The sequence below is a fragment of the Peromyscus eremicus genome, unplaced genomic scaffold, assembly GCF_949786415.1.
Source record: "Peromyscus eremicus unplaced genomic scaffold, PerEre_H2_v1 PerEre#2#chr23_unloc_1, whole genome shotgun sequence".
NCBI lineage: Eukaryota > Metazoa > Chordata > Mammalia > Rodentia > Cricetidae > Peromyscus > Peromyscus eremicus.
In genome coordinates, this window is record NW_026734287.1 from 927,529 (window position 1) to 988,476 (window position 60,948).

The window sequence follows — 60,948 nt, forward strand, 5'->3', positions numbered from 1 at the left end:
TTCACACCTTATGTGTCTTAGGCAGAGTAGGAAGAAATGTAGCTGTTAATTTCCATTTCTCTCTGTCCTCAGCATTTTTGGGGCCTACAGCATGGATGTGATCACTGCCACATCATTTGGTGTGAATGTTGATTCCCTCAACAATCCACAGGATCCTTTTGTGGAAAAAATAAAGAAGATCTTAAAAGTTGACATCTTTGATCCATTGTTCATCACAGTGAGTACGTGACCTAATGTTTCATTCTTTCTGTCTTTTTAAGTAACAGTGTAGTGAAATATAATCTGCATATGTTGTCAGTAGTCCACTTAAACAGGCCAAAAGATGGTTTTCAGTATATTTAAAATATTTTCAGCTATCACTGTTGTCAGCTGTGGAACATTTTTGTCATCTCAGAAACTCTGTACTTTTAATGACTAACTCCTTACCTCTCACAGGCATAAACAACAAGTAAGTCTATTTTCTAACTGCACAGATTTGCCTATTCTGGACACTTCATATAAATAGAACTGTATAATGTCACCTTTTGTATCTCACTTTTAAATTAGTATGTTTTAAAAGTTCATGCATCTTAAGTGTGTATTAGTATTTCATTTCTTCTATGACAGAATTATATTCCATCTTATGGACATGTCATGTTCTGTCTGTAACTGATGGATATTTGGAATGTTTTGACTTTTTTGGCTGTTGTGAAACAGTGCTGTTATGAATATTCTTTTTGTTTTTCGAGACAGGGCTTCTCTGTGTAGCTTTAGAGCCTGGCCTGGACTTGCTTTGCAGACCAGGCTGGCCTTGAACTCTCAGAAATCCACCTGCTTCTGCCTCTTAAGTGCTGGGATTAAAGGTGTTCACCACCACTACCTGGCCTTGCTATGAATATTATGCAAGTTTGTGTTTCAACACGTTTTCAGTTGTTTTTTGATGTATACTCAAGGGGAAGTCCTGAGTTGTGTAGTAATATCTAATATAATGTGCTGAACTAATTAAGGACATGTCTTTAATCACAAAAGAGTGTTGGCTTTGATGTTTTTTTCATCTGTTCATCTGTTTTGCTCATTTTCATTTGCATTGATATACTCAGTTATACAGCAGAGCATCCTTGAGATGAATCCTACCGAGTTAGGGTAATATAACTCTTCTTATAGTCACTTGATTTAGTATCTAATATCGTGTTGAAAATCTTGCAACCACACTTACAAGTGATGTTAGTTTGTAGATTTCTTTTCCTGTGAGATATTCATCTGGTCTCAGTGTTAGGGTACCACACATCTTATGGAAAATTTTGGAGATGTTTTCATGTCCTTTCTATATTTTGGACATATTAGGGAAGAAATGGCATATGCTTTTCTTTAAATATCTAGCAAAAGTCATCATTGAAACCTCCTGGTTTTAGGCTTTCCTTGTGGATAGCATTTTTTAAAAAATCAGCAGCACTTTAAATTCTGTACTTAAGGCTAGATAGGAGGAGGTAAGATTAAGTATGATCCTGGAACACATTGATCTGATAATCTCCTCTTGTCATAGTTTTCAATTTTCTCTAGATTGTGAGGAATGCTATGGATCTCTGTGTGCTTGCTTTGCAAAAAATAACTTTTCATTATGTCACCAGTCTATTATGCATTGTATGCATTTCTTTTTGAGTCAGTTTCTACAATTTGTGTATTTCTAGGAATTTGTACATTCTGGCTCAGATGTATAATTGAGGCTATTGTCCTAGTCGCTCAATTACTAGTGGGATTCCTTTATATGCCCTTGTGTTTTCCATAACATTATTCTCCTCCCACTTCACTATGCATGCTAGTAATCTGAGCTATCACTCTAATTCTAGAACAATCCCAGCTAACATTTTGCCAACTCTGAAGACATTTTCAAAGAAGAATCTTTTGTTTTCATTGATTTCCTCCATGTTTTTTATTTTATTAGTTTGCACTTTGGTCAGTAGTATCCACTCTCTCTCTGCCTAAAGTGTGTTTTTCCTTCTCTTTTAGTGGTACATGCTATAAAGTATTGTCATACGGCATCAGTTTTTCCTCAATACCCACAAATACCCTTCTGGATATTGTTTTGTCTCTATCTTATAAGGTTTTCTTCATTTTTTGTGTGTTTTTGGTTAATGTTATCATCATCATCATCATCATTATCATCATCATTTGTGTCTGTGTTCATGGATGGGTGGGTAGGTGCACTGGAGTATATGGGTGTATGGGTGTATGCACTGGAGTATATATAAGTATGCAGAGGTCGGAGGGCATCTTCAGGCATCTGCCACCTTTTGTTTGAGGCAGGCTCTCTTACTGGCCTGGAACTTCACCAAGTAGGTAGGCGAACTTCACCAAGCTTCACTAGACATTAAGCTTCCAGGAATTCAGTGTCTTCATCTCTCATGTTGCCATTCGCGAGGCACTGAACTTGGATTTTAACGTGGGTTCTGGGAACTGAACCCAGAGCCTCACATTTGCAAGGCAAGCACTTAAGCCTCTGAGCCATCTCTCCAGCATGAAAGCTCTTTCTTGAACATCACGATTAACTGCAGCAACTGGACTGAAACCTGATTTATCCAAAAAGACCTTAGTCCAACATGTCAAGGGTGAGAGGTCAAGGGATTTAACCCTGAAACCGTGCAGCAGGTGCCATTGATATCACTTCTATGTCAGTGGCCATACATTGACGACACACCCTTTCCCAGCCAGTGGCTTGGAACCTGAGAGAGAGAGAGAGAGAGAGAGAGAGAGAGAGAGAGAGAGAGAGTCTTGGTTGAGATCCTGGTAACTTTTACTGTTCTGAGTGTTTGGAATAAATGTAATCATTCCAGGTAAAATTTGTATTTTCACCACAGTTTCTCTTTTCTTTCCCCTCTAGCACTCTTTCCATTCCTTATCCCAGTATTTGATGCGTTAAATATCTGCTTGTTTCCAAAAGATGTTATAAGCTTTTTTAAAACTTCTGTACAGCAAATGAAGGAGGATCGCATGCAAGAGAAAGCAAAGGTAATAACTACTCACACGAGGACTTTCATTTGTTGATAATGTATTTCTCCCTCTTTCTATAAAACAAATATACATATATATATATTTCCTCTGTATCTTTAAAAGTTACATGAGGAGTGTAGGTTAACGACAGGGAATTTTTGATATTTAGAGAAGAATGAAGAGTGTAGTGGTTGGGAATAGAGAAATAAAATGAGCCAGAGAAAGCATTTAAAATTAATGATATGCCTGACAATTAGTGTACCACAGAATAAATATTTTTAGGGCAAGAATTTCACCACATGCTAGTAAACAGATATTGTTTGCATATGATTTGTGGGGATGTAAACTGGGGGAATTATGGAAAACTATATGGATAGATCTAAAAAAAAAAATCAAAGTTTGTTATTTTGTCAGTGCTGGAGATAAAATAAAACCCAGATCCTTACATGTGATCAGCAAACATGTCATCCTTGAACAATGGTTCAAGTTGCCCTGGGTATCCAGCTCAATCCTATTCTAGAGTTTCATATTGGAAACAGAGTTTATGACTTTGATGTTGGACTGGAAGATCCCAACAGAGAAGCTATTAATAATAATACTAATAATAATAATTATTAGTATTATTATTATTATTTTGGTTTTCACCCTCCTCTGCCTCCTGAGTGCTGGAATTAAAGGTGTGAGCCATCACACCCAGACAGGAACAACCATTATTAATGGATAATTTCTTCAAAGATTAAGTCTTCAGTGATCTTAGTTCACATCAGAGGAAAAAGATGAGCAAAAAGTTAAAAATAGAACTCCCATGTGATCCAGCCATCTTCCTGTCGGTCATAAGATGACATAAGCTTGTGTGGGAGACATTTGTTCTCCTATGCTCATTGAAGTCATTCTAAAAATCCCCAAAGCTATAGAGAAATGGACTTTGAAAGTTCTCATCACAGATGAGTAATGGATGTTGAGAAAAATATTCTTAACCTGATTTAAGCAACATTCAATATATACATACATCAAATTTTCATTTCATTCCATTTCTATGTACAATTTTTTTTGTGTGCGTCATTTAATGTAAATTTTAAAAAAGTGAGACAAAATTACCACTTCCTTTTCCTAAAAGGATAATGATTCTGCTTACAAATTCTTTCCAGGTACTTCAACTCCCCAGACCTCATACTGGCAAGAAATCACTTCATTTCCAAGCTTATCATTTTACACATTTTCAAAAAAAAAAAAAAAGTCATTTTATCCTACCCAGCACAATTTAATCTGCTTTATTTTTAATTTTAAGTTTTTTGAGATAATCTTGCTATGAAGCCCAGGCTCGTCTCTCTCAGTCATTCTGCCTCCAAGTTTCATCATAAGGACAATGGTTTGAGATTAAGATGGGAGGACACCAGACTGAAGTCCAGAACTTCTGTGTGAACACACACGCAAAGGGAAGGGGCCAACCTGGACTGTTCAGAAGCCAGAGAACTCAGGGTCAAAGACAGGAAAGACCAAAGCCATTGGATTCAGAGCCAGTGTTCACCCAGGAAAGCATTCTGCTCTCCAAAGCATGTGTATGGACATGTTTTTTTTGTTGTTGTTCTTTATCATTAACTTTGGGAATCCCAGCCAGACTTCTGGACTTTCAATAAGCATTATTGTCAGAATGGTGACTAGTTCTGCACTTGTGACTCACTCTGACCTCTCAACTGACCTTGAATCTTTCAAAAATTATTCTTTCAGCAAAGAGTGGATTTTCTTCAGCTGATGATAAACTCCCAGAGTTCTAACATCAAGGAGTCTCATAAAGGTAAGCAAGAATGTTTTATGTTTACTGATGGGGAACCTCAGAGTGAGGAGTTTGTCCTGGAAATATTCAGAAGGATTTTCAAGTAGATGACTATGTCTCCAAATTTCAAACAAACAATTCCAACCCCTTAAAAAAAACTCCACCCCAACCCACAGATGTAGACATTATATACAGCAGCCAGAGGAACTTTCTAGAAGCACAGGATTATTACTGTGTTCAAAGCCTGAAGGGCAGCCGTAAGCATGCAATTCAGGACTGGAGATTACCAGTGGTCTCTGGATCTGGTACTACAGAACAGATACCAACTGGGCCTCATCTAGATCCCCTGAGTCAAAAGCTCTGCCTGGAGATTTTCATGTAGACACCCAGTGAGAGGAACAGCCCCATAGTGGTGATGGTCACTGGAAACCTGGGATGAATGCTTGTCCAGCTCTTGATTTACAGCCAAGCTTTGATTTCCTGTGTAGTTGATATGGAACGTGTAGAGAAAGCCTTGGGACTAAGTACATACCCCACTACTCTTACTAGCTTTTCACCTGCTCATTATCCCATCATGGGTGGCTTTTGAGGAAGCCATTGCTGTGATGGTTGAAGAATGATGGCTTTGTAATGCCGTCCCATCCTATGCAGCTATGAGCTCTGTTCTGTGTAAGAGAGGGGCAAGCCGTCTGTTTTCTGTTTCATTTTCTTCTTTTTCCTCCTTCTTCCTCTTCCTTCCCTTCCTTCATCCTCCACAACTCCTCCTCCTTCTCTCCCCTCCTACTCTCTCTCCTCTCTCCCCTTTGTTTTTCTCCTGCTCCTGCTCCTCACCTCCCCTGCACAATCCCATGTATTAATTCTGTTCCCTCACTATCATTACTTATTTTGACACTCAGGTTCATTCAGGCATATATATTGAATAAGCCTTTCATATGGGCATCTGAGCTCTTTTTTTGAGATCCTAATACATGTAATCACAAGATTTATCCTTTCCCTTTCTCCAAACCCTTAACATATACCCATCCATGCTTTCTTTCAACTTCACGTTCTCTTTTTTCATTGTTATTGAATGCACATATGTATATACATAAATGTTCCTAAATATAATCTGCTAAGTCTATATGACGTTATACATATGTATTCCTTCAGCAACGGCAATTTGGTACCGAATAACTGTGTTCTTCCCTGGAGAAGACTGTTTCTCCCCCTCTCAGCATTGCTTAGTTGCCTGTCATTCTCTGTGTAGTGTTGAAGCCTCATGAACTCTCCCCGTGCACTTTGGCATATCTATTGGTGTCATCCTTGTCAGCTCATGTTTGGGCAGTCATGTTATTGAGACTTTATGGGCATAGCTTCTGATATTACTAGGAGACATTCTCACAGAGGACTTCATGATCTCCTGGCTCTTCCTGCTCCCTCATCTGCAATGTCCCCTGAACCTTGGGTGTAGGAGTGTTTTGTAGATATATCTACTCGGACTAGTCTCCACAGCAATAGTGGCACACACACCTTGGTGGTAACCAACAGCTCTCTAATTGGATCAAAGACTGTCTCAACAAGAGGGAAACCATGCCTGGTACTGAAAACCTAGCTAACTACTCAGGGCTAGTAAAGTTATGGATCTTAGAGGAGAATCTACAACCACCACTTTACTAAATCAGCATAATCCCTAACAACAGTCTAAACATTTGGCCTTACAGCATCAGATGAGTACACTCTTCATCACTCATCAAGGAAACTTGTCTTTGGAACACACTAAGTTCTTTCCTATTCTTCTCTAATTTTATATATTTTAAAAAGTAGTTTACAAATTTGAGAGAAATTATAGGCTCACAGTCAATTTCAGTTGAGTTTATACAGGCTTTCATATGTTCCTGCCCCCCTCACGTGCACAGTCTCCCATCCTTTTTAGAATAAATTTTAGAAATTCACTTATTTTGCTTTTGTATATATTTGTCGGCGTGCACATGCAATGGTGTGCGTGTGCGGGTCAGAGGAAAATCTGCACAATTCTGTCCTCTCCTTCTGCCTTTTGTTTCTGGAGATGAGCTCATCAGGCTTGGCAGCAGGCCCTTTACCTGCTGAGCCATCTTGCTGTACCATCAAACTCACCCATTTTTAACATTCCTCAATGGAGCAATATGTGTGTTATGAGCATTGAACCTACATGTTCATATTATCACCGAAGGCCCATAGTTATAATTAGGATTCATTCTTGGTCTTGTCCATGGCATCTGATTCATGCTCAATGAATGTGGGCATTCATTATACTTGACAGGCTAGTTTATACTTTATGGGAAGATAACATGTGTCATTGTGCATACGACTACCTTGTTGCAATCACTGCACTATAAAGAAAAACTGTTAAATAAGGAGCACACACATAAGGACAGTCTTGCTTGGTCAAGTTTAGCTTTAGTCAAAAGCTTGGGTCTTAGGGAACAGGGCTGCATTTCACAGCATCAGGGTGCCGCATTCCACAGATGCAGTTTATCTGGAGTTGATGTTTCTTCCATTTGAGATTAAAAACAAAATCTCTAATGAGGCTCCATTTATTAGAATATTGCTAGTCATTACCATTTCAATTAAGGAATTATTTTCTAATTTATTTCTGTGTATGTGTGTATGTATGTGTGAATGGATGAGTGCAGGTGCCTGTGTTGGTTAGAGGAGAGCATCCCTGGAGCTGAGGTTACAGATGGCTGTGAGTTGCCCACAACCGAACTCAGGTGCTCTTCAAGAACAGCCTGCATTCTTTTTTTTTAGACAGACTTTTTCTGTCTGTCTTGGAACTTGCTTTGTAGACCAAGCTGACCTCAAACTCAGGGATCCACAAGCTTCTGCCACCCAAGTGCTGAAATTAAAGGCATGTGCCACCACTATCCAGCTACAACCTACATTCTTTTTTTATTTAAAATTTTTTATTCACTTTACATACCAACCACAGATCCCACGTTCATCCTTTCCTGCTCCCCTCCAGCCTCCCCCACAACCCACTCCCCATTCCCTCTTCTGGAAAGATAAGGCCTCTCACAGGGAGTCAGCAAAGCCTGGTACATTCAGTTGAGGCAGGTCCAAGGCCCTTCCCCTGCATCAAGGCTGTGCAAGGTGTTCCACTGTAGGTAATGGGCTCCAAAAAACCAGCTCATGCACCAGGGATAGACCCCAATCCCACTGCCAGGGGCCCCTTAAACAGAGCAAGCTACACAACATCTCCCACAGGCAGAGGGCCTAGTCTGGTTCCATGCAGCTTCCACAGCTGTCAGTCTAAAGTTCATGAGTTCATGAGCTTGGTTCAGTTGTTTCTGTAGATTTCCCCATCATGATCTTGACTCCCCTTGCTCATAGAATCCTCTTTCCTCTCTTCAATTGGACTCCCAGAGCTTAGCCTGGTGCTTGGCTGTGGATCTCTGCATCTGCTTCCATCAGTTACTGGGTGAAGGCTCTACGGTGACAGCTAGTGTAATCACCAATCTGATTATCAGGATATATAGCCTATATTCTTAACAGGTTGAGCCATTTCTCTAGCCCATCACTCTAAATACTTTTTTCTGTATTTCTCTCATTTCTGAATTATGTTTTGAAGATTGGTAATACTCGTTTGTCCAATGGTTTATGCATATAAATATCACAGCTCATGAAAGTTCAAACACTGACCAGGGAGATGTGTGGTGGGTTTGAGATTCTACTAAGAGTTTCCAAGTTGTTGCTACTGGTCCACAGACCACACTTTGAGTAGCTTTCATACCACTGCCTCAGGTTTCTTAAGACCTATATAGTTCATAGATCTGCTAATGTTTCATGCACTTAAACATTTTATTTCATACTTACTCAAAATGTTTGAAACTAAGTTTTAGGCAGAATATTTTTTTAAAAGGGCAAATGGTGTCATCTGTTTTACTTATATGGAGTCAATTTTCCAGGGCTGGGGTTATGGCTCAGTGGTTAAGAGCAATTGCTTTGTGAACATGAAAATTTTAGTCTGAATCCCCAGCACCCACACAAAAGGCTAGGTAAAGCTGCATGTGCTTGTATAGCCCCAGAGCCAGAGGGTGGGAACAGGAGGGCCCAGAACTCAGTGGCTAGACAAACTAGCTGAAATGATGAGCTTCTAGTTCAGTAAGAGACCCTGTCCCTGCAAATTTCATGATGTCATTGTTTTTCTCTGCTGAGTAGTTTCCATTGTGTATATGTGCCACATTTTCTTTATCCATTCTTCAGTTGAAGGGCATCTGGGTTGTTTCCATGTTCTGGCTATTAGGAACAATGCTGCTATGAACATAGTCGAGCATGTGTCCTTGTGGTACGATTGAGCATTCCTTGGGTATATGCCCAAGAGTGGTACTGCTGGGTCCTGAGGTAGATTGACTCTCAATTTTCTGAGAAACTGCCATACTGATTCCAAAGTGCCTGTACAAGTTTGCACTCCCATCAACAGTGGAGGAGTGTTCCCCTTGCTCCACATCCTCTTCAACATAAGCTGTCTTCAGTGTTTTTGATCTTAGCCATTTTGACAGGTATAAGATGGTATCTCAGTGTCGTTTTGGTTTGCATTTCCCTGATGACTAAGGATGTTGAGCAATTCCTTAAAAGTCTTTCAGCCATTTGAGATTCTTTTGTTGAGAACTGTCTGTTTAGCTCTGTAGCCCTTTTTTTTTTTTTTTTTTTTTTTTTGGTTTTTTCGAGACAGGGTTTCTCTGTGTAGCTTTGCGCCTTTCCTGGAACTCACTTGGTAGTCCAGGCTGGCCTAGAACTCACAGAGATTTGCCTGGCTCTGCCTCCCAAGTGCTGGGATTAAAGGCGTGTGCCACCACCGCCCGGCCCATTTTTTTTTTTAAATTGGATTGTTTGGTATTTTGATATTTAGTTCCTTGAGTTCTTTATATATTTTGGAGATCTGCCCTCTGTCAGATGTGAGGTTGGTGAAGATCTTTTCTTATTATGTAGGCTGTTGTTTTTTCTTACTGACCATGTCCTTTGCCTTGCAAAAGTTTCTCAGTTTTAGAAGGACCCATTTATTAATTGTTCCTCTCAGTGTCTGTGCTACTGGTGTTATATTTAGGAAGTGATCTCCTGTGCCACAAATCATAATTTTTTTTAAAAATACTGATCTCCTTTACCTAAAATGTGTCTATTGGGCCAGCAATATAGATCAACAGATAAAGGTACTTGCTACCAAGCCAAAGACCTGAGTTCACACCCAAGGATCCAAATGTTGCAAGGAGAGAAATCACTCCTGCAAATTGTCCTCTGACCCTCACAAGAATGCCATGGCATACTCCCCCCTCCTCCCTCCCTCTCTCTCTCACACACAAATGAAATAAAATAAAATGTATTTCCTTTCCCATTAGCTTTATCCGATCTGGAGATTGTGGCTCAGTCTATTATCTTTATTCTTGCTGGCTATGAGACCACCAGCAGCACTCTTTCCTTTGCTTTGTATTTACTGGTCACTCACCCTGATGTCCAGAAGAAACTGCAGGATGAAATTGATGCAGCTCTGCCCAATAAGGTGAGGGAACAGTACCTGGAGAGGGAGGAAGGGAAGAAGAGACACATTGACATGAATGATTCCTTATCAGTGAGATTTTTTTCAATTAAGTGATAAGCATCGATTCCTTCACCACCTTTACTTAAGGTTCTAAAAAGAGAAATGAATGGGAAACAGGCATTGGCTACTTACTGCTTTTAGGAAAACAATGTCTTTGTTCATAAATATTGGTATAGCTTTATCCATTATCTGTCATCAAAAACTACCAAGAAACAACCACCAAATCACAGTGGCATGGAAGATGAACTTTGGCTAGTCAAGTGTCTCGGTAGTCAGGTCTGCTGATGTCATGGGGTGTGCTATTGCCTGCTGTTGGCTGAGTGTGACTGGCCTTGGCTGGACTGGGCTAGGCAGATTGATTTAGTTCTGTCCCACACATCTCTCTCCACTCATAGGCAGCCTGAGTCAAACTCTTAACCCTACATTACAGTTTGTCTGAAAGTCCCATAAAGTAATAGTCAAACATTTCTCACATTGGTCTTTACAACTCTGCCCAAACTGGGAGGCTTGGGATGTGAGGTTATGTGGACTGTAGGGCCATCTGTCTGGCTTATCATTCTCTTCAGAGCTCCCAGGCAAGCCCTGAGGGAACAACCAGTGTGCTGGACCAGCAATAGAGAATGTGGCTGAGTGATGGATCCTGTTTTCATTGTAACTTTTTACCAGGGTTGGAACTGAGCATTTTGATGGCAATGACTATATCTGTCTTTTGTCACCTTTAATATAGAAGAAACCAGTATCTCCTCAGATCATTTAAAATTTTATCCTGTTAATGCTTCCAAATTTTATATATATTTGAAAGAATGCCCACATGGGATATTTTCAAATAAGTACAATAAGGATTTTTCTTCTTCCTATGTTTATATACCTTCAAGTACATGTACGTGCCCTTTCTGTGAAAAGGTAACTCTAAGTGTGTCAAGTTGTTGACTCTAATTATCATGATCTGTTAGTTATGGTTCCCTACATAAGAAAGAAAAAGTAGTATACAGTAATGCTGAGGATTTTAGGTCCTGGGTTTGGGATTGTCACAAAGTCTCCATATTTCATAATTACCCTACATTTCTTATAGGTGCATTGAGCATGTTCAAATATCAGTTATCAAAATGCTTTTTAAATGCTAAGGTCTTTCATCAACAGGAGTTTTTCTTTGGTAGTGTAACCCCTTAGTAGTTCTCTACAGATGAAAGTTAATTCAAAATCTTAATTTATGCAAATCTCTCTCTCTCTCTTTGTAGGCACCTGCCACCTATGATACCCTGGTCCAGATGGAGTATCTGGACATGGTGGTGAATGAAACTCTCAGGTTATATCCAATTGCTGGAAGACTTGAGAGGGTCTGTAAGAAAGATGTTGAAATCAATGGGGTGCTCATTCCCAAAGGGACTGTGATGATGGTACCAACCTTTGCTCTTCACAGAGACCCAAAGCATTGGCCAGAGCCTGAGGAGTTCCACCCTGAAAGGTACAGGGATATGGGAAAGATAAACTACCCAGAACTGGACTAGTCCAAGCATCATGTGCTGTCTCTTGGTGTTGAAGTCACATAAGTAGCAAGAGCAGTCTGTCTCTGTGTCTACTTAATCTATCTATATACTTATCTACCTATTCAAACTTTTAAGACAAGAGTAGCATCTGTCACAATGTCCTCCACACTATGCCATTTTATGCATTAGGCTTTTCATGCCTAGGTTTTTCTTGCTGTTCCCTTTAGCTGCTCCCCCCACCTTTAGAGAATATTTACATTTTCCATTTGACTACACTTTGCCTCCTGGGTCCTTCACTGTGGCTGTAATGGTGCCATCCGAGGGCCTTGTCATTTGAGCAGCCTTGCTGAAGACAGAGGAGACCACAGGTCCTTCCATTATTTGCCTCTGGCTGTTGTCCTGGCCACTTTCTTACCTTATGTGACATTTCCAAAGCCATGTTGCCTGCTGTCTAGGAGTCTGAGACACTCTTCTTTTAGATGTGGCTCAGGTGGTCTTTTCTGGAAACCCAGAAGCAAGGTCAGGCTTCAGTCATAGTTCTACAGTCTAATTTTTTTTTTTTTTTTTTTGGTAAGCAAAATAAAGAATGGTGTTTTTAGGGCAGAGGCTGGCAAGCTGAAAGGACTAGGATTTAGACATTCATTGCTTCTAATTATACACCTCCTGGTTTCTGGTACCTTATGTTGTTGGTCATGATGTGCCATTTAGACATCATTAAGTCTTGCTAAAGAACTTAACCAGAACTCATCAGTTTTTCTGTCTTCCAGACCAGATGACTTTTGTGTTCCTTCCAGTCTCAATAATTACATCTCCTATAGCTTTGTAACACACAGATGATTGACCATACTGTTGTTATATTCATTTAATAATGAGACAGATAGCCTGTGTTTACTGTGTATGAGGGACTACTCCAAACACTGATAAAGCAATATGTTGATGAATGTCTACAAGAGAGAATGTTTGACAAATTCACGAGTGTACTGTATACAAATCAATATCCACAGTACTCTCAATGGAATTCTATGTGACCAGTAACCATTTGTCCATGTGTGGTGTTTATTCACACACCTCCAAAAATCATCATTATGATTTTGGAAATATAATAGTCTTATATACATTAGAATTTTTCCAAAATATTAAAAAATAGCTTAAAACACATAGTCATATTGCAATTGCCACTTTTCTAGAAACCAAAAAATTTCTCTTAAGTATCATTTATTTGTTATATAATTTGAATAAAAATTGTCTATCTTCCTAGATTTTTATACTCAAAGGAATACATAGAGAAATAAATTAATGATAATATTATATTAGAGTAGCATTGTATATCTTTGTAAATTATCTGACTTAAACTATTCAGTAAGAAGGAAGGGAAGAGCAAGAAGAAAAAGAAGTAAGAGGAAGGCAAGAAAAGGGAGGCTAGAAGGGACAGAAGGAAGGAAAAGGAAGAGGAAGAAAGGGAGGGGAAAGAGGAAGGGAAAGGAAGAGTGGAGGAAGGGAGGATGGGAAGCTGGAAGGAACAGAGTGAGAGATGGAAAGAAGTGGGGAGAAAGGGAAGGTAAGCAGTAAAGGAAATAAGAGAAATAAAGTAGAAAAATAATAATGGAGAAGAGAAAAAAGAATAACAGAGAGAGGACAGTGCAAGGGAAACAATTTCAGTAGTGGTAAGAATTTTATCCTCCTGCTTTAATGAGTGTTAGTTCAGCCAATAACATACTTTTCTTCCTTTGGTCTCATTTCTTATGTCTCAGAGAATGAACACATCATACTAAATGCAAAGATCATGTTTAAAGATGAATGTTTGTTCTAGACAACATTTACTTCATCTCAATATGACTAAAAGTTCCTCCATGGTAAAGCAAGAGGGAAGACTTGTAATTTGTATAATTCTTATGGCATATCACCCACTCTGAGGCCCAGAGAATATCACAGAAGAGGTGGTAGAAAGACTGTAGGAGCTAAAGAGTAGAGGAGGTGTGGCAATAGTGTCTTCTGGCTAGAACACAGCCTTTGCCGTCATGAACACACAATGTCTGTGACAACCTGTGAAAGACTCACACAAAATAGACATGAAAATAGGAGGGGACAAGTTGTAAAGAAGACAGTGAATAGAGTTGGGAAGGGTATACACGAAGTTAATGTGGCAGGGAAAAAAATCACAATGCATTGTATACAAGTAAGAAACTCTAAATGTCACACCAGAATTTCCACAACTGGCTCAGGAAAGCTTCCTGTTTACTACTGCTTATGGGTATCTAAAAAATATCAAGCAAGTGACTGTTGTGGATTCTTAGGCTTCATTAACTTGTCTTCATTTACTCCTGTGGGACCAGGTTCAGCAAGAAAAACCAGGGTAGCATTAATCCTTACACATATCTGCCCTTTGGGGATGGACCCAGGAACTGCATTGGCATGAGGTTTGCTCTCATGAACATGAAAATTGCTCTTGTCAGAGTCCTGCAGAACTTCTCCTTCCAGCCTTGTAAGGAAACTCAGGTGAGTGTGCTTTTTCAGAAGTTATATTTTTGGGTATTTTGCTTTTTAACTGGGGCATTGATTTTCAGAAAAGCATATTGATCTATTTGTCCAAGGAATTTCTTTGCAATATCTATTGGATAATTTAAGTATTTCAGTTTTAGAGTTGCATCTTTTGCTTTATAAAGACCTAAGTATAATGACTGTCTAAATTCAGGGGCTTCAGAAGATAGGTCTGTCAGTAAGGTTCTTGCCTTGAAAGCATGTGGACTTGAACTTAATCCCTATAACTCATGCAAAACAAAGCAAACAAAGCAAGCAAGTAAGCAAGCAAGCAAACAAACCAAACAACTCACCAACATACCAACCAAAAAACCCAGCCAGCAACCAAACACCAACCAACCAACCAACCAACCCACCTATTACCAACCAGGTGTGTTGGCGTGCACTCATAATCCCAGTACTGAGGAGACAGACCAGCAGATTCCCTGGGCTTACTAAACTGCTAGACTATATACTTTGTAAGTTCCAGGCCAGTGAGAAACCCTGTCTCCAAAAAGGTAGATAACACCTAAGGAAGGACATGGGCGGTAAAAGTAGTTTTTGTGTCCTTGTAAAGCACTCTTGGCACTTGTATGTCTCTTTGTATTTGTGGTTGGTGTTGTTTCACTGACTGCTTCTTGTACTTGCTGGACTGTTACAGATCCCTTTAAAAATAGCCAAGCAAGGACTTCTTCAACCGGAAAAACCAATCCTTCTAAAGGTTGTGTCAAGAGATGAGACTGTAAGTGGAGCTTGATGCATAGTGGTCTGTTATGATGCTGCATCCCACTGGACCAGAAACCAATTCAGATTGTGAATAAATACAAAGATGAAGATGTGGTAATCTTGTGCACTCATTCAGGATTCTGGGTGTTCATTGAGCTTGTCATGGAACATAAGGATATAATGACACCAATCTAAGATAGATATGTTCAACTCCCTGGTTCTTGTGGGACTCTATTTCTACTTCATTGTTACTACCAAATCCCCTGATTTCTGATGATAAAATAAACACCAGTTACTAGTTTTATCAACAACTACTACTGAAAAAAATGAGAATTTTTATAGTGATGCTAATAACTAATTTTTTATTAAGAATTTTTATTCATTTTATATACCAAAGATTCCCCCTTTTCCCTCCTCTTGCACTTTCAGCCTCTCCCTCCCAGTCCACCCCCATTCCCTCTTACAAGAAGGTAAGGCCTCCCATGGGGAGGTACACTTAGTAGAGGCAGGTCCAAGCCCCTCTCCCTGCCTCAGGACTGTGAAACGTGTCCCATCATAGAAGTAGGCTCCAAAAGACCTGCTCATGCACCAGGAATGGATTCTGATCCTACTGCCAGGGGGCCCCTTAAGCAGATTGTGCTACACAACTGTCTCAATTATGCAGAGGGCCTAGTCCAGTCCCATGCAGGCTCCACAGGTGGTGATCTAATTTCATGAGTTCCCACTAGTTTGGTTTGGTTGTTTGTGTATGTTCCCCATCATGATCTTGATGGCCCTTGCTCATAGAATCCTTCCTCTCTCTTTTTGACTGGACTCTTGGAGCTCAGCCTGGTGTTTGGCTGTGAATCTCTGCATCTGTTTCCATCAGTTACTGGAGAAAGGCTCTATGATGACAATTAGGATATTCACAGATCTGATTACTAGGGTAAGCCAGTTCAGGCACCCTCTCTACTATTGTTAGTAGTCTAAGGTGGAGTCATCCTTGTGGATTCCTGGAAACTTCCCTAGCACCCAGTTTTTCCGTATCCCCATGATGTCTCCCTATATCATGGTATCTCTTTTATTGCTCTGCCACTCCATCTCTGTTCTAGCTCGACCATCCCATTCCCTTATGTTCTCATCCCCCATCCCCTACCCTCCATTGCCCACCACTCATTCCCAGTTTACTCATGGAGATCTCATCTATTTCCTCTTCCCAGGGTGATCCATTTGTCCCTCTTTGGGTCCTCCTTGTTAGCTAGATCTTCTAGAGCTGTAGGTTGTAAACTAATGACTAAATTTTTACCAAATATTTTTATTTGCAGCATACTACAATTAATTACTAAACTGAAAAGTCAATGGTGTTGATTTTTCCTAGAGAGTTGTGAAGGAACAGCTATCTACTCCAGATATGGCACCAAAGAGAAACCAAAGGAATGATTCCACTCCAGTCTAGCTTAGTGAACCAGTGAATTTCTAGGGATACTTACAAGAGCATGAATGAGGGCTTGCTTACATACACAAAGGCAATTAAAAAACAGCTCCATCACTGAGTCTTGGTTGAAGAAAGCTACATCCCTGAAGTTCCCTTATAATTCCTTATAATCCTACTACCTACACAACCTGGGAGTTGGGAGCCTATGACTTTTCTAAGTTTCAGGAACTTTTAGAGACTTGTGAGTTTTATTTACTTATTGAGTCTGATAAGCCTCATTTACTTCTGAATCTTAATGAGTTTCTCCCTGGATAAAATTTTCATTTCAGAAAAAAATAAATACACAATAGCATGGGTTGATAAACTCAGTCAAAATCTATTATTTTTATTGTTTATTTTGTTGTTCAGTTTATTTATGCATTTTATTAGCTTATACTAATTGTATATAAAAATGAGTTTCATTATGGCATATTATAAACATGTTTAATATATTTTGACTTTATTTATTTCCATCGTACTGATCCCTTCTCTCTTCCCAACCAGCTCCCCTTTCTACTTTCCTATCTTTTTGGGTGTATGAGTTAATTAATGTTGTTTATGGGAATAAAGATAAGGGGTCATTTACAGCAACATGGACCACTTACCAGTGGGCTACATCACTGAAGAAAATGTATCTCCCTGAGCTATCATTAACTCCCTGTAGATTATGAGGGAGGGGCAGAGCTTCACATCTTTATCAGCCTTTCCTTCCTTCCCTGTTCAGTTTTTCCTCACTGTGAGTCATCTCAAGACCCCATCTACACCAGAGTCCTCATATCAGCCTGTAATGGGTTGAATGGGAATGATTCCTCATAATATTGGGCTTTTGAACACGTGGTTGCCAGTTGTTGGTGATGTTTGAGGAGCAGTAGGTGATGCATCCTTACTGGAGGAAGCGTGTCACTTGCTCTGGGATGTTCTGTATGCTGTGAATATGCTGTGTAGATGTAACCAACCATCTTATTAAATAAGAAACACAGAGCCAATTCAGAGAAGAAAGCCAAGAGGTCAGAGCTAAGAGTCTTACCCTTCCTGCTTCAGCGATCCTCTTCAGCCAAGAGAGCTCTCCGAAAAAAGACCTACTTCCTGTGTGTTTGTCTTTATATAGTCTTTCTGTTCTGCCTTCTCATTGGTTGTAAACCCAAACACATGACTGCCTCATCGCTGCCTGTCTGTAGAGACTTCCAGGTCTTCTATGGTTGGGATTGAGATTAAAGGCATGTGTCTCCAATGCTGGCTGTATCCTTGAACACACAGAGATCTACCTAGCTCTGTCTACCAAGTGCTGGGATTAAAGTCGTGCGCCGCCACCACTACCCAGCTTTTGCTATGGCTCTAATAGCTCTGACCCCCAGGAAACTTTACTTATTAACATACAATTAAAATCACATTTCAGTACAAATAAAATACCACCATAATGCTGCTCTGATTGGTTGATAAATAAAATACCGTTTGGCCAGTAGCCACACAGGAAGTATAGGCAGAATAAGCAGACAAGGAGAATTCTGGGAAGGAAAAACAGAACTGAGAAGGAGATGCCAGCCCGCCGTCTAGAGAGCAGCATGTAATGGCACACAGGTAAAGCCACAGAAAACATAGTGACATATAGATTACCAGAAATGGGCTGAGTTTAAGTGTAAGAGACAGTCAGTAGTTAGCCTGAGCTAATGGCTGAGCAGTTTCAATTAATATTAAGCCTCTGTGTGTTCATTTGGGTCTGAGTGGCTGAGAGACTGTGGGACCACGGGAGTCGGGTAGGACCAGGAAAACTTCAGCTACAGTCACCAGAGGTGGACTTTAAGAAAATAAACTTCATATCATTTTCAGTTCCCTCTTTGGTCTTCATGCTTACTTTTGAAGATGTCAGCTCTCAGCTTCCTGCTCCTACTGTTTGCTACCATGCTTCCCTGCTATGATGGGCTCTAATCCATCTGGTACTATGAACCTAAACAAACTCTTTCTTCTATAAGTTTCCTTGGCCATGGTGTTGATCACAGCAACAGAAAAGTAACTAACAGACAGGCCCTTGCTTTAAAGACTCCAACCTGATTTCACGTGCTTGTGAAACTTTTTTTTTTTTTGGTCAGGCATTTTTGTTGCAGTTACAAGGTAAGTAATTAATATCACTAGTTTGTAAGAATGTTAAGAGCTTATACCTATCAGTTTGGCAATTTAGTCTCAGATAGTTCAAGAAAAATAGTTCCTAGAACAGACTTTTCTTTTACTTTGTTATTCTTTATAGGAGAAATAAACATAGGCGTTTGTTGACTTAAACAGCTTATTCCTACCTCTCATATAATCTTACTGGTTCTGTTTGTTTACTATGCCAGAATAATAGCGCACAGTGATTGAGAACATGGGCTCTGCACACAGAGCTCTTGGAAAAAGGGAAATGGTGGGGGAATGTTTTCCATTTTTACTCATTTACTTTGTGTGCATCTTGCATGTGAGTTGTTGTCTCTGTCTCTGTCTCTCTGCCTGACTCTCCCTCCCCCACTCTCTGTGGGTGTGTGTGTTTATGTGGGTACACTTGTATCACAGTGGGCATGCAGAGATCAGAGGAAAACTCATGGCAACCAGTTAGTTCTCTTCTTACACCATATGGGTCCTGGAGATCAAACTCAAGTCCTCAGACTTGATGGCAAGCTCCTTTACCTACTGAGAGATCTCATTGTTCCTAGGGAAGATTTACTGCTTCGCTGATATTCTTAATAAGCCCATGATGTTCTAAGTTCTACACTCTAACTTCTCCAGTGCACAATGTCCTAATATGAGCCCAGCATCTTCTCTGCTGTCTACTGTGCTTGCCTTGTAAACTCGAGGATGTGTTTGAATTACCAGGACCCATATAAAATCAGACAAGGTAGTACACACTTGGAATCCCAAATGCTCCTATGGTGAGATGGGAAGCAAAGACAGGAGAATGCCCAGAAACTTGAGGGCCAAGCATCCTGGCATTTACAATGATGAAAACCAGAGACTGTTTTTCAAACAAGATGGGAGGCAAGAGTTGACATCCGAAGATCTGGCTTCTAATCAAAACATCCTGGCTCAAACACTGGTGTCTTCACCTCTAAGTCTATGAGAAGTATGTGAGGATGAGTGGGGAAGAGCTAAGTCAGCTCAGCCAAGACTAGTCTCACTCAGCCAAGAGCCAGGCCAGAGCACGTCTATCAATATCAGATATCTATCGAAACACTACACTAGTAACTGATTCTATGACCTTGTCACTGCTGTTTAATGGACATTTCCCAGTTGGTATTATCTGATAATAATAGATATAGCTGAATAAATATTCTATTTCTGTGAGTTAGCATCCATTACCCATACTTCTCTCTTAGTTTTCCTCTTCAGATTCTTCCTAAATAATGGTGGGGAGATAGTCAATGCTTACTGTTTATAAAAGTTTTCAGAGACCTGGGAGATTGGTTCATTACAATTATAAAGGCAAGACAATTGGAGAGAAATTATGACCTGAGTTTTATCCACAGATCCCACATTGGAAGATGAAATGACTCTTAATGGTTCTGGTGTGTGTGTGTGTGTGTGTGTGTGTGTGTGTGTGTGTGTGTGTACGCACACACACAACAATTCTAAGTGTTACAGCTCTGAAGGGAAAGGTATCCTGGCTGTCAAAAGCTAGGGTATGCCTACAGCTCTGAAGAGAAAGGTTTCCTGGCTGTTGGAAGCCAGGCTATACCTATAGCTCTGTTCTGGTGCGGGATGGTTTCCTAGCAGGAATGTAGCAATCCTGTTCTCTCCAAGAGAGCTGTTACAGCTCAGCTCTGTTCCCCTCTTCAAATGGGGTTTCCCTGCAGAGATGTAGCAATTCTGCTCCTGCAAAAATTGTTACTTCCCTGCTCCTCTCCACTCTAGTGAAAGAAAGTCTTTACCCAAAACTCATTCAAGAGATTTATTGGGAGGGAGGAATCCAGGAGAGCAGCTGCCTCTCTCATGTCCTGTGGTCACTTTTATCAAGATGGGAGTGAGGTCACATGGTAAAGTCCATCCTTTCCAACCCTAGCAAAGATGGTTGACAGCCACGTGGCTACCTCTATCCCAGTGGGGGGAAAGCAGCTCAGGTAGCAGCAAGCTACATGTTCCCTTTAAGATTAACTATGTATAGATTTTTAACTATCAATCCTGGTGTTAGATTCTTTTGTTACAGATTTTATAGGGTTTTAACTATACCAAGTATTCTTACACATCTTGAGGTACAGAAAGTTTTCACATTAGTTTTATAAATCTTGAGATAAGATTTATACCTTAGCAAAATTTTTAGAGTTAAACTAGAACCAAAAGAGTATGAGATGAGTAGCAATAGTCCCCAGTGGGAATAGTCTGTCCCTTTGTTTTGTTTTGCTGTCCTTTCTGTGTCACACAGCAGATGGCTCTCCTGATGTAGGACAAAGGTTTTGGAAGAAGCCTTTAAACAAGCATGCTTGGGTCTAAAGGAAAGGGAGCCATACCCTAACTCTAGAGCCAGATTTTAAATTCAAGTGGGACGGCATGAAACAACATTCTAATACCACTCATACCTAAAAGACACTTGAATCCTTACAGAACTGAATCTCGTAAGCTGAGAACAAATGCTGTGGGCCACAGAGAAGGCTTAGGGATAGGAAATTTTTGAGTCCTGGTTACAGACAGAGGATGATCCAGGAGTGATCCGAGAGAAGCACCAGGCAGTGAAGAGTGTGTACAGAGTGTGTGCATGCTGCAGCTGGCCTACTCCTTTGCTTTCTCCCCCTGCTGCTAGGTCTCGCTCCTAGCGACCGCTTTGCAACAAACTTATGGATCCATCTGCAATAACTTAAAAGACAGGGCATTTACAGTGTGTGTGTGTGTGTGTCTGTCTGTCTGTCTGTCTTTCTGTCTACATGGGAGACTAGACAAAAACAAACAGGGCTTGGAGCAGAGAAATAGGGAATGGGGAATCTCTTTCCATTTCCCCCATCGTTCAAAGTTTTTTTTCTTTTCTTTTAGATTTACTTATTTATTATGTATACAGTTGTTCTGCCTACATGCCAGAAGAGGGCACCAGATCTCATTATAGATGGTTGTGAGCCACCATGTGGTTGCTGGGAATTGAACTCAGGACCTTTAGAAGGGCAGTCAGTGTTCTTACCCTCTGAGCCATCTCTCCAGCCGCTGTTCAAAGTATTTGTAAAGGTCCCAAATAATATTAGGATCTAAAGTGCCATTAGGTGGCCCCTTGGATTGATTATCTAAAGGGTATTGAAGCCAAATTTGATTGCAAAAATTAATAAATTTAGGGCTCTTCAGATCAGGTGTCAGATAGAGAAGCTGGAGGTTTTCTAAGAGGCATCTCAAGGGAGATTGAGAGAATGCTGAAGACAGTCTCATGGATGAGAGAGAAGGAAAATGTCACTGCAGTTTGTAGTTGTGGGTGTCCCCAGGACCAAGGGAGGCCCAAAAGAGGACCAAGACATTCAGTTGGTCATCACCACACTCAATGGGAGTCAGGGGCTTAGCCTGGCTAAGCCAGCAGAGAGTCTTGGTGCCTGGTACCAGGGCTTTCATAGAGGTGAAAAGGTGAAAACAAACACTGAGCTCTAGGAGGAGGGGTCTCATCCACAGGAAAGAGTTGGATAATGGGGTCACAAAAGCTACAAGGGGCTAAAGGAGCTGTGGGATTACGGGCAGCTCCAGGGAAGGAGGGAGAAGAGGACAGCAAGGGGCGCAATAGCCTGGTTTGGCCTAAGAAAACTGCAGGATTGCAGCTCTAAGAGGGATGGGAGGATCAGGTGAAGAGGGCCAGCCATAGCCTTAAAGACCATGGCTGGGGGTACCTCCGCCTCCAAGAGTATCAGAGGGGTGCTGGATCCCAGACTTGGAGAAACATCTACACTGACCAAAGGGGAAACCTACCTAGTTACTGCTGGTGGCTGGAGTGCTGAGCGATCAGTGAGCCAGAAGGTGAGTCTGTGGCGGGTGGACTGGAGATGAGGGATTGGGTCCCAGCGCAGTTTAGACTGCAGGCACTAGGAGAGACTATCTGAGACAAGGAACCAAATGTAAGCATTACAGCTCAGAATGAAAGGTATCCAGGCAGCCAGGAACTAAGGAATATCACAAAGTCACACCGCATAACCAACTTCACACAAGAGATTTATTGGGAGGGGAAAAAAAAAACCCAAGAGAGTGGCTGCCTCTGCTGGGGGTGGGGGGGAGAAACAGTAGCAAACTGAACAGGATAGAAGGTTTATATAGAGTTCCTTGGGAAGAGGGTGGATCTTTTCAGGGTGGAGATTTGCGAGATTTCATGTCCAGAGTTTGGGCTCTTTACTCTGTAGAATGGAGGCAGGGTTCAGCAGTTAGGGCAATTAGAGTATTCTGTGGGTGGAACCTGACAGTTAGAGGTCCTAAGACCCCCACCAGGAGTGCTCCTGTAATCTCTGCTCAGGTTCTAGGCCATTGGCTGACAAAGTCATATCATACATAGGCCACCACACAGCTAAATGAGTGGATGCTTCTGCATCTTTAAAGTGATGAAGGGAACAGGATTGTATCCCTGACCTCTCACCCTATTACGTCTCTCTTTGCATAAAGACCATAGTCTAGTGCTGTAATCACCCATGCTTTTCAAGAAACAGTGATCAAGACAGAAACAGCACAGAATGACTTCTTCAACTCTTGTGGGATGAAACCAGGAATAATAACAGAGAGAAAATTTGGAAATTCATAAATGTTTGGAAATTGATATACTCCAAAATATAATTTTCAGTGCATCAAAGAAGGATTCAATTAACTGTTAAAGTGAATTCTACAGCTTATGGGTTATATCTCATTAAAGCTACAGCTTAAAAAAGAAAATCCACACACTGATCCACAGGAAAAAATGGATGTGAGACATCCAGCATTAAGATCTTCGTGACTCCCAAACTGATGGTAAGGCCCTGTTGCTGAAGACAACACCTATATATCCCACTGAACATAGAGAAGTCAAACTGGTGCCTAACTAGAGCCCTTACCCCTACTAACCAGTGTTCATGGTACTGGAAGGTATCCTGTATGCCACCAGAGAAGAAGGGTAAACATCAGTTCAGCTACAAACCCTTTGCTCTACAGTGTTGACTTGTCTGCATGATGCACTGATGGAGTAGTGGCACAAGCATTGCGGGAGTAACCATACACTATTTGATTGGATTTGAGGCCCACTCCATGAGATGGAACTATTGGTGAAATTATTAAGGCCACTCCACATAGTTAAAAGGGAAGTTTATTTAGTAGCCTAACTTACAAGTGAAGGGATAGGTAGGTTGCAGGGTCTGGGAAAGGTGTGTTGCAGTCGGCGGTGTTCTCTGGAGAACTCTGCTTGGTCTACCTCCAGCGTCCAGGGTCCAGGAAACAAGAGAGCCGGCGCATCTGGATCTCAGGTCTACAGGGTCCTCTCTTGGCCCTGCCTTGTAGGCATGACAGTTACCGAAGCCTCAGTGGGGGTTGGAACTTCCAGATCAAGGTTGGAATGGCTACCCACTACATGGAACCCAGGCCTGACACTGTTTGGGTAGCCAAGAATCTGAGACTAGATAGGCCATAGACCTCGGGGAAAATGAAATACTATTGTTCTCTTAAAGGAGCACAGCAATAAAATGTCTCCTAACAACATTCTGCCATGCTCGTAGATCAATGTCTCACTCAGCTATCATTAGAGAAGCTTTCTCCTGCAGCTAATGGGAACTAATACAGAGATCTACAACTGGACAGTGTGCGGAAAGTGAGAGATCTTGGAACACTCAGTCCTAAATGAGATGTCTTTATGAACTCCCTCAACCTCAGGGCACAGGTAATTACGTGGAAGAAGAGGCTGACAGATTGTAATAGCCAGTGAGGATGGATGATAGCAAGGAAACACTGTCTTCCAGACACAACAGGACTGATGCACAAATGAACTCACAGAGGCTGTGGCAGCACGCCCAGGGTCTAAGCCAAATAGAGCCCAGTGCTGAGCTGGGGAAGTGGACACACACTCACATCCTTAACCAAGAAGATAGCTCCAGTTGACAACCGCTCACAAAGGAAAAATTAGTTTCTCTAAGGAGTCTCATTGGGCATACAAACTACACTTTAGGGCAGGCTCCATGCCTGGCAGTAGATGGCCAATGTAAAGTGAACTCAATGGTATTTTTGGAGTTGTTTTTTTTTTAATTTTATATTTCTTTGTCTTGGCATTTCTTTTAAACCTTACTGGTCTTTTACTTGTTTATTATGGTTTCTGATTTTGAGTTTTTACATTTTGTGTGTGTGTGTGTGTGTGTGTGTGTGTGTATGTGTGGTCTGTGACCATATGAGAACACAAAACCCACAAATACTCCTGGAAACAAACATGAAGAATCTATCCAAAGTAGACTTGGGAGAATCCCACAGCTAAAGTGATTGTTTGTCCCAGTGTGCCCAGGACTGTCTCTCTTTACACTTGTGGTTCCTCCATAATTAAAAACTATCATCATGTATGTCACAAATGGTATTGATTGTCTGTCTCTATGAATTTGCCTGTTCAGGACACTTTCATACTTTATCAGAGAAGTTTTTCCCGCAGTGGGCAGCAGTCAATGGAGGATGAAGAACTGGTCAAAGTGCTAAGAAACAGAGACCAAGTGTTCAACCTTCCTTGGTCCTGTGGAAAGGGAGGCTGGAAGAATCTAGAAGCCAAGGGAATGCTGAGAAATGCTGTTTTCTGAATGTGACAGGGCTATCACAGTTATGAGCTCACAGCTATGTTTATCTGCCAAAGATCAAGCCACTCAAAATTCTGGCACAGATGGGGTGGCTTGTCTCTAGACCTCCTTCCACACGGAGGAGCTGCTGGCAGTTGATGTTTTCTAGGAGACATCTTTTGAAGATGTGGTCACTGTGAGGACTCCATGCTCCAGTAGATGGCTCCACATGCATTCATTTATGGGCATCATTAAATGGAGTTAGTGGGGCATTAACAAAAATAAGACATGAAGTTGGCTGGAAGACATGTTGGAGAGGTATGGAGGAGCTGGAAGGGAGAAATAGGGGGTTATATATGATTGGATTTCATCATGTGCATGTACTAAATTCCCCAAACCAAAAATAAAATTTAAAGAGAAGTTTTTGTCTGTGGTGATTGGCTCCATTGCTGTGGGCATGTGGTCAGTCTGAATAAAGCATCATGACAGGGAGTATATGGTTGAGAAAAACCATTTACTCAATGGTAACTGGGAAGGAGATGAGGAGAGGAAGTGGAAAACTGAGGAACTTAGAGGATCTGATGAGAGAAAATACACCCTTCAAAGTCAGGACCCCAACTGTAAAAATTCTGGCAGGCTTTTCTAAACCACCTCTCAGAGACTGCTCTGTGCCCATGGTATAATCAGACATCCATCACAAAGCAGGAGAATATTTTCTTTGACAATCCTTTCCCCAAGACTAGAGCTGGAATCATTTTTATTGCATTTTATTTTGGAGTCCTGGGTGTCCTGTGTGTTGTCTGTGGTTGTAGGGCCCTGGCCCCCCAATTTGGGTAGCTGTTGCCTGCTTGCCGACCTTGACCAGATGTTCTCCCTATGCTGATTCCCTGTGGGTTTCTTTCTTATTGAATGCTTACCAGAGGTTCCTTGTTTGTATATCCTGCATTTGGTGTAAACAGCTTAGATGCAAGAATGTAGAACATTAGGTAGCGAACTTCTGCCCTCCGGGGATCCTCCATTGTGCTGTAAGCCTGTATTTAAGGTTTCCTTCCTCTTTCAATAAACGGCATTCAACATTCTGCTGGGGCAAATGACCCGCCATCTTTTGTCTCTGTTTTTTAATCCACAGCCCCTCGCTCAGATGTGGTGAACGGGTGGTGGTAGCGTGGGCACTACAGCAACATGTGGTGACATCTTTCATAGATTACTGGACAAAGTATCTGTGGTCCATCTGTCCTTTCAGGCTACTATTCTCTTTAGTCATTCCATGTATGTTGATCTTGGATGTGAAGTCTTTTCAGACAAGGATGCTTTTTAGTTAGGAATTTGGCTAATTTGGGGACTGGAAAGATTGCTCAATGTAATGTGCTTGCAGAGCAAGATAAGGGCTGCCATTCAGATCCACTGCACACATGTGAGGCAGATATGGTAGCCTGCTTGAATTCCTGTGCATGGGAGATGGAGAGAAAGGAACCCCAGAGCAAGCTGGCTAGTTCAATGCCAGGGTTGGTAAGTTCCAGGCACAAGTGAGAGACCCTGCCTCAATACATAAGATAGAAACTAATTGAGAAAAACATTGGAAATCTGCCTCTGGCCTAAACATATATATGTACACATAATATATACCCACACTTGTGAGTGCATACACACACACACGTATAACATACACACACACACACACACACACACACACACACACACACACACCCCTACCCTTTTTTTCCATAAAAATAATAATATGGCTAACTTTTTCTCCTCTGGGACTCTCTCATAGGATGCATCAGAAGGAACATAAATGGATACTGGTTGGTGTAGTCATCAGCTCCATACAGATCAGCCTGAATGTGTTGATAAGGTGATTGAGGTCTGGTTAAACCTCCTCCTTTTGTTAATAACTCAGGGTCATGAAGTGGTCACCAAAAGTTCACAGGAAAAGGACAAATAGATGACCAACTTCAACCAGAGTTTCAGACCCCCAACTCTCTCAAAGTACTCTCCTGGGAAACATCAACATAGCTGAGAATAATATCCAAGCTTATGATCTCACCATGCAAACACTCATAAAAATCTATAATGCTCCTTGAAAGCGTGGAAATTGATAGTGCTTTTTGGATGTAGAGAGAAAAATAGAATTTCACACTGGATAAAAGGACCAAGCAGATGCCATAACAGGCTGCTTAGTCTTCTCTCAGAGATCAGGCCTCAATTTCAGTTTCCTGAGACTGAGCAAGCAGTCTCTAGGAGGGCCGTGAACAAAAGACATAGTCCTTGCAGTAGCTCCCTTTCTGCATGTACTCTGACTGCTCAAAGTTCAGCCAGATGTTTACTGTCTGGGACCCCTCACCAAGTTAGAGTTATGTGCATGAGTTAAGGACAGAGCCTAGACCACTGAGCCAGCCCCCACAGTCAGTACGTGCTTGGCCAGCCAGCCCCCATGGCGGTTCAAGGACAAAGCCTGGGACTTGTGCTGGACTGCCCCCAAAGTGATCATTGTAATCACCAACCAGTAAATTCAAAGGTTACATACCCTCACCCAATTAAAAGAGAACGGAGATAAAAATAAACCAATTCGAGTTGCACCCTCCCCCCCCCCAACCACCCTGAAGGGCTTGTGGTTTTTGCCTTTAAAAAGCTAGCCTCACAAAGAAAGAACAACTCCTCCCTGCCTCATTCTATTGGGTGTAGGAATCAGTTCCCTGTCTAGACTTGTATCTACAGAATAAACCTTGCTGTTGCATTCTGGACATCCAAGGTCTTCAGTGGTCTCTTTGGGGTCACAATCTTGGCATAACACTGGACATAATGAAAGTTGTTCAGGGGATAAAATAGTGCAGTTCTGTTTGATGAGATTGGTGAGGAAGGACTCTTCCAGATCAAATTTTGAGGTGGGTTTGTTATTGTTATTTTATCTTTTTCCTCTCTGGCTCCTTCCAAATTCAAGGCCTCATCTTCTTTAGTCATTGTTGCTACAAATACATATACATGTAAATGAATCAACATAAAACTGCAATCAATGAATCCCTTTAGTGTGGCCTGCATGGGTATGTTTCTATGAATTGCAGGTAAGTGAGCATGTATACTGTTTTTTTTTCTTCTGGGTCTAGGTTATCTCACTCAACCTAGCATTTCCTAGTTCTACCCTTTTACTTGCAAATTTCCTTTTTCTTTATAGCTAAATAGTATTCCATTGTACACATGTACCACATTTCCATTATCCACATATATTAGTTAAAGTATAAATAAAATATATATTTTAAAAATTAGAATTGCTGTGGTAGACTAACAGTCAGAATATCACATTCCCTCACTAAGGTCAATGTAGGAAGCAGTGAGATTCAAGACTGCAACAGCAAATTTGATTGAGAGTCAGATTCTTGTCAGTGATTCCTCCCCCAGAACATCCCACATTGTGACTTCTAGAACTGATACTTGGTCTCATCTCATCAGGGACAAATCAGGAGTCAAATAATGCCACTGTTGTGTGGAAATCCCAACCAAAGTACACAAAGTACATGAAAACAAGGAGAGATTACTTTGTAGATGACTTAATGAGCTTGCCCAAATTCAAATACCCTTTGTACATTTAACGTATAAAATCAGGGCAAGGGAGAAGTCTTGCTCACATGGCTATGAGGACCTGAGTTGGAACTCCCAGAATCTAGACTAGTAAGTCACATATGTAACCCCAGTGATGGGAAGACAGAGACGGGAGGATCCCTGGGACTTTCTGGCTAGTCAGTATAGCCAAATCATCAGGTTCCAGATTCAGTGAGAGGCCCTGTCTCAAAAAACGAGGTGGAGAGTGATTTAGTAACACATACACACACACACACACACACACACACACACACACACACACACACAGCAGACATACAAACATACACATAAAACATAAAACTCTTTTGGGACTAACACAGTTTATTCTGAAAACTTAATTTGCTTAAGAGGATCTTGCAATAGGGGAAATATGACCTTTGTCTGTCCTACCCACTAATTGGTTATAGTCTAACTAGGTAGGATAGCCTAGCCATTTCTTGAGACTAAAACCCAGCCAGCACTATGGACAATTCAGTGCAAAGTCTTAGTCTTCAAAGGACCATAAAGGGAGGCATAGTTTTTCTGAACTGTGTTCTATTTTCTAATGATAGCTTTAAATATGAAGAGATGTGTGCAGTGACTAGCTGCAGAGGTAAAGGCAGACATTATGTGCTGGAAATACATGCTGAAAGCCTCAGTACTCTCATCCTCATACACATTTATTGAATCATTTACTGCATGTCTTAACAACTTTCTATAAATACTTAGAGTACACAGATGACTCACAGCCAGACAGAGGACAGAGGTGAGTTACAGCCGGAAGCTATTCTGGTTTCAGTCTGAGACAAGGTGATATTTATATCACACTTAAGTAAAATTAATCACACAGGTGTTTGAAACACATAGACTTAATATCGATGTACTTACCCTTTTCTGTGTCCCTAAAGAGTCAAAGTTCAATTGTAGATAACAGCAAAGAAAGTATTAGACTTAGAAATAAATACAATCTTGCTATTGATCTGATACCAGCTTTAGTGCAAAAGTTTGGGCTCTGAGAATCCCAACAGCATAGGCTGAACCAACCATCTGTATGTGATAATTAAAGAGATGATTAGAGGCAAAGGACAAAGAGGGCAGGTTTGATCAAGGAAGCTATGATGAAAAAACAGACAAAGGGGTTCATTGACAAGTCTGTTAACAGTAGCTTTGAGATCATATGAATGTGTTGTTCACATGTGTGTGTGTGTGGGTGCCCTTACCTTTGTGAATGCATGTAGGTTACAGGTCAACACCAGGTGTCTTCAGCTATGGCTCTCCACCTTAGTCTTTGAGGCAGGGTCTCTCACCAATTGGCTACACTGGCTAAACAGCAAGCCCAGGGATTCTCCTGTCTCTTTTTACATGGGTGCTGGGGAAGTGATTCATGTCTTCATCCTTTCACAGCAAACACTTTACTCAGTGACTCATCTCCTCTGCTCCTGGGCCTTGAGATTTTATAGAAAGAAAATCAAAGGATGATGGGTTTAGGGGATTGTGCTGGCTAGTTTTTAATGACAACTTGACACAAGCTAGGATCATCTGGAAAGAAGGGACCTTAATGGAGAACACTGCTGCCAAAGGATTGGCCTGTAGGCAAGCCTGTAGTACATTTTCTTAATGAGTGATGTGGGAGCATCCAACTCACTTTGAGTGGTGTTACCTCTGGGAAGGTGGTTCTGAGTTGTATAAGAAAGGCTGAGCAAGCCATGAGGAGCAAGAAAGTAAGCAGTGTTCCTCCACGGCCTCTGCTCCATTTCCTGCCTCTGGATTCCTGCCTTGTATTCTTGTTCTGACTTCTTTGGATGGTGGAAATACTCTAAGCTGTGAGATGAAACTCCTCCCCAAGTTGCATTTGCTCATTGTGCTTTATCACAAGCAATAGAAACCCTAAGGCGGATATGCATGATAGGCAGAAGGGTAATCTTGGCCAAACCAGTGATGTAAATAATCCTATTTTAGTTCTGCAGGGGCTCTAGAAAAGCTATTGTTGTCGTCATCATTTGCATTCCCAAGAGATGATTGCTCCTACTCTGAGATACAGCCTCACCATCAGAGATTCTCTCTCTCTCTCTCTCTCTCTCTCTCTCTCTCTCTCTCTCTCTCTCTCATGTGTTTGCATCTGTGATCTGTCCTGTAGATTTCATTGCTGTTTGAATGTAGCTTTGTTATTTCATGCTTATCAACCCATCACATCCTTCTTATATTCCAAGGTAAATGCATGGGAGAGTAACTCAGAAGGAAAAAGTTAAAAGGCACAAACTGGACAAAATGGAGTTGGTTAGGCCAGTACCCAGTGCTCTCCCTTAGATCCTTCTGATCCTTGCATCTGGTGACATAAGCATTGCAATCAGCATGCTATTGCTTCTCATTTAAATTGATACCTTCTGTGCTATGTGACCCATGGGAAGCATTGACTTCCACTGGCTGAGTGAATTGCCTTCAGTATGGCAGGGGAAGCATTACTCTGAACAATCTGCATGTTACATCCAAATCCCAGAAGTTACAATCTTTTAAATATTTTTTTTTTACCTCTGTATGCATGCGTGTTGTGTGCACCTATGCATGCGTGGTGACACACATGTTGGTAAGAGCATATACACATGTGTTCAGGGTGCTTGTGGAAGTTCAAAGTTGACAAAGTCTCCCTCAGTCCCTCTGCACTTTAGTGAGGCATAGAGATCACCAAATGAACGGTCTAGCCAGTCAGTTTGCCCAGGGGATTCCCTGTCCATGCCTCTCTAGTGTTGGGATTATGGGTGGCCATCATGCCTGCTCATCTTCTAATTTCATTTTGGGGCTCTGAATTCTGGCTCTTATGTTTGCACAGTGAGTGCTTTGTCCACACAGCCTTGTCCTCGTCCCATACATCCCAACTGTGCAAAAATATCCAAATAAGAGCAGGATGGTTATCTCACGAATACAACCGTCCAGTTCTTCTGTGAGGTAACAGCTTAGTGGGGCATACTAGTGAAGGATGATAAACTCAGCACTTGGAAGGCAGTATCAGGGATTCCAGGATATCCACTGCCATCTAGTGAGCTTGAGGCCAGCCTGGGGTATATGTGGGTATATGTGGCACTGTTTTAAAAACAACCAACTCGCCAACCCAACCCAAAAGTGAAACAAACAAACACACACACATACACACATAAATAATCTTGCTTTTGTCTATTTTGGGAAATGATTTTTGAACTTTGGTGGATAGAAGAGAAAGAGCATTTTGATGATTTCACAGAGACCCCCATACATGAAGACAATCAATGCCATCTTGATTTCTACATTTTCTTCACCAAATCAATTGGCTTCTGGCATCACGGGACACAGACTCCTAATGTGCTTCATATCATGCTCCACTTATGGTTTCATCTCTTGATACAGCCCTTAGAATGATGGTTTTTTCTGGCTGAAAAAATCCTTTCTTTTTCAGTTTTAAAGGGATCTGCAACAGTTACACAAACACAGTGAGAGCCAAGCAACGAAGCATCACCAAGCACAGAAGCAAGGAAGAGATTCATCAAGGACAAATTTGCTTTACGTGCACATGAAAATGACCTTTTCCCCAGTTGTTTTTCCATAGGAACCAAGATTTTAAATACTTGGGGTCTGGGGATAAAACTCTGGTCTTCATGCTTATAATGCAGGCATTCTCGTGAATGAACCACTCTTCAGCCTCTGCATTTAGAATATATACATATACATACATATATATAGTCTATATATATAGAAAAAATATAAATATATTTATATTCAAAGCAAAAGATACAGCGTCCCAAAGTGGAGGCTGTAAACCTCAACAGATATCACAAAAGAAATTACTTGGCTTATGGAGTAAATTAAAAAGTGAGCAAGCATATACTTCTCTGCATATAAATGGCCCAAATTTAAAAAAAAAAAAAAAAAAAAAAACAAGCTGTATGTAACTTAGTGAGGAAGCACACTGACCTGAGTTTGCTCACAAGGTTGGAAGGAGAAATTCTGCAGGACTCTGACAAGAGCGACTTTCACATTCAGGAGCGCAAACCTCATGCCAATGCAGTTCCTGGGTCCACTCCCAAAGGGCTGGTATGTGTAAGGATTGATTCTGTCCTGGTTCTTCTTGCTGAACCTGGTCCCACAGGAGTAGATGAAGACAAGTTAACAAATCATAAAACCCCACAACAGTTCCTGTTTGATATTTCTTAGATAACCACAAGCAATAGTAGGCAGGGTGCTTGCCTGGGCTGCTTGTCAAAATTCTGCTGGGGCTTTTAAAGGTTATTTTTGACAGCTTCTTAGTTGTATACAATACACTGTGATCCCACTTCTTTCATTCCATTCTTCCCAACTAGTCCCCTCCTACTTTCCTGCCTCTTTGTGTGTGTGTGTGTGTGTGTGTGTGTGTGTGTGTGTGTGTGTGTATGCTTGCATGTGTGCACATGTGCAAGTCTTTTATAGGAAGTCATGGATGCTGTGTGTTTAATTCTATAGCACACCTCCCCACCCTCTAGCCACCACAATCTGTCCTCCTTGTCTTCCATGATGTTTCTTAGGCATTGGAGTGAGTGATATACTGTAGAAATTGTAGGCTACAGGCCTCTCCCTTTGTCTTTACCATGGAGAAGCTTTAAGTCACGTTGAGATGATGTCAATGCTGTTCAAAAGAACATTTATTTATTATTTAATTTTTGAGATAAGGTCTCACTATGTGGCTGTGGCTGGTCTGAAACTATGTAGACCAGGCTGGCCTCAAACTCACAGAGATCCACCTGCCTCTGCCTCCTGAGTGCTGGGATTGAAGGTGTGCGTCACCACACCCAGTTTAAGAAAATTTATCTTGAAACAAGAGGAGTGTATTTGGCCCAGTGATGTGTGCATATTCTGACACAAAAGAAATGAGACCAGTAGAACGAAAGCATGTTCTTGCCTCTACTAACACTTCTGGTCACGTGTTCATTGGGCTCCGAGGATAACACACCTGCCACTATTGAAAGTTGTTTGTTTTTCATTTGCACTCTATAGTTCTCTCCACTCCTCTCAATTCTTCTGTTTTTGACCACCTTCCTTGTGTTTCTTTTCTTTTTGCTAATGTCCTTCCCCTCACCCTCCCTCCCTTCATTCCTTTCCTCCTCCATTTCTTCCTCCCTTCTTTCTCTCTACCTCCCTACGTCTCCTTTCTTTTGTTTGTTTCTCTTTATTCTCCTCCATCCATCACTCCCTCCCTCCCTTCCATCTCTTCTTTTCCTCTTCCTACTTCCTTTCCTTCCTTGTTGAGTATTTAAGTCGATATCTTACAAAATACCCAAAATCACTCCAGTGTCATATCATCAAGGTTTTTCTTTATATGTTTCCTTGGGTATAAAATTCCAGAAGAGTAATCACATTTTATTTAAATTTGATATCATTTAAATATTTAAGAGAAGAATAATGATTTTAAGGTGGGTGATAATTGTAATGTGGTTATGTATTTCAAACCATAATTTATATTTTGAAGAAAATTCTGAAGTATTTGTGAGTTGTATGTTATATATACATAATACACACATACACACACACACACACATACACACACACACCACATGGCAGTTGGGAGAGTTGTTGAAGATGTGTGTGGAGCAGCTGACATGGGTGAATGGTTGATAGGCACACAGAGATCCATTTAGAGTGCTGAGTATATAATTTTTATATATTACTCTGTATATAATTTCTATATATTATTCTTGGGCACTTGTCAAACATTCTCTCTAGTAGACATATATTAATATTTGGATTTTTATCAGTGTTTGGAGTAGTCTCTATACAAATAGGCATGTGTTTCACTATTAAAAAAATCAACATAAATAAAAATCAGTGGTTTGTGCTCCTATAATCATAACACTACAGGTGGAATTGCTGAGGCTGGAGGGAACACAGAAGTCATACGGAATGGACCAACCTTGATTGACCCCCTCAGTAAATATGGTGGCAACATGCATGCCACAGCTGCTAAGGCATGTATTCTGACAGCAGAAAGTCCACAGTTAGGGGTCAGTACATATCTGGATCATAGCTCCTCTGACTGGCTAGCCTCATTGCTAAGACCTCCATTGTCTGTTTTGGTCCAACAGGAGATCAAGAAAATAGTATTTTTAGACTTAAAATTTAAGTGAAGTCTGGCTGTGGTTCCAAAATTTCCAGAAGAATCTGCTTGAGGCATCTCCAAAGAAGGATGTCTCAGGCTTCTAGACAAGAAGGTGACTTGGCCTTGAAGAGTCATTAGTATAAGGGAGTTGTCTAGAATGACAGCTAGAGACAGGACAGTGAGGACCCATGGGCTCCTCTATCTTCAGCAGGGCTGCTCTTAGCTTAGTGGAGGAGGGCCTCCAGGCCCACAGTGACACCATTACAGCCATAATAGAAGATCCAGGAGGCAAAGTCTAGTCAAATGGGAGATGTAGATGCTCTCTAAAGATGATGGGGACAGTGAATGGGAATGGCAAGGAAAGCCTGAGGTGAATGAAAAGCATAATTCATAAAATAAGATAGTGCTGAGGAAATTTTGGCAGGTGTTATACTTTCCTAAAAATTTACACAGACACACAGATAGGCAGGCAGGCAGGCAGGCAGGCAGGCAGAGAGAGACACACAGATAGACTGTTGTTACTACAAATATGTCTTCAATACCAAGAGACACACCATGCTCGGACTAGTCCAGTTCTGGGTAGTTTCTCTTTCCCATATCTCTGTACCTTTCAGGGCGGAACTCCTCAGGCTCTGGCCAGCACTTTGGGTCTTTGTGAAGAGCAAAGGTTGGTACAACCACCACAGTCCTTTTGGGAATTAGCATCCCATTGATTTCAACATCTTTCTTACAAACTCTCTCGAGTCTTCCACCAACTGGATATAATCTGAGAGTTTCATTCACCACCATGTCCAGATACTCCATCTCTGCCAAGGCATCATAGGTGACAGGTGCCTGAGGAAGGGAAAGGGAGAGTGAGGTAGAGGTGATGAGGGAAAGGGAGAGAGATTCATAAATTAATATTTTGAATTAATTTTCATTGACAGAGTACTACTGAGATGTTTGGAGCTCCACAGAATAACTCCTATTTGATAAAGAACCTTAGCATTTTTTTTTTGACATAGGGTTTCTCTGTGTAACAGCCCTGGCTGTCCTGGAACTATCTCTGTAGACCAGGCTGGCTTCAAACTCACAGAGATTCCCCTATGCCTCTGCTTCCTGAGCGCTGCTGGGATTAAAGGCATGCACCACCACCATCACTTGGCTACAAAGCATTTTAATATCTCACATTCCTCAACCTGTTCGATAGCCCATTGAGAAGTAATCCTTTAGGATAATGCCAAACCAAGGGCCTTGAATCCTCAGCATTACCAGGTACTACTTTTTTCATTTCTTATGTCAGGAACCATAACTAATAGATTATGACAGTTACATTCAATAACAATATGCCACAGTTAGTGTTACCTTTCACACATATGCATGAAATTCTACAAAATACAGATGATAGCAAATCTCTATTTAAAAAAACTTTATTTCTATTTATGTGCATGTACCTCTGTAGAGGTTTGTGCATGTGAGTTCATGTGCTCCGGGGGCCAGAAGAGGGGGCCAGAGGCCCTAGAACTATAGCTACGCATGGTTGTGAGCCTCCTGGTGTGGGTGTTAGGAACTGAACTCAGGTCCTCTGAAAGAGCAGTCACAGCCCTTAACTGATGAACCATCTTTACAGCCTTTAAGCAAATCCCTATTTTTATTTAGTTATAAATATCTTGCATGGCCATTTTTTCGATTATATAAAAGATCTAGAAACATTAGCTCAGATAATCTTTGATAGCTACTATTGCTCATATGCATACATATATGTGTGTGTACATACATACAAACATATGTATATATTTGTATAACAATAATAATCAAAAAGGGGTTATTGACTTGAGAGTGGGGGGATGGGAGAGGTTTGAGGCACGGGCTGGAGGGAGGAAAGGGCAGGAGGAAAGTGATGAAATTCTATTTCAATTAAAATAGTTTAAAATTAAATAAAAACATGCAGCATGGCTCTACAGCAAAAACATTTAAGTGATCTGAGGAGGTATTAATAGTCTTTTCTGGACTACAGATGACAAAGACAGATACAGTCATTGCCATCAAAACGCTCAGTTCCAACCCTGGTAAAAGTCACAAGGAGAACAGGATCCATCCGTCCCTCAGCCCCATTCTCTGTTGCTGGTCCAGTTTGCTGGTTGTTCTTTCAGGACTTGCCTGTGAGCTCTGAAGAGAATGATAAGCCAAACTGACAACCTCACAGACCAGGTAACCTTACACTTCACAGTCTTCCAGTTTGGGCAGAGTTGTAAAGCCCAATGTGGAAAATGTGCGATTATTACTTTATGGGACTTTTAGACAGACTGTAATGTAGGGTTAAGAGCTTGACTCAGGCCACCTTTGAGCAGATAGAGATGTGTGGGGCAGAGCTAAATCCATTTGCTTAGCCCAGTCCAGCCAAGGCCAGTCACACCCAGCCAACAGCAGGCAACAACACACCCCACAACATCAGCAGAGCTGACTACCAAGACATTTGACTCACCAAAGCTCACACTTTCATCCACTGCTTTTTTTGTGGTTGTTTCTTGGTAGTTTTTGGTGACAGATAATGGATAAATCTGTACCAACATCTATCTACAAAGATGTATTAATCCTAAAAGTAGTACCTGATACCTATTTCCCATTGATTTATCTTTTCTTATCTTTCTTAAATAAAGCTGGTAGAAGAGTCGATGCTTATGGCCCCATGCAAAGATTCTCACCTAATGTGATAAGGAGCCATACTTGCCAATACTTCTCTCCACTGTCCTCTCCAAGTCCCATATCCTCACCTTATTGGGTAGAGCAACATCAATTTTATCTTGAAGTTTTTTCTGGACGTCAGGGTGAGTGGCAAGCAAATACATAGCAAAGCAAAGAGTACTGCTAGTGGTCTCATAGCCAGCAAAAATAAAGAAAACGGATTGGGCCACAATCTCCAGATCAGATAAACCTGAAAGGAAAGGAAATACATTTCATTTCATTTATTTTTTAAATTGATTGATTGATTGATTGATTGATTGATGTGCGTGTAGACTCCAGCAGGCCAAAGCATGTGTTTAGAAGTCAGAGGAGAAACTTGCAAGAGTGAGTTCTCTTTTTCTACCATTTGGGTCTTGAGGTTTGAACTCAGGTCTTTGGGCTTGGCAGCAAGTGCCTTTATCTGCTGACCCATCTCATAAGTCCAGGGCATACATTTTAGGTGAAGGAGATGAGTATAAACCATGGTTTAGATGAGGAACAAGATGAGGAACAAGATGAGGAACAAGATGAGGAAGATGACTGGATCATATGGGAGTTCTACTTTTTAGATTTTTGCTCATCTTTTACCCCTGGTAATCTTAACCCTGAAACCATGCAGCAGGCACAACTGATATCACCTTTTTAGAATCTAAAAGATCTAAGATCGCAGAAGACCTTAATACTTGAAGAAATGAGCCATTAATAATGATTGCTCCACTGAGATCTCCTGACCCAACACCAAAGTCACAAACTCTGTTCATAATATGTAACTGTAGTATAGGGTTGAGCTGGATACACAGGAAAACTTGGACCATTGTTCAAGGACGATGTGTTTGCCAACCATGCATATGGTCTTGAGTTTTAGCCTCAGCGCCGAGGAAATTACAATCTTTAATTTTTTTAAGTTTTACCCATAAAATTTTCCATAATCCCCCTAACTAATTTACATCCTCTCAAATGCAAGACATTTTTTTCTAGCATGTGAATTTTTCATGTTAAAAATATTGTTTTATTGGCAGATCAATCATAATATGTATTGTTTGATTTTAAATGCTTTCTACTTGGCTTATTTTGTATCTGTATTCCCAATGCTTCATTTTCTTCAAAAATATAAAAATTTTCCTGTTCTTAACATAGTCTAATTATATGGAACATAAATGCACAAACAAACATCTTAACATTTTATCAATAAATGAACGACCTCGTGTGACCAGCTATTACCTTTTCTTTATCCTGCATGCGATTCTCTTTCATTTGTTTCACAGAAGTTTTAAAAAAGCTCATGACATCATTTGGAAACAAGCTCATGTTGAGTGCATCAAATACTGGGATAAGGAATAGAAAGAGTACTGGAGGGGAGAAAAGAGAAACCGTGGGGAAAATACAAATTTTATCCTGAATGATTACATTTATTCTGACATGCAGAACAGTGAAAGTTATCAGGATCTCAAGCAAGACTCTCCCTCTTGCCCAGGTTCCAGGCCACTGGCTGGGAAAGGGCATGTCAATGTATGGCCACTGACGTAGAGGTGATATCAATGGTGCCTGCTGCATGGTTTCAGGGTTAAATTCCTTGACCTCTCACCCTTGACATGTTGAACTAAGGTCTTTTTGGATAGATCAGACTTCAGTCCTGTGCTGCAGTTAATCATGGTGCTCAAGAAAGAGCTTTCATGCTGGGGAGATGACTCAGTGGGTAAAAGGCTTTCCTTGCAGATGTGAGGATCTGTGCAGAAATCATGTTAAAAGCCAAGTGCAGTACCTCAGCAATGGCAGCATGAGAGGTGGAGACAAAGAATCTCTGGAAGCTCAATAGCCAGTTAGCCCAGCCTACTGAATGAAGTTCCAAGCCAGTGAGTACCTGTCTCAAGCAAGGTGGAAGGAATATAAGGAACGACATCAAAGCTTTTTTTTTGGGGGGGTCTAATCTGCATATATGTAAGAGAGAGAGAGAGTGTGTGTGTGTGCACATGCAGACACAGATGGACAGACAGGCAAGCAGATAAAGACAGACAGACATACACACACACACACACACACACACACACACACACACACATACACACACAGAATGAGTTTTCAGGTTAGAAATATCACAGTCTGTGTTCTTCACCCATCAGGGAATGAAGTCAGGAACTGACAATAGAAGAAAAGTTGGGGAGGTAATACATAAATTATTCATCACCACACTCCTCCATAACCCAAAGCTCAAGAACTATGGGGCAATTCCAATTTGTGTTGAAATGGAAAGAGAAAAAAGACACGATAGAAACAACTAGTAGGGGCTGGTGAGTCGACTCCGCAGGTGAAATCATTTACTGTGGAAACTGACTGAGTTTGGTCCCTGGAGCCCACGGTAGAAGGGGATACCTGACTCCCACATCTTGCCCTCTGATGTTCACAAGTGTGCCTCCACTTACACATACACACAAATAATAACAACAGCAACACTAATAATATTACCCCCAATAAAGAAAATCCTTACGAAGACGGAGACAAAGCAACATCCAGAAGAAAATTTGAGTGTTGAGAAAAAAAAATTGATCTTAAATGGCAACACTGTAGGAGAAGTGCCATTAAGAGAGAAGAGCAAACACACCTCAGGCAGAGAGGGGATGGATATTACAGATCAAAGTGGAAGATAATAAAATAAAATAAAAACATAGAGGAAATCAGTGAGTAGAAACTAATAAAATAAAAAATAACATAGAGGAAACAGTGAAAGCCAAAGATGCTTCTACAAAAGTATCTTCAGCAATAGTTAAATGTTAGCTGGGATTGTTCTAGAAATAGAGTGATGACTCAGATTACTAGTGTGCATAGTGAATGTTTTAAGGGAATCATATTGTTATTGAAAACACAAGGGCATATTAAGGCATTCTATTAATAACTGGAAGATAACAATCGCATAATTAAGCTAGAATGTACAAATTCCTAGAAATACACAAACTATAGAAACTGACTCAAAAATATTTGCACATCATACATGATAGACCTGTGATGTAATAGAATTAGTGATAGAATGCTGTCCACAAGAAAAGCCTAAGACCAGAAGATTTCAGCGGTGAATTCTCCCAACTCTTCACAGAAGATTCAATGCCAGTTTCCCCCAAACACTTTCAAATACAGAAGAGAGGTAAAACATCTCCAAAATTCTCTACAGGGTCACAGTGCCCTAATCCCATAACCAAACTGACATCAAACTAATATTGCTTATAAATATGGTTGCAAAATTCTCACCAAAATAATAATGCACCAAACCAAGTGACTATTATAATTCAAGAAGATTTATGTTACTGTAATCAAGTAGAATTCTCCCCAGGTGTGTGCTGCTGTGTAATACAGCCATATCAATACAAATGAAAATAAGCAAAATGGCTTTATAGATGCAAAACATTCTGAGAAAGATTTGTTTCTGGTGCATGAGCCAGCTTTTTGGAGCCCATTCCCTATGGTGGGACACCTTGTACAGCCTTGATGCAGCAGGGAGGGGCTTGGACCTACCTCAACTGAATGTATCAGGCTTTGCTGACACCCCATGGGAGGGCTTACTTTTTCAGAGAAGGGGATGGAGAGTGTGTTGGGGGCGGGGAGAAACTGAGGGGGCAGTGGGAAGAGGAATGGGAGGGGAATCTGTGGTTGGTATGTAAAATCAATAAAAAATTTCTTAATAAAGAAAAAAGAAAAAAAGAAAAACCAGCACTGTATTGTGATTAAAGGAATTTCCAGAATTAAAGGATTGTATTATGTATTTCAAATTATTATTTATTATTTATTTATTTATTTATTTATTTATTTATTTATTTATTTATTTTTGGTTTTTCAAGACAGAGTTTCTCTGTGTAGCCTTGGCTGTCCTGAAACTCACTCTGTAGACCAGGCTGGCCTCGACCTCACAGTGATCATCTGCATCTGTTTCCCAAGTGCTGGGATTAAAGGCTTGTACTACCCCTGCCCAAAACACTTGGCTTTATTTATTTATTTATTTATTTATTTATTTATTTATTTATTATTTTGTTTGTAATTACATGTAGGTGTGTATATCCGTATGTGGGTTTGTGCATGTGAGTTCAGGTGCCCTTGTGTGAATTACAGATGATTGTGATTCATCTGACATGAACGCCAGGGACTAAAAACTTGGGTCCTCTGGAAGAGCAGCAAGTGCTCTTAACCACCGAGCCATCTCTCCAGCCTGAGTAAATATATTACATTAAACATTACTGTACAACTCACCATTTCCATTTGAGTATATGTCTAAAAGAAATGAAAACCGTTGCATAAAAATATTCAGAGCAACACTATTAATAACAGCCATAAGTTTGAAAAAATTTCAAGTGTCCTTTAATGACAAATTCAGCCACTAAAAGAAAGGGCATACTGAAACATCCTTCAAGATACAGGAACTTTTGAAAACATAGAGGAAACTAGACACACAAGGTGATAAATGATACAATTCCATTTATAGGAAGTGTTGCTTACACCTGAGGAAGGCAGAGAGACCTGATGGCTAAATGTAGGGTTTCTGAATTGCCAAAAAGATTCCATAACTGACAATAGTGATGACCATGGATATCTTTAGATACACTGAAAGCTATGAATTGGCCTATTTTAGTGGACCATGTACAACGTATGTGAAATGAAGTTCACAAAACTCTAAGAAGGGTACCAGTGGGGGAGGGAGAGGAGGAGAGAGAGGAATGAAGGAATGAAAATTACTGAAATCCATTATAAAATGTGTGAAACCATCAATCAATAAACACGGAAGAAAACAGAAATAATGAAATGTTAGTTCACGTACTCACTGAGAGGAACAATGGATCGAAGAAATTAAGTTTTAAGAGCTTCTTCACTTTTTGTACAAAGGGATTTTGTGGGTTGTTGAGGGAATCGATGTTTACTCCGAATGATGTGCCAGTGATCACATCCATACTGTAGGCCCCAAAGATGCTGAATAGAGAGACACATGGAAATCAATGTCTATGCCTCTTCTTATTCCTTCTAACATATGTAATGCATGAAATGGGAGTAAATTCACAAGCCAAGGCAAGGCAGACACTGCCAGAAACCCTGCTCTGGTGAATCTAGGCCTCCCTCATGCTTTTTGGTGAGAAGTTTATTAGATGACAGTGTTAACACTATTTTTGTGCTAGGTTGTGACATGGATATGGTGAGGGTTAGTTTTAGTTGTCAACTTGACACAATCTACAATTGTCTGGGAAGAGATTCTCAGTGAGTGGTTGTCTGCATCAAGTTGGCCTTTGAGGGAGTCTGTGAGGTATTGCCTGGATTGCTCTAATGAGTGTAGAAAGAGCCAGTCCCCTTTGGGCAGCATCTTTCCCAGGTTTTGAGACCTTGACTGCATAAGGGTAGAAAAGGTTAAGCACAAATGTGAATGTATTTCTCTTTGTTCTTGACTGGGGATGTGACTAGGAGCTTCAAATCCCTTCCTTGTTTTCCCTGCAACGACATTGACTGAAACCTGGAACGGTGAGATATTATGAACCCTTTCCCTCTCTAACTTGTTTTCTTTTCAGGGCATTTTATCACAGAAATAGATATGAGATTAGAATAGATATCAGAAGAAATGGAGTCATTGAAAGAAAGAGACCTATAATGAGACAAATTGCAAAGGTGTGGGTAGAGTGTGGGAGATAATGAATGTGGAAGTACCATGCCTCACTAAGACAATGTGGAATGCTTCTCTATGCCGAGAGGACTAAGAAAGAGAACATTTGACGGGCATCAAGGTTGTTTCCAGGTTCTGGCTATTATGAATAGTGCTGCTATGAACATAGTTGAGCATGTATCTTTGTGGTATGATTGAGCATTCCTTGGGTATATGCCCAAGAGTGGTACGGCTGGATCTTGAGGTAGATCAATTCCCAATTTTCTGAGAAATCTCCATACTGATTTCCACAGTGGTTGTACAAGTTTGCATTCCCACCAACGGTGGAGGAGTGTTTCCTTTGCTCTCCAACATAGACTGTCATTAGTGTTTTTGATCATAGCCATTCTGGCTGGTGTAAGGTGGTATCTCAGAGTCATTTTGATTTGCATTTCTCTGATGATTAAGGATGTTGAGCATTTCTTTAAATGTCTTTCAGCCATTTGTGATTCTTCTTTTGAGAATTCTCTGTTTAGCTCTTTAGCCCATTTTTTAAATTGGATTGTTCAGTATTTTGATGTCTAGTTTCTTGCATTCTTTATATACTTTGGAGATCAGTCCTCTGTCAGACGTGGGGTTGGTGAAGGCCTTTTCCCATTCTGTAGGCTGTCTTTTTGTCTTGAGAACATTGTATCAGGTATTTCTGCACCACTGGTATTTGTGCCCAAAGCCAATTCATCTTCCGTACAACACATAACAACTGTTACTAATTCCCTGGAGCACACCCCATGCTCAAGGTACCAATAGATCTGCTCTTCCCCAACCCTGGGGAGCTGACATTGCTTCAAAGGCAGAAGTATTGGTGTAAGTTGTGAAAATCAACAATATTCCTGGTAAAACACAAAAATTCTCTCCCCAGACACTAGAGAAAAACCTCTACTTATGTGCCCACATGTTCCTCATTTACCAGGAGGGTTGAATATTGTTACATTAGTGTTTCTTGAATAACTCAGAAAGCCTGAGTTTATCCAAGAAAATGATTGCAATACCTACAGCCTTACAGGTACTGAACTTTTTAGAAATGGGATAAAAAGGAAGTAGCGGGTTGGTTACATATTCATCTATTGACCCTGGGTGCAACTTGCATGTCTATGCACCTGTTCCTGTTGGGTGTGTGTGCATGCATGTGTGTGTATTTATGTGGGTACACTTGTACCATGGCATCCATCTAGAGGACAACTTGGAGAAGTCAGTTCTTTCCTTCCTGTATGTGGGTCTTGGGGATGAAACGCAGGTCCTCAGACTTAGTGGCAAGCTCCTTTACATCCTGAGCAATCTCACTGATCCTAGGGAAGATTTACTGCTTCACTGATATTCTTCATAAGCCCATGATGAGATATAAATTGCTCTAAGTTCTACATTTTAACTTCCCTGGTACACACACAGTGTCCTAATATGAGCTGAGTGCTTTCTCTGCTGTCTATTTTCCATGGACTCTACACTAACAAATGTAAATATTTGTTTTTTCTAAACTATCTATTTTGTTTTCTAGAATTTCCCAAATAACAATTATTAGAGAGATTAACCATGGCTTCCATATACAGAAGTGATATCCTTTCATCTATAGCCATCCTACCTTCTCCTGGGATATGCTCTTTTTCTTGAATGGCCTATTACAGTCATAAGGCTTGCTACAGAGAGGTCTCCAGTTTCCACTGGTCTCAACCTCAGCAGAAGACTGAGCTGTTGTAATCAGTTGTAACGCCGACAGCTCCCTCCTGTCTGGTTCCTGAGGTGACTTAACAGTGGGAACTTCAGCATTCCAGTAGGCAGTTACAATGTCTACTAACAACTATTGTGATTTGAATATGAAATGCCCCCATAGGCTCATGTGTTTGAACACTTGGTTCTGAGCCCATGGTACTGTTTTGAAAGGCTCTGAACTTTAGGAGGTGGAGCCTCACTAGAGGAAGTAGGTTGCTACAGCCAGATCTTGTGTCTATATAGGCTGGGCTTCCTGTTTCTTGAATGTTATATGCAGTGTCATCAGCTAGCCTCCTGCTCCTGCCACCATGTCTTCCTGCCATGATGGACATGTAGCCCCACAGAACTGTAAGCTGGAATGAAGCCTTTCTCTTTTGCTTTTGTTGGAGTATTTTGTTACAGCAACAGAAAAGTAGTTGACACAACAACCCAGTCCCCAACGACTGTACCAGTACTTACTCTTTCATGATGATGGGATCCCCATTCTCTGCTCCATGCCTCATGTTTCTCACCAACAAGTCTGTATACTGGTTAATGATGGGGAACATCTATACATAAAACAAAACGACATCCATAGTGAGCTGAGGGGGCTCAGTTCCCAGTGGACACAGCTTTCCTAAGGACAAAGCAAGAAGTCCCATTAACATGAAGGGACATTCTTAGGAAGTTTCAACTCAGAGGACACTGCTTGGAAAAGGACTGTGATCTACCTACCCGCAGGATCTGCTTTTCATGTTTCCATTGAAAAGCTTATTACTTCATTACCTCCTTGAGCTTTCCATTGGTGAAGGTTGGAGACAGCAATGTTCTTAATCTCTTCCATTCTTCATTCTGAGATAAGGTGATTGCTTTTTTCAAATACCCCACTGGACCTAAACCCTAGAATCCAAAGCAAAAGAGATATTGTCATACATAAGTTTGGAGAACTCTACAGAATCTTCACCAACCCCACATCTGACAAAGGACTGATATCCAGAATATATAAGGAACTCAAGAAAGTAGACATCAAAATGCCCAACAGTCCAATTAAGAAATGGGCTATAGAACTAAACAGAGAATTCTCAACAGAGGAAACTCAAATGGCTGAAAGACATTTAAGGAATTGCTCAACATCCCTAATCATCAGGGAAATGCAAATCAAAACAACTCTGAGATACCACCTTATGCCTGTCAGAATGGCTAAGATCAAAAACACTGAAGACACCTTATGCTGGAGAGGATGTGAAGCTAGGGGAACTCTCCTCTACTGCTGGTGGGAATACAAGCTTGTACAACCACTCTGGAAATCAATATGGAGCTTTCTTAGAAAATTGGGAATCCATCTCCCCCAAGATCGAGCTATACCACTCTTGGGCATATACCCAAGGAATGCTCAACCATACCACAAGAGCACTTGTTCAGCTATGTTCATATCAGCATTGTTTGTAATAGCCAGAACATGGAAACAACCTAGATGCCCTTCAACTGAAGAATGGATAAACAAAATGTGGTACATATATACAATGGAATACTACTCAGCAGAGAAAAACAATGACATCATGAGGTTTGCAGATAAATGTATGGATCTGGAAAAAATCATCCTGAGTGAGGTAACCCAGACTCAGAAAGACAAACATGGTATGTACTCACTCATAGCAGGATACTAGATGTGGAACAAGGATGACTGGACTGCTACTCACATCACCAGGGAGGCTACCTGGAAAACAGGACCCCAAGAAAGACACAGGGATCGCCCAATGACAGAGAAATGGAGTGAGATCTACATGAACAGCCTGGACATGAGTGGGGGTAGTGAAGGGCGAGGGTCAAGGGAAAGAGAGCTTGGGGGAGTGGGAGATCCCAACTGGATCAACAACAGAGAGGGAGAACAAGGAATAGGAGACCATGGTAAATGAAGACCACATGAGAATAGGAAGAAGCAAAGTGCTAGAGAGGCCCACAGAAATCCACAAAGATACCCCCACAACAGACTGCTGGCAATGGTCGAGATACAGCCCGAACTGACCTACTCTGGTGATGGGATGACCAAACACCCTAATTGTCGTGCTAGAAACCTTATCCAACTACTGAGGGATCTAGATGCAGAGATCCATGGCTAGGCCCTGGGTGGATCTCTGGGAGTCCAATTATCGAGAATGAGGAGGGTTTATATGAGCGAGAATTGTTGAGACCAAGGTTGGATAAAGCACAGGGACAAATAGCCAAACGAATGGAAACACATGAACTATGAACCAATGGCCGAGGGGTCACCAACTGGATCAGGCCCTCTGAATGGGTGAGACAGTTGATTGGCTTGATCTGTTTGGGAGGCATCCAGGCAGTGGGACCAGGTCCTGTGCTCATTGCATGAGTTGGCTGTTTGAAACCTGGGGCCTATGCAGGATCGCTTGGCTCGGCCTGGGAGGAGGGGACTGGACCTGCCTGGACTGAGTCTACAGGTTGATCTCAGTCTGCAGGGAAGGCTTTGCCCTGGAGGAGGTGGGAATGGGGGGCGGGCTGGGGGGAAGGTGAGGGGAGCAGGAGGGGGGAGAACAAGGGATTCCGTGGCTGATATGTAGAACTGAATTGTATTGCAAAATAAAAATAAAAATAATTTAAAAAAATTAAACAGTTATCATTTATTTAAAAACATTTGTGACTGTATAGTTAGTTAATGTAACATGTTCAAATGAACATTTGCCTCAAATGCTTCAGCCCCTGGGAGGATTGAGGTGGCACCTAGACAACACATGTGGCTTTAGAACTTTATAATCTAGCATCCTTCTTCTACAGAAGTTCCACATAACAGGGGAAACCACTGCCTCAGGGGGACTAGATAGCAACAAGACCTGGTACATCCTTCTAGTCTGCGCCAAGTAGGAAGGAACTGATGGCAACTGGTGGCCTTGTAAAGACAGGCCAGTTATTCATTTACACATACTCATAGGAAGAGCTTCTTGATAAAGGGGTAATAAAAAGTGATTTAAAAAAACCACTTCTCAGCCGGGCAGTGGTGGTGCACGCCTTTAATCCCAGCACTCGGGAGGCAGAGCCAGGCGGATCTCTGTGAGTTCGAGGCCAGCCTGGGCTACCAAGTGAGTTCCAGGAAAGGCGCAAAGCTACACAGAGAAACCCTGTCTCGAACCAAAAAAAAAAAAAAAAAAAAAAAAAAAACACTTCTCAAAGTGTTATTGAGAAGACAATAACAGTATTTGAAAGAATCTAGGCATTATTTGGAAGAAATAATGTAATTCTATGTAAGTTTTTTCTTACTGATTTTCTTTAGGTATAGTTGATCATACTTTCCACCTCATGACAGACTTGGCACTACCTCCTTGAACCTTATGCTTATGAAAACACATGCTTTGTACAAAAATGGATATTTTTGTCATTCTGTATTTTAAAATGAACATATTTTGTGTTTGATGTCTATCCCTGAAAAATGTTTACCTATGATATCAAAATTGAATTCAACATAATAAATTTAGAGAAAAATCATTGTTTTTAGTGTTTTTCATTGTGTGCATGTACACGTGTGTGTGTGTGTGTGTGTGTGTGTGTGTGTGTGTGTGTGTGTCCATGCATGTACATGCAGAGATAAGAGGAGGATGTTGGGTGTCCTGCTCTGTCACTTTGCCTTATTTCCTTGAGACAGGGTCTCTCACAGAATCTGAAGCTCACTATTTCATCTAGGCTGGCTGGCTGTGAGTTCCTGGGATCCACCTGTCTCTGTCCCCATGTGGCCATGCTCAACTTTTTTTTTTTAATGTGAGCGCAAACACGTTTGTAAGATATAAGATAAGTAAACAAATATTCGGGCGCATTTCTAAGGCAAGTGAGAGTAGGCAAGACTACATGAAACACACAACCACTTTTACAACCGACCCAAAGAAATGAAATACTAGGGGCTAGAGAAATGTCTCAGTGGCTAAGAGTATTAATTGCTCTTTCAGAGGACCAGGATTTGATTCAGTCATCCTCATGGCAACTAGTAATCATCTTTAACTAGTTCCAGGCATTTTGATGATCTCATCTAGCTCCATAGACATTCAGTATGCACATATTGCAATCAAGACACCCATACACATAAAATAAAACAGTAAAATAAACAAATAAAAGAAGATGAAATGCTTTATGTATGAATCTAACAAAAAATGTACTGTATGCTGGAAGCTGTAAAAATGTTGGTGAAAGAAATCAAACAAATTTGAAGGAATGGAGGAGCACATCATATTTTCAGACCAGACAACTCTGCCAGGGGGATGGCTCATCAGGTAAGAGAACTTTTTTCTCTTAAGTATTGCTGCCGTGCTCGCTTCGGCAGCACATATACTAAAATTGGAACGATACAGAGAGAAGTATTGCTGCCTGGGGGTTAAGCCCCCAGGAGCACATGGCTCAAAGGGAATCCACAGAGTGGGCACATACTAGACTTTTCTATCTGAGGGGGTTAGGGGAAAAGACACTTACACTCTCTCTTGATGGTTTCCTCCCTTATTCTCTATTCTTCATTCTGTGTTCCACATTCTCTTTTCTTATCTCTATCCAGGGATGTCCCTTCTGTTTCTCTTGATGTTTTCCTTCTCCTCCTTACTCTCTTGAAGTTATCCTCCTAATTCTCTCTTTTTTGATGCTTTCCTTCTAACTTTCTCATTCTTGATGTTTTCCTTGCAGCCCATTTTAACTCTCTCTGACTCTATCTCTATTCTTTCCCCTACAGCTTATATATCTCAGCAAAATCTTTCAGGCAATATAAAAATTACAGTGTAGTTACATTCTGTTTTTCAAGGGAATGAATACAAGTAAATAACAGCCTGCTTTCCATATCCCTTACATGATTAAACATCTTACGTATTACAGGAGAAAAACAAATTATTTCAAGAACCCTTGTACATTCATACCCAAGCAACTTTCTGTAGATTAACTGTGTAGGTAAGCAAGATATTCTTCTCAGTCAGGTCTTTTATTGGTAAGCTGCACTTTTTAGTTATAAAGAAAGGGCCAATTACTTTATTACTTACCTTGAAAGGTAATCTTATAAGGAATCTTAAAGGAATCACAAATCTAAACTTTTATATATAAAAAAAAATCAGTCAGCTCTACTTTAAATATTTAGGGTGCATACCCATTCATCAATAGTTTTTTATATCAAGAGATTGGGGGAAAATGGGTATAAGGAATTAATTATCATTTTTGTTTATCAACCAATTCTAGCAAGAAAAGTGAGTGAGCTAGTAATAAATAGGATGCTTTGTATTTGTTCTCTGACTTTACAGTATCCCTCACCCTTTATAAAATTTTAGATTATGTTCTTGGAATTTTCACCTTAAAGCTACTATTAAAACATCTGATCCAACCTGAAGTTATTATAAGGCTTTGTTTTAGGAAATGATGCACACTGAAACCTGTGTCTTTCAGCATTAAGACTAAAGGAATTCAAGCCAATCTGGCTCCTGGGACTCAATTGCTTATCTTAATCATTAACTTGAGCTAAAATCTATGCAGCTCCTTAGGTGAAACTCATAGGCCCTAGATGTGTAACATTTCCTTGTATATATTTTTATTCATCAAAACTAAAATTATTATTATTATCATCAATTAGACAATACAGCTTAGGAAGGAATCATCTTCACAATAATCCACAAGTAAAACTGCCCAGTAGAATGGGATGTTTCTATAAGATAAACACACTACATTACAGGCAGTTGGGATCTCCCCACACCCATTCACACCATACCAGATACCAGAGAAAGATGGCAGTGGAAAGCATGTAAAGGCACAGTAGAAACAAAAGACATTCTGTGGTCTGTGGCCTTGGGGCCTTGTCTATCCAAGTTTCATCCATGCGGGAGTTGCCTCCTGGTGGGCTGACACCTTGAACTTCAGTTGCCACCTGCTCCTCTGATGTGGCCACTGACACTCAAGCATGAGGACCCAAGTTTGAATCCCCAGCACTCACATTAGAAAAAGTTGGGCATGGCTACAGGTGCAATAAATGCAGTGCTGAGAACAGAGACAGGTGGATCGAAATAGTTCACTGGTGATCAAGCCAAGATGAAGCAATGAGCTTCTGGTTCAGTGGGAGACCCTATTTCAAGAGAATAAGGCAGGATGATAAAACTGGACACCCAATGTCCTACACTTATGTCTGCATGTGCACACATGGACACATGCATGTAGGCAATACACGTACAACTCAAAGTGCTAAGAACAGTGATTTTCTCCATATTTATCAAAAGATTTAATTCAAGTGTTGGTAAGTGGGATTTTCATGTGTAGACATCAATAAAGCTTATTCTGAATTTGCATGAAAAGACAATGAAAGAAGGGTAGATAGAAAGGATTCTAAAAAAAAAGAGGAACCAATTGTTGTACCTCATGTGGAGTCACAATGCAGTTACAATAATCAACTGTGTGCTGTTCTGGGAGGGACAGACACAGGGCTATAGTACATAACAGTGAATGAGTAGTCCATCCACAGACACAGCCCCAAATGATTTTCATTCTTTCTTGGTCCTCAATACAATCATTAAATCATTGGCTTAATGAATTTACTCTTTGTAGTCTAAACTGATATGATTCCACACCAGAATGTTTTCCCACACCAGAATGTTTTCCCTACTGATTTGTGTGTGTTTATGTGAGTGTGTGTACTTTCTTATGAATGAGTGCACATGTGTGTGTGTGTATACCATGAAGTGTGTAGAGACCAGAGGAGAATCTTTGGATGTTGATCTTCACCTTTCCACCTTGTTTGAGACAGTGTCTGCTGTTTCCCAGTGCTTAGGCCAGGGCAGCTAGTCTGCAAGTTTTCACAAATTCTGTCTCTACTTCCATTTCTTCATAGGTGTGTACTGGGAGTACAGATGTATATGCTACTGTGTCCAGCTTTTACATGGGTTATGAGGAGCTGAACACAGGCTGTGTTCTAACTGCTTTTATACATTGATCCATCTTCCAAGACCCCAGGTACTTTTTCCCCACAGGTGCAAAAGTGATTCAATTATGTCAGAAAAACTGGAAACATAACACAAAATAGATCACAGATTAAAACTTAAAACTGTGAAGAAGTTTAAAGAAAAACAAGCAAACAACAAGGAGGTTTATGGGAAGAATTTTCAGACATGCTACCAAAGCATAATCCACAAAAGGAAAAATAGATGTATTTGCATCCTTCAAATAAGATTTTTTCCCTCCTCTTACAGAATGATTCCCATTAAACAAACATTAGTGAAGATACGCTGGAAATGAACTATTGTATCTTACTGGTTACAATGCTAATCTGTGCAGCCACCATAGAAACCAGTGTAGAGAAATGTCATAAGCCTGAACATTTAACTATTACACAATTCATTACAGTACGGTTGGGTATAAAAGTAAAGAAATTGAACTCAGTGTACCACAGAGATACCAGTGCACTCATGTTTTTTGGTTTTTCTATTCATAATAGCCATGGTGTAGAATCAGCTTAGGTACTGTTCTAGTTTGCTTTCTGTTGTTGTGACAAATGCCATGACCAGAAGCAACTTGTAGAGGAAAAGGTTTATTTTAGCTTACAGGTTGTAATCCATCACTGAGGGAAGCCAAGTCAGGAACTTAAGTCAAGAGCTTGAAGTAGAAACCAAAAGAGGCATGCTGCTCACTGGCTTGCTCCAAGGCTCATGTTCAGCTATCTTTCTTATATAGTCAAGGTCATTTGGCCTAGGGATGGTACCACTCATAGTGGGCTTCACCCTCCTAAATCAGTTAACAATCAGGAAAATGCCTCACAGACATGCTCATAGGCCTATTGGACAGAGAAAATTCTTCAACTGAAGTTCCCTTTTCTAGCATATGTCAAGTTGACAATCAAGATTAGTTATTACAGGTGCCTATCAATAGGTGAATGGATAAAGAAAACGTGACACACACACAAATGGAGTTTGTTTTAGTCATAAAGAAGAACAAAATTATGTTATTTGAAGGAAATTAGATGGAACTGGAGATCATCATGTTAAGAGAAACAAGCCAGATTTAGAAAGTATCACATGCTTCTTCTCATATGCAATATCTGTATTAGACTGTTTAAATGCCATGGAAATAGAAGGGGTATATTTGGGAAGAAGACCAGAGAGAGAGGGAGATATAAGATGGTAATGGAAAGATTTTATAAAGTACATTATATACGGTAAGAAACGTCATAAGAAAACTCATTATTTTGCATAATAAATGTATGCTAATAATGAAGAAAATAAGCATAGATTCCCATTAAGAAGAAAAGACAAGCTGTACATGGCCACTCTATCAGCTTAGCAAGTGGGAGCCTCATCAACACTGAAGGAACAGTTTTGTCTTGTCTGTTGGCTGTTATAGATGTGTTAATTTTGTATGACATTACACATATACACACACACAATAAAGGCACATAAAATAGATGATAATTGAATAATATATATGGATTCTATCAATTTCCTGTCACAGAAACATACTAAATTTACAGTTACTACAGATATTACCATGGGAACAAATGGAGGAAACATAGATGGAATCTTCATGTACATTTTTACTCAATTCCCTATGAAGTTAGAATCACTTCACAATAAAAAACCTAATGCATAAACATGGCACTGGGGAGATGACTCAGTGGGTAAGAGAGCTTGCTTGGTGAGTTCAAATCCCAAGCACCAACTTCAAAAGCTGAGCATGACCACACATGTTTGTAACCTCAGCTGTGTGAGGGACAGAGACAGGAAAATGTCAGGGGCTTTGGGCTGCCAGATTAGCTCCAAGCTCAGTAGAGACTCCATCTTAAGGGGATGAAAAGTGATAGAGCAGGTCATCTCATATGCTTCTCTGGCTTCCTTATGTGTTTTGGGCAGGGACATCTATACACATGTGTGCATATACTGCACATCTACTACACAATACTATACACACCCCTCACATGCCCCCCTCCACACACACACACACACACACACACACAGAGAGAGAGAGAGAGAGAGAGAGAGAGAGAGACCAAAAAAAAACTAACAAATGTGTAAATACATGAATAGATGCTGAAATAATTAAAAAATAGATGCTTACCCGATGGTTTGTGAAAGTAGAATAACATTCCTTCACCAGCACTGTTTTGATTATGTCTGGATCCATGATAGCCAACACAGGCTGTCGGCCCTCATAAAACCTGCATTGGCAAAGCAGAATTCAATTCTGGATTCAATTAATAGTTGAAAGGATTCAACTATTCTGTTCCTGGCATGCCCAGAACCCAGATGCTGATCCAGATGTTACAAGATCCATAATCCAAATTGTGCAATACACAACTATATGAGATCCTAGTTCAAGTCAGGAATTCTGACCACATATCACATGAGTCTCATGACATGAAGTATAATGTAGCTCATTATACACAAAATAGTTCTACAAAGAGATCACAGTTAGAAATAAATGGGAACATTTGTTAAGTCTGGGTGGTGTATACATGATATTGAATTGAATAGCCAGATACTGGGCAGAAAATCAAGTGAGCCATCCCTGGACCATTAAGTCTGGGAGAAAAGTAAAAAATGCAACTTTTTTTAGACTAATTTAGTCTGTGAACCAATGGTACCTGAAGACATATGGGACCTGTGTATAAAAGCATTTAAAATACATACAATCATAAATTCAACTCAAGAGGCTATGGGCTATGGATGTCTTCCAGGCACTGAGGTACGTGATGATTTCAAGTAAACGAATGGAAGTTTCCAGAACACTTACCCCCATATTTTCCCATATTTTTTATGGCATTCTCTGTCAAACTCCCAAAATCCCTGGAAAGAGAAAGAAAATGAAAATGCATTATTATTATTTTTACATTTATTTGATGTGTGTGTGTGTGTGTGTGTGTGTGTGTGTGTGTGTGTGTGTGTTTGTATAGAACAGAGGACCACTTCTGGTAGTCAATTCTCTCCTTCCACCACGTGGGTTCTAAGGATCAAACTCAGGTGGTCAGGATTGGTGGCAGACACATTTACCAGTTGAGCCATCTTGCTGCTCCTGCCTCCTATTTTAAGTAGACTGTCCTTATCTCTAATTGGGATTATCTATATCTAAATGATTTGAATCTTACTAAATCAGGCTAACTATCCATCATTGGCAGTAAGAGGAATGTTGTTGTTCCTAGGTGTATGAATGAGAGGGAGAGAGAATATAGGAGATGTCTGAAATGGGGGAACTTGTAATCATTCAGACTTCCCCCCCAACATTGTACACGCATGGCTGCTTACTCTTGTCTATGAATAATAGTGAATACCTTGTCTCTTTAAAGTGTTTTTGCTTCCCCACGTGTCATCCTTAAGTATGCAAGGACTCTAAGTCATTCCTTTCTTAGGTGTAAGAGGAAACAGAAGCTAAGAGAAATCGAGGGAGATTCCCAGGAACAGGCATCATTGTTTATCTCCATATTTAGAGTCCTTTTTGTTTACCTCATAAGCTCTCTCTGGAACACCAGAGAAATTAGAAACTGGAACAAACTCCGGGCCTCTTTTAATCTAGAGAGTGGGTAAGTCTCAGGCATGTTGTTGATTGAGAAAACAAGCAAGGGAGGAATGACAGAGACCTTGTTTCTCAGGCTCCCTACTGAACACAGAAAGGCAGAGAGATGTCATAACTACAGGAAACAATGTAATTTAACCGTTTTCTTTGACTTTATACTTCTGGTCCTAGTTTGTTTTAATTATCAACTTGACAGAGCCAATAATATGAGAAGGGAGTCTCCACTGAGAGATTTCCAAGATCAGATTGGCCTGTGGAGCCAATGTCTGTGGGGGCTTATCTTGATGGTTAATTGATGTCAGAGACCCTGCTCACTGTTCCCATTCCCTGGGCAGGTAGTTCTGGGCCCTTTAAGAAAGATATCTAACAAGAGCCTGAGAGAGTCAGGAAGCAGGTTCCTCCATGGTTTCTGACCCAGTTTCCTGGCCTGATATCTGTCAATGATGAATCCCAACTAGTAAGATGAAAGAAAACCTTTCCTTCAAAATGTGTTCACAACATTTTGTTTTAAAGATTTATTTGTATCTTACCTGTATGAGTGCTTTGCCTGCTTGTATGTGTGTGTCCTGTGTGCAATCCTTGTGTCCCATCAGGCAAGAAGGTGTCAGATACCCTGGAACTGGAGTCACAGACGTTGTTAGGTGCCATGTGTGTGTTGGGAACCAAATTCAGGTTCCTTGTAAGAGCAAATGTTCTGAACCATCTCGCCACCTCCCTTGTTCAGAATGGTTAATTCCAGCCACAGAAAGGAAACTAGAACACTTTCAAAACTGAGAAACGAAATGAAGCAAAACTTCTGCCAAGTTTCAATTGTGATGTTTTCAGCTGTGGAAACAAAAGTGGCCAGTGAGATGGCTCAGTAGATGAAGGCATCTGCCACCCACGCTTGTTGACTTGAGTTTGATTCCAGTACCCACAAGGTGCAAGAGGAGAATCAACTCTCCTAGTGATTATCTGACCTTCATGTACACATCACACACACACACACACACACACACACACACACACTCACACACTCTAAATAAACAAATGAACAAACAAACAACTATGTGTGAACTTAAAAAGAGGTTCCAGAGGCATTACTGTCCCTTGCTAGAATATATACTGGAAAAAAAGCAAATTTTTTTGAGGCTCACAAATCTGAACGAGGTCTGAGCTGATCAGCTGCACCAAACCACGTCCTCCAAAGACAATAATAATAAAACCTGAGAACTGTCACCCAAGATCTGGCCTTTCTAATGAAAGGAACTAAGCTAGTTTTGGCAACCTCAATAATCCAAGCAGAGCACTCAGTCAACACTTACATTTCGGTATGCAAGAATATTTCCCACGAAAGGCAGTGGTTTGGGTCCAGAAATCCCCAAATTCTTAAAAGTTCCATGTGTATAGGTTCCGTATCTGTAAAGTGGGAGATCAAGTTCTTAGGGATTGTCACTGTATATTGTGCAGGCTTATCAGTTACACACACAGGAACTGTAACATTCAAACTGGAGTGGGGGATAACATGGAAGCAACAAATAACAACAAAAACTTCAACAGCAGCAATTATTTTTGATCTTCATTTTTACCTCCACATTTATCTGAGAGACTCCCCAGGCCCACAAAGGTTAACTCAAAAAGTAGATGAATTGTTTTGGCTCTAAGTCCTACAGTGAATTATTTACAAATGTCCCCAAACATCACTGTTAATGTGAGATTCAGGCTAGAATACTTCTACATAGTTTCATTTGATCGTGTCATTTAGGAAACTGGATGCCAATGGGTCTGCTATTCTGATCTTCAGTGGGGGGGCTGCAACCCAAAAGTGTATCTGAGACTTTGTCCTTGAGAGGAGAGGAGTATTTTCTTACTTTCTCCTAACTCAGTGGTTTTCAACCTTCCTAATGTTGTGACTCTTTTATACAGTTCTTCATGCTGTGGTGACCCCCAACCATAAAACTATTTACTACATTGTAACTGCAATTTTGATACTGTTATGACTATTAATATAAATACCTGATATGTAGGGTATCTGATATGTGACCCCTAAAAAAGGGTTGCTTGATTCCCTAACGGGGTCACGATCCACAGGTTGAAAACCACTATCCTAACTCATACCTGAAAAGAGTTCATGCCATCACTGTCCCATTCTCTTCCTTATCCACCTACACTGAAAAACTCACATGACCTGATGGACAAGCACAGCAAAAACTGTTGAACTGAAAAAAAAAAAACCTGCTCGCTGAGTTTATTTCGAACCATACGTACAGTCTGTCCCATGTATTTGCTTATGCCTTAGTCTTACATTCTTGACACTTAGAAACAGATGAAGTCACTTCACACAATTTGTTGTCACAAATACTGAGAGCAACAGCCCCATTTTAGCCTTCTGAAAGAAGGCTGCTGGCATATCTCACTGAAGTTTTAGGATCAAATAGAATGAAATGAAATCTTTCAAATAATTGTAAAACATGATCAAATGGGAAAGATGTTGCCATGATATCTTAAATATTTTTCTCCAAGAATAAAACCATGTTCGAAATGTCTGTTTCCATATTACCATGAGTGTTTATCATTTATTAATATTAATTGGTGATAGAAATCAAGTGATGTGTTTGGTGAGGAAGGAGCATCTACTATCCATGGACTCATAGGTGTGTCTACACACACACACACACACACACACACACACACACACACACGCGCATGCACTTGAATGCACACACACACAGAGAATGAGCTGTCTACAGTGGCCTAGGTCACATGTTTGTTATCCTGGGACTCAGGATAACTTCCTTCTTCACTTGTACCCTTATGAAGGCATCCCAATTAGAAAGGAAGTACAGAGATAGATGTTTTGACTGATACTCCCAGTGGAACTTAGAGGGAAAATATTTAAAATCCAAATTGTTTCAGAGTGTCTGCCTTTTGAGGATGCCAGTAGATCTCATAGCTGGGAAGGAGTAACTCCTTATACAGATGCTATGAACTTGAAGGGAAACCAGGAAGGGAAAAAAATCAAAGTCGGGTCTCCTTTGCCCTAAAGATTCACCACTTAGAAGCAAATAATTCTTCACATTATAAAGAAGAACCAGGTTTGGGATACTTAAGGATGAGTAACAAAAAAAAAAAAAAAAGAGGCAATCTGAGCCTACCACAGAGCCTGGGGTATACTAGGGGCATTACATAAATGGTCTTAGAGGAGGGACAAGGGAGCAGAAACTAGGTGAAGATGACACAGAAGCTCCTCCCATCCCCACAATCCCGAGACTTTGCAGAAGCTCCTCCCATCACAGTGACCAGCTATTTGTAATCTGCTTCTGCTGAGCTCTGGTTGGTTAATATGGGGAAAAACCGAGACTCAATCAGAGGATACCCCAAGTCTCACTGAGGTCATTCTATTCTCCTATCCACAGAAAGTGGAGTTTAGTAGAAGGGGAAGGCCTGCTTATCCCCATGGAGGGATTTGCACAAGACCAATAGCAACACTGTAGATCTTAGCTTCCCACACACTGAAGCAACATCCCCTTATTTTCTCTTTGGATTTTCCAAAAAGGTAGAGGAAAGAATTATCCAATTTGCATCCCCAAGTCTTGATCACTGAGGAGAGGAGCCTGAGCAATTTACTCACAGATAGAGGAGCACCAGGCTGGTAACCATATCCAGGTTTCCGTGGAAAAGTTTGGGATCAGATCCATTGCCGCTTTCTTTAATCAAGTCTCTCTTTTGTGCTTTATTCTCAGCTGTGTGCTGCACTTTGCAGGTCTGAGCCTGATAAGCTCCCTTCCCCACCCAGCTGTGACTCAAGGAGGCCAGCCTGCAGTGCTTAAGGACTGGGAAAGGGATTGGGCTGGTCTTGCAGCCAATGAAAACACCACTGTGCTCCACCCACAGTTCCATGAGTCAGGTGCACTCTCCTCTTCAGCAGTTGGCAAACATGTGTCCACTTGGATCTTTGAATTTGTCTGATAGAAAGATCAATTTAAATACAACCTGTAGCTAGAGTTTTCCTGCCTGGCCCACAGTCAGGGCAAATCTCTTTCACCTGCCAGTCCCACAGCCTCTCAGACCTGACCAAGTAAACACAAAGACTTATGTTGCTTTCAACTGTATGGCCATGGCAGGCTTCTTGCTAACTGTTCTTATAGCTTAAATTAATCCATTTCTATAAATCTATACCTTGCCACGTGACTCGTGGCTTACCAGCATCTTCATATGCTGTTTCTCATTGTGGCGGCTGGCAGTGTCTCTCTGACTCAGCCTTCCACTTCCCAGCTTTATTCTCCTCCTTGTCCTGCCTACACTTCCTGCCTAGCCAATGGCCAATCAGTGTTTTATTTATTGACTAATTAGCAACACATTTGCCATACAGAACATCCCACAGCACTTCCCTTTTTTTTTTTCCCAAAAGGAAGGTTTTAACCTTAACAAAGTAAAATTACATATAATTTGGGAATTTAGGCGTAGCTTCTCTTACTACTTCCTGCTGGAGGGGGGCGCTGTATCTTATGGGGACACAAAGAAAATTTTAGGATCATGGAATAGTCCGTGAAGCTGTATTGTCTGAGCCAGTTGCCTTCAAACGGTTCTGGATGTTGGATCATCTGGGCCATGGTATCATCGGAGACCTTTCAGGGGGTCTTGGCTGGTCAAACCTGATGTATCTTAATCTAGAACAAATCCATAGCCTCTGGCTTTCTGTGGGAACAAAAGCAGAGTCTCCTTTCCCAAGCAACATATCCTTATATCCAAATTTTGAAGTCAAGGTACCTTTAAAATATACATTTTGGTATAACTCAACATCTTTTACAATCAAATGTTTTTCTGCAGTTAAAAGTCCCAAAGACAACACAATCCAGATTCTCTGTGTAATATTCATCTTTACGTGGCTTATTTTTTATATTAATTTTACTGTCTCTTTAAAGACTTTATTTTTTAAAACTATGTATTTGTTTATATAACTGTATACATCACTTTTTTTGTCTCTTTCAAGCCTACGTATTTTTTACACACATTGTAAACTATTACATCTGAATCTGTCTTATTGTGAATCTATTGCTTTAAACTGCAGCAGCTGTGGCTGCTGGCTCCGCCCACCTCAGCTTCCCAACATGGTGGTGGTACTTTACCGCCAGCTCTGGGAGCTATCATGGGTCTCTATGCTTTTATCCAAGCAGCGTGTAGCCCCAAAACCTCTTTTTTTGTTTTGTACTAGCAAAGTCTAAATCCACCATGTAGCTTAATGTACCACTTGCAGAGGCCTCATTCCCGCCATACTGCAGGTCGAGCTTGCACGCCCGGAACCCACAAGTAGCTCAAACCAGCAGCTGCTGCTCATTTGAGAGAGACAATTAGGAAGCTGCTTTTAGCTCCGTTTTAGAATCTTTTTTCAGATTTTAGGTGGAAACTCTTGCCAACACGTTGGACGCCATTTGTAGCTAGAGTTTTCCTGCCTGGCCCACAGTCAGGGCAAATCTCTTTCACCTGCCAGTCCCACAGCCTCTCAGACCCGACCAAGTAAACACAAAGACTTATGTTGCTTTCAACTGTATGGCCATGGCAGGCTTCTTGCTA

General features: G+C 40.8%; 2 pseudogenes; one reads left to right on the plus strand and one right to left on the minus strand.

The window, feature by feature from the left end:
• LOC131900876 (cytochrome P450 3A9-like) overlaps positions 1-15,053 on the plus strand; it is a 25,255-nt pseudogene extending 10,202 nt beyond the window's left edge.
• Positions 15,054-32,075: 17,022 nt separating this feature from the next.
• On the minus strand, positions 32,076-59,072 carry LOC131900875 (cytochrome P450 3A9-like; annotated as a pseudogene).
• Positions 59,073-60,948: the final 1,876 nt, after the last annotated feature.